This window comes from Myiozetetes cayanensis, unplaced genomic scaffold (assembly GCF_022539395.1).
Source record: "Myiozetetes cayanensis isolate MyiCay16 unplaced genomic scaffold, myiCay2020 scf2-11, whole genome shotgun sequence".
NCBI lineage: Eukaryota > Metazoa > Chordata > Aves > Passeriformes > Tyrannidae > Myiozetetes > Myiozetetes cayanensis.
In genome coordinates, this window is record NW_026087411.1 from 47121437 (window position 1) to 47193525 (window position 72089).

A 72089-nucleotide genomic window follows, 5' to 3' on the forward strand; every position below is an offset into this window, starting at 1 on the left:
TTTACCTCAGTCACGAGGGAGCTCCCTGGGGTGTCGTAGACCCAGCCGTCGCGGCAGGGACCGAGGGGAGCAGCCCTCCCATCGCCCACCAGGCTGCCAAGAGGGTCAGTGCAGCTGACACCCGTTGCGTTCCAGTCCACCTCGTACCTCCTGCAGCGGCTGTTGTAACTGGAGCCACGGCCATCCCACTCGGGAACTGTGTGATTCAGCTGCTCCTCCGGACTCCAGCCACACCGCTGGCTCAGCTCAGCCACCCCGGGGCTGAAGCAGCGGTGCTCAGGGACGAACCCAAAGAAGACAACACCCACGTACACTGGGGTGAAGGCAGCAGAAAGCAAACATAGGACAAAAAAGGTTTGCTTCTGGAACCTGTCAAATTCTCCAACATGCTCTAAAATGTCATCTAGGGTTGGCATTTTGTCATCAAAACCACCTCAAAAACCTCAACTAGCTCCTCTCTGCAGCACTGATATATTTAGTTGGCAGCAAAGTTACTTAAGTAACAAAGACATTTGACCAAAAGTCAAGACTAACTCCATAAATTATTAAACTACATGTTGCAAGCTTTATTTTTGAGGATTCATTTGAAATCAGACCTTAATTCACCCAGGCAAAATTTGCATTTAACCCCTAACAGAGCACTTATATGTTCCTTTTCTCCTGAAAAGCCCCTGACAAGCCACAGCCCTTTAGCCTTTTTGTTTGTTTTAATTAGGCTAGTCAGTTCCTCAAATAATAGGCATTTTTAAGGAGCAAACAAAGATGGAAAATTCCACCAACATTCAAGCAACATACAAGTGTAGTGCAGAGTGACTGGGCACCACATGTGAGCAAAGTTTATTAGCCAGGATCTGTAAAGAGTAGGTAAGTATACTGTGAAAAAGAATTGTCTATATGTTGACTAATGTAGCAGTAAATGAACAGCTTTTCTGAAAACTCCAGCATAATGTGTATCACCTTTTACTCTCCACAGTCTTCCATTTCCAAGGAATACTTCTCCCTGCCTACATTAGAGAACAGAGTTGTCACCTCACCACATTTTTGCAGTGATACAGAAGAGAAAAAACATTCACTACAGAATTATGCACTGGGAATAGCTGTGGGAAGCCATAATATACAGTACTTATGGCCAAACCAGCTAATTTTAGCACAGAAGACCTGTAAGACTTTAGGTAGACTTCACTGCAGGCACCTCAAATAAATAGTTATATTAGACTCCAATAGTACTTTGTCCTGCCTGTGGATAGACACCAGCTACTCCTGTATCTTTTGCTGACAACAGCAGCTTCCACTCAGAAAGAAAAGCATAAGGTTAACATTCTCAAGACAGGGAAAAAAACCAGTGAAAAATGGCCTGGAAATATATTTAAATAGCTTAGGCAACAGTGAAAAGAAAATTTAAAGACCTCATCTCAATACACTCCAGGAAATAAACCAGCTTAGGTGGCCATTCTGGCCTGGGGATTGAAACAGAGCCGTGTCTCATCTCATCAGCCACAGAGCAAGAGTGGCCTAACCAGCTGTGAAAGCTGCTTTGCAGACCAATCCTTTAATATCATTCCCTACGTCACACAGATGTGCTTTCTCTTCTCCTACCTCATCCTCTTCTCTGTCAAGAACACCTAGAACAAGTTAACAAGAACTCCTCTCCTGTGGCCGCTCACAGCTGTTACCTCAAGCCCAGCACAGCACCACCCCAATACCAGACCTTCACCTCTGTAGCTGCAGGGGCTCCACATTGAGCTGGGGAGGGGAACAGGGGCACAAAAGCGCACAGCAGTCACCACACTCACAGCCTTCCTCAGTAGGAGGATGTGTGCAGTCATCTGGGGCCAAGGAAACTGAAGTCAAAGCCTGCCTGAGAAGCAGGTAAACTTTAAAGACATTGGGTTGTATCTCAAAAATACATCTCAACCCCCTCCACATTAATTCTTTCCTAGCACTTTTGTTTAAACAGTTGGTAACAAAGTACATAAGTTTCATATGGACTAAAAAACTTAGATCCAGACTGGGCCTGCTTTCCCAATTTCCCACCATCCTCTCTACAGTCAGTTCAAAGAGGGGCTGGGTGGCACTGTGTCTGGCAGGTGGATTTCTTAAAGACTCCCTTCACAAGGAGTCACACTGCTGACTGGTACAAAGTTTCTGCTCCTGGCCCAGCCATTTGTACATACTCATCTGGGCCCTGCTGTTCTCACAGCACTTCCTGTGGTGAAGTAGAGTATCCTACTAGGAAAATAATCTGGTGAAGCAAATCATGCATCCAGCTCTAAACAAGGTAGGATTCAGTCAGTCTACCTACAAATGCCTAGATAAAAGTGGGCAATAGTTCCAAGACCAGGCACCGAAGTCACTCCCTGCTGTCAAATGCAAATTAGAAATATATCATTGATATGGCTCAGAAAAGCAACCTCCAAACAGAATAGCTCTGTTCTACCTTCACCTTGTTAGGCATGGCCAAAACAAATGACACAAAGCGATTTTATGCATGGGAAATAACCTCCTGCATGGATCCGGCAACTCCAAGATGACTTGGAGAAGGAAAGCCTTGATGAGTTGGGCAAGGGAAGCAGCACTCTTCAACATCCACTGAGAGAACCACTGCAATGGTAACTGACAGTATTAAAAAATGCACCATCAAGCCTCTCATTCTCCCCAAACTCACCTAATCCTAAATATGAAAAATGCTGCATTTAAGTTTGACAAGATGCAGCTTAAGCCAAACTGATTTACAGCTCCACTGGTAACAACACGAGAGAAAGAAAACCCAAGACTGATAAAAGAGAGAATAAACCATTGGGGCTTACCTATATATTCTGATTTTTGTCATCAAACATTGGTTCTTGTTTTGAGTGACGTGACTGAGGTATCAGCTATCACAGCAAAAAAGGATATCACCAGGTTGGCAAGCAGCATTACAGACCAGTGTTAAGAAGGATTCCAGAACTGAGGCGTGGGACTTGGAATACCCACTTCATAACTTTTATTGAAATTGCTGAATTCTTCATATTACACTATTTTGATTCAAAATGGAGTTTTTATAAAAAGAAGCCATTGCTGAAACTGAGTAAGCCAGCCAAAAGGAACAACGAAAAGTTTCAAAAAATTCTGACCAACGCACGTACTTCTACAATGCTTTGAAACCCTATTATTGTCCATAATTTTATTGAGGAAACACCTGGAGAAGAGCAAGACTGCTACAGGAAAATTGACCTGCATTCATTACCAGCAACACTTCAAATCAATGACCATGGCCAGGATTGTAGAACAAGAACAAGAAATTAGTCTATCAGAAAACACTGGCACATTTTTTTTTTCCTTGAATTTAATACCAGAGAGAGGTATTACGCTGACTAGGGCTCCTCTAGTTGTTAGGCTTTTCTTGGTGATGACCAACTGGGCAGTGCAGATTGTATCATAGGAATTCTGCCTCTACATCCTTGAAAACTCTGGTTCTCTGTGAAGTCAGCCTAGTCCAGCCATAATCAAGGGAAAAGGGAAAAAAAAAATCTTTGGGTGCTTGTCAGCTGCTTAGGTAAATACTGATGAAGTCACTCATGTGACCAGTACCAAAAAAGTATCATGCGAACAGCAGCAACCATTTCAGGCTAAAGCTATACAGAATTGTACCTTTCAGTCCACACCTTTGAACCAATGATCTGTTTAAATTAGATTGGATATTCAAATTTACAAGATAAATTAGACCAGTTCCAAAATTTACATCAAATCATCCCAACGCACAAAAGTTATATTTTTCCTTGTCTTATGACAGGTGAACCCATAGAATAATACCCTGCCGGCAGGAAGAACATGTTACTATTAAGCAAACCTGAGTAGTGAGGATCAATAAATACAAGGAGTTAAAACAACAGTAGTCAGGTAACTTGAATCTCAGAAGCCAGGGGCTTCATTGAGCCTTAATTCTTTCCTTTCAAAGGTTTCTCTTTTTTAAGTGAGCATTTAACAGCTATGCTGAGGCTTAAAAAAAAAAAAAAAAGTGTCCTGGCTAGAGAGTCAACATAACTCAGATTTCTTGTCAGAAATCCAGTCATTACTGAACAGATCATTGTAAACAACTAAGAAATCTTTCTCTTCTTCCCTTTTTAATGGTTTCTCTTTAAAGGCAAAATTCAGAAATATCTTTCAGGCTGAAGTCCTCATATTTGGTTGGAAATGTTGTCCTGTTATATATAATCTCTCTATATATATTTGATTAGGCACAAGAGGGGTTATTAAATATTCAATAAGTCCTCATCACTATCATCATGAAACGATACTGTATTTGTAGAGTTCTGTGCCTGCTGCTGGCCTGGCTCGGCTTTTGCTTTCCTTTCCTTTCCACCGTTCAACAAATAAGCTTTGTTATCATTGCTAAGACTGGGTAGCTTCTTTTGTGGATGCTTGTTCTTGTCCAGTCGTCTTCCTGTCTGAATCCTTACATCTGGAATGGTTAACACCTCATCCTCACTGTCCAGGTCATCCACACGGAGAGAGGTAAAGGCTTCAGATTTAACAGACTTGGTAGTAATGTGACCATTCTCCTGCCCTCCTTTTTCTGTTCTCTGATTTGGTGCTGCGACTTCCTCCATAAGCCACTCTGTTTCATTCTCATTAGCTTCTTCTTCACTGTTTATCTGCAAGAAAAAAAAGAATGCAAGATGAGACTGCATATTTACCCCTCCAGACTCTGCCACATGCTTATCGTCCCAGTTATCAGACCCCACATGGCCTTGGGTTTAATGCAGCCATAAGACAGTAACACTGCAAGAGCATTGTTTTTTACTGTATTGAGACAGACTTTGTCCTCTTCTTGTACATTTATGTGTCATTTTGTGATTTACGGACTACTCTTCATTTCCTCAACTTTATCTTCCTCTCCCATTTCACAATATAAATGTATGTGTGTGTACATATATATATATATCTGTCAGCTATGTGGCTTTCCTGAAGCCACACAGTATGGTTTCCATGCACTGAATTAACAGGGTTAATTTTTCATTAACAAAAGCTTCATATTAGGAAAACTTGTCAAGAAACAAATTCTATTTTGTCACTGTATTTACCTTTGTGTATTTGTAGGAAACACCAGATGTTCTTCTGCAGCAGTTCGTTATCTTGTTTATTACAATTTCCCTAAAGAAAGGGAAGAATAGCACATTTGGAAGACTGTATCTGTTTATTAGTCCTTACTTTTCTTCACTGGATTTCTACCATCAACGTAAAGCATTTCAACAAGCAAGCTGAAAGTTATTGCATTGACCCTGAAGCACTCTAACAAAATTCAGTCCATGATGACATACATCTTCTCCCTTACTACAGCTTCAGGGTGACTATTCTGAAACATCTCTGGCCTCTATGCCTAAGGGAAAAACAAAATCTGACTGGAAAGCAGAGGAACAGCAGAACTTGCACTTGTTCCTTGATGCTGTTGTATGGATCCAGCTTGACTCCATGAAAAGAGAGGAGTATCAAATACTAACAATATTGTCACACTGTTTTATCCTCTATAATTAGCAGCTGCCCACAATAGAGGCTAGCCCAACTCAATTGCATACTCCAGCCCTCTTTACACGGGCCTTCAGAGAGTAATGGAGAATTTGAAGGAACCAGCAGTTTGACAGTTAATGCTGCCAACTGAAAAAACATAACTCGAGTTTACTACTTCCCTTACACTTTTGGCAGGAAATAAAGTGCTGCCAAAGAAACTTCTAAAGCCTCCTAATCATTTCTTACCTCCTCTCTTTTTTGTAGAACAGCAAGATTATTAGACATGCAGTGAGAACAACCAGGAGGACACTCAGCACAGCACCAACAGCCTGGCTTCTCCTTGAAAGACCTTTATGTAATTGGGCCTCCTGATCTGTCTGATGCTGATTGTCTGGATCACTGGTTGACCTAATAATATAAATTGAAAAGAAAAGGATAAGTAAGATCTATTGACCAGTTTCACCAAACTGGATTAGAAACAGCAGATTCAAAGAAAACATGCCACACCATCCTGTCGGTCCAACCTAACACCTATATGGGGATTTCATCTAAGTAAAAAATAACTTGAAAACCTGAAACAGTATATACTGTGCCTACATCCTAGTATGCTATCAAATCATGCATAAAACTATCTACAGTCAAGACTGCAGAACATGATTAAGCACTCCAGATCTTACACAGTAGCAGCTACCCACACAAAGCTGCTACTTTAGAACAAAACCTGCACTTGAACAAGCTGCAAAAGCTACAAAAATTATTTAACTTTCAGCTGACTATGGCACTACACAGGTCAAACTCCCTCAACAGCTAATTGCCTGTTTAAATCAGAATCAAGTTTCCCTGTGCTTTCAAGCTAGCAGCCAGAAAGTCAACAGTCCTGGAAGCAGTCACTCCATTCTTCACAGCGTGGCTGCCTACATGTCAAGGATGTTGTAAGCATCTAAATACAGACACTGTTTTTAACGCTGTCCCCTTGTTACTCCTTTTCACATCTGTAGATTAGCTGATCATATTTAATTGCAGAAATACCTTATTATTCCTTCAAGACCTGTAATGATTTTTAATTCCAGCATCAAGCAGTGGGCAGATAGAGGGGAAGGCCAGTCTTTGTCATGGCTTCAAAGTTTTCCAGACAGTAAGGCAAGAGGGACCAAAACACCTCACCTACAAACTGTTTCCTCCTCTCAGTAACAAGAAACAGCATGTTCTGTCAGCTACAGTATGTTTTACTTAGTGAAAACAACAATATTAATTCCACCATGCCTCTCCAGTTCTAGGTCTAGATCAGTCTGACAGGCTTCTGTTCAGCAGTGATGTGCCAAACACTGCATATATAAACACTAATTCCATCCATCTATATATACTGCTCTTATAGTTTTCCCTCTTTTCACAACCGCTGTGACAAGCAAATACAAAAAGCCTTTGCTGACAAAAGTTGCTTTCAGAAAATTATTATCTACTCACAATAATGGACACACAGCAGATGTGTACCAGGTAAATAAGTACTGGCAATCTGCTGTCTCCTGAAGGAATTCAGGGATGCCTTCCTTTGCTCGTGGATTGCAGTGGAAGAAAATGGTTGAAGACACGAACTTTGATTTATCTTTACCACATTTGGAGTCAGATGAAAATATGACATCCAAGTCATCATCTACAATGAGAAGAAAACCTTGTAGTTTACTACTTCCTTAAGAACAGTCTATTAACATCAGACCCTGGAAAGTTAACATATTTGTTCTGCAGTAACAGCTTACACTTTGCAGTATCTACAGCTGAGCTTATACTTTTACGTAGCTGATCCAAACAGTTGCTATGGAACAGTGGGTCAAGTTCTTCATACAAAAAAAGCAGCTAGCTAAAGGAAATTCAGCAAGTATCAAGCCCAAAGCCCTCTTATGGCCATATTTGTAACTGAGCTTACACATTAAGAAAAAAGCAACCTAAATTATGCTAGATAGACTTTGGACAGATTTGCAGAAATGGATTAGCATGAATATTGTGAAACAAGAACCACTTTCTGATAAAGTAATTCACAGAGTATATCAAGCAATTCTGTCTGGTGGGCAATTACTTACCCTCAACAAAATATTTCGCTTTACTGGCAGAACCAACTCTCCGAAAGCGACGTTCATTAGTTTTAACCTGGCAGATGTTTGCTCCAGAGCATTCTGGGAAACTTGAGTTTCTTATACCAGAAAGTTGAATTTCGTATACATATTTATCACCGTTTGTCCGTATGTCTCCAGAAGCTGTGTATAACCTGAGGAAACAGAGGGCAAGTCTTTCCTTAAGGTCTCAACTCACAGATTTGGATTATTCCCAAAAGATAAGATGGGTGACAGTGGTAGTTGCTACCACTGGTTGATTCCAGAGCAAGCTGAGTGACTTATTCAGCAACCAGAAAAGATGCAGGACTGAGGCTTCCTCCCTGAACATTAGAAATAAAGATTATATTTAGCATAAATATAATCTTTATAAGCAAGCACAGAAAGCATATTTTTCTGGTTATACTGCCCTCAATGTGTGAGTGGATATGTAAATACCTCCAAATATTTAAGATCAACTGAAGACAAAAGGATGATTTAGAGGCTCATACACACTACCGACCATAAAAGCTATATGGTGTGCTCTGTACCTGTGATAAATAACACAGTTTAGACAGATTCTCCAGAAGGGTAACTAGTTATACCATTCTTTCACACTGCTGGTCAAAGTGAGAACGCTTTGAGCTATTTGTACTAGCCCCCTGCAATGTGTAGTACAGTCAGTGTAACTGCTGGTCTTTCTCTACCACTCCTGAGTTCAGGCTTGCTTAACCGTTCCTCCAGAGATGCCCTTCCTCATTTCTAAGGCTTTTGAAGCATGAGTTCCTATTTCCCGATGGATCATGTGAGCAGGTAGAAAGGTACTATGTAAAAAGCCAAAGAGTACTCTAGGTGGGGAAAAAAAAAAGTTCCTGGCACTGAACTAATGTCTACGAATTATGGAAGAGAGCAATTATCCACAGTAAAGAGATCTAACACCAAGGTGAGTAACGTGGAAGCTTTAGAATAGTCTTGAGTATGCCTGGACATGCTCACAGCTATAAGCCCAGCTGTGACCTGCACTAATAATCAGGACTTTAGGTCAATCATCAGTACACGGTGAATTCAGTGCTATTTCCACTTGACAGTTAAGAACTGTTAAGGCAAACCAGAATATTCATACCAAGCTCTTATCTTGCAGTACAGTTCTACAGGACTAAGATATTGTAGGTTTTGGTCCTTGTTGAAATTGTCTTGTTTTGACATTTCTTTGGGGTTTTTTTACTCACTTGTAATAAATATCCCCTAAAGAGAAGTTTTTCCCAGTTGCAGGATTAATGACTGTTCCGTTCACCACTTCCACCTCCTGCTGCTTCACAGCACAAGCTGCACGTGTGTCCCAAGTGATGTAGTAAGCACAGTTTTCTTCATCAAACCTACCAGACAGAAGATAGACCTGATGATTCCAGGAAAGAGTAACAAGTTTTTAGCATCTTGAGAAGGGGAAGAGATAACTGCTAACCCACGTGACAGTGTCCTGTTTAAGCATCACGCTGAGAGTAACCTAAAATAGCAAAGTAGCACTCAAAAAAAGCTATTCGAAGAATTGCAGAGCATTTTTCTGCAGTTCCAAGACTTTAAGAGATCTGGCTGCACTTGAACTTCCTACCTAAAGTTCCAGAATTTACACAGTGTATCAGAGGATTTTACTGAAATATTTTAGCTAACAAACACTGAAGGTTGCTTTTTTGCAACCTGCCCTTTATTCAAACAGGACAGAGGGTATAAGCCAGTCAAATTTTGCTACCTAGTTCTTTGACTCATACAGAGCATCTTGCTTAGTTTCCCTGTTCTATAAGCAATATACAGTTAACAATATTAAGACCTAACAAAAATTATCAAGCCTTCTTAGTATTTGTGATCCATGCAAATATACCTCACTTTAGACAGTTTCTAGTTAAATGCACTGTATTGAGGCAACAATACACCATGTTTTATTAGCTCAATCCCTTACCTACAGTAAATGTTCTCTAATACACAGATTATGAGCAGAATTAAGAGTGGTTGTACTATGACTAACACTGAAAACAAAAGCATCCCAGCCATTGTCAGATCTAATTTGGATGTAGGATGTTTAAATTTTTTTCCCCGGAAATTTCAAGATAAATACAAAATAAATTTGTTTATGGAAGTGAGCAGTTGCAGAAACTCCAGAAGGTTCAAGCCTTACATGTACAGGTCAAGGATTATTTTAGGGACTGTCCAACAGAGTGGACAGTCACTGAGCCAAGACTTAAGAGTTTACTAGAGAGGTACAAAGGAAGCACCCATGAAGATCACTGGTATGTTAATTTATTACCTCTGCAGCGTAGGCATGCCAACTGTTTTTGCACATTTCAGTTCTATAATTGTTGTAACTTTCTTGTTTTTCCTACATTCTTGCCCACTGGAGTAACTTATATACACTGTATCACCTAGAAGAAAAAAAAGCGGTTACACTCGAGGTCTTTTAAGCAGAAATTTCCTTTGCTCATTCTCTTGATTTCCTTACTTTAACTTCTAGGATTTTTTTCCCCTGCATAGACCATATATCAATTACAGCACTTCAATAACTTGAGGTATTTACACTTTTGACCATTTAAAAATCCTTGAACACCTTTGCATTTACCTCTGTTCAGGTCACCAGTATGGCCATAATAAATGTTGACATTTAAGATGTCTTTTTTTAAATGTGAGAGAAAATGAAGATATCCATTTATAAATAAACTCAAGCAATAAACACACATAATACACAGCATTGCTTTTGTAACTGGACGGAAAATTTCCCTTAATTTTACAAACAGCACCAATTTAAAAACATTCCTTAAATTGAAAACTTGAGTAAGATTGAGTTGGGTTTTTTAAACTCCTTTTCTTAAGAGTGAAGCCAATTAGTCATCTTTCCCATGCTGCTTTAATTGAAGAAGTTAGTTGATGTAGAATAAGCCTTTACAAACAGGATGAAACAAAAGCAATTCTCCCTCCAGCAATTACAGAATCTTAGATTGGTTGAGGTTGGAAGGGATCCTTGGAGGTCACCTGGTCCCAAACCCCCTACTCATGTAGGGGCCACCTGGAGCCAGCTATCCAGGACCATGTCAAGACAACCTTGGAATATCTCCAAGGTAGGAAACTCTACTACCTCTTTGGGCAACATGTGCCAGTGCTTGGGCACGCTCACAGTAAAAAAGTGTTTCTAGATGTTCAGATGGACATTTAATTTCTTACAGCTTTAATGACAACAGTGTTTACTACTTCAGAGTTTTCTCATGACTTAAATACCACATTTGAGTAGTAGCATTTACTGGTTTTGTTTTTAAACAAAAGATGCACTGGTAAAGATATTTCAAAATAAGGGCTTCACCATAACTTAAAAAGCACTATAGTTAGGCTGTAAGATTTAATCTTTCATCTCTATCTGTCTACAAGAAAAAAAGTAACTACCTGTCACATTTAGCTTCTGTGTATGGACAAGTCCAAGGACTTGAACATCTCCATTGTTGCTTTTCCTGCAAATACTGGCTCTTTCAGGGCAGCCTGTGGGTCCCATATGTATGCTCTGACAGAGATTCACATAGTACCTATAGAGAACATGGGAGACAAAAGTTTCAAATTCATTTAGGTTAAACTGAAGAAGTGATACACAAACTTTAGAATCCTCATGGGAAACTAGACAGATTCCAAGAAGCTAAACCTCAAATTAGTACATGCTTTATTCTGAAAGCTCAGGTTTGGTAGATTACTTCTAACTATCATTTTCAAGTAAAAGACTGTGGGAAAAAAAAAATTCATCATTTACCAGATTATTTCACTAGTTAATTTTGACCTGGATCCAAACTAGAAATTGGAACAGAGTCAAGAAATGTCCAAAAGTTTTTTCAGCTATAAAGGTCATAGTACCATCCTAAATTCAGTGTTTCTTCCAAGCTATACCAGCTCAGATATGTCAGAACAGAGGAAGTACTAGCAAAATCATAAATGAAACAGTTTTGTTACCCTATGGTTTATCATAGGTTCAGAATTAGATGCTGTTATCCTTGCCAGTTCATTTCTATTTGCTAACTAGAGGGGGGATGCAGGAGAGGTTGATGAATTCCTGCCGTTCATATTTTCTTCTAAGCTGCTACATAGAGGCTTAGAAGTTAAACTTTATAGACAAGAAGTTACATACCTGAGTTAAAAGAAAGCAACTAATTAAGATTTTTGTTCAACATTATTAAGAATAAAAAAAATTGCATTTAAACAACAAAATTACATTGTTAAGATAGCAGTTTAAATAGAAAGTTTTTAAAAAGCTTTTAGTTCACACTTATTCATTCATTAAAAAAGGTTACCAATATGGGGAAGGAGTGAGAATGAAAAATGTAATTTTAAATCCCTTTGGAAAAAATGGGTTCCTTTCTCAGATTTTTTACCCATATGCAGTGTTAAGCACTGGCAGTTTTAAGCAAACAGAAATATTATGCCACATTACAACTTCAACAGTACTGACTAGCAAGCTGCTCCCTGGGAGTTGCTCATTACTCACGAGTTCCTATTGTGGGAAAAGATCCATGACCCCGTCAAGGAAGAGAGCATTCTTAAGTCATAAGTTCTGTGTTTTTGGACAAACTTGCACTCCATTTTCTGGAGAGGACAAACAGCCTGAGTCTTCCATTCAAATGTCACAGCACAACCAAGAGTCTCACTGAGAAGGTATGGTCTCCCATCACCAGCATTTTCATCACATGTGAAGATAATGGTAGATTCCTTTCTTGCATTTGCTATAAGGGGGGAGAGGTTGGGAAAAAAAAAATCAAAAAAACCCACACTTTGCAAGAGGTTTCCAGGCACGTATTAATTTTAGTGGAGCTAAAACCCCATGTTAGCTCAGATCCTCGCACAGGAAGTGTAGGAAGTACTTACCGCTACCACAAAATCCCCATTTTTCATCTCCCTGGTAGTCTTCAGTTGTAGCACACCATGGCCTATTCTTTTCTTCCGTAATACATTTCTCATAGGTCTTCCCTTTGTACTTGAAGGGGAACACACAAAGCTCTCCCTTTTCAGTCACTGAGAAGGAAAGGTATAAACTCTTAACAACATGCAGCAGAACAGCAGGGATATCCATATTCATGACTGTATCCAAAGCCTGTACTTCAATACTAAAGAAGAGTCAGAGGCAGAAAACAGAAATACTGAAACACTGAGTTTAAAGCCAATTAGAAAACTAGGTGTAGTAAACATGTAGCTACAATCATCCCTACAGAAAAGCTGCACTGTCTCTTCTAGGGAGATAGATGTTGATGCTGCATATTAGTACAGCACATGTGATTTAATGAAACTACATGTTTCTATTAACATATGTAAAGTGTTTCTTCCTCTTATCACAACACCAGCCTCATATTTTAAGGAGAAAAAAAATCGGCAAATTTTTTAACATAAAAAATGGGTCTGCTCCAATCTCACCTGGAGGGCACGGATCACCTCCTGTATACTGCAAGATCACTGTTTCATCCTGGTGGCTGTAGTCCATTTTCATTTCCTTTATGTTTCCAAAAGATGACACGCCTTTTTCAGATGTCAGACACACTGCCCCATCTTTGCATTTTCCCTGGGGCAAGCCTGCTGCCTTACTGCACACACCAACATGGTAACTGTTGGATCCAGAAAATACCTGTGTAGACAACCAGAAGTATCACAAGTCTGCCTCAAAGCCTACAGTCAATACTTACAAAACCAGGAGGGCTTTATAAATCAAGTCTCATGCAACAGTTGCATAATTCAGGAAAAAAAGATGATGACCGATTTTGGAAGTGTGGCCCTTCCTTAGTATGACAAAACTGCAGATAAAGTACACAGAAGCACAAATAGAGTCTGTCCAGCAGACTTGCTTTCACGTTCAAGACTCTGTCAAAGCTGAAGATTTCTCCTTCCTTTTCCTATCAGTATATTCATCAACTTCCTTCACAAAAATATTAAAGACAGTATTACACCCTCTAATATTATTCCCCTCTCTCAGAGGCCAAACAAATCATAGCATATGTTTCAGTCTTTTCTCACACCCGAGGATGCTTAAAAGAAACCTTTGCTGCAGTATTAAATATTAACAACAATAGAAAATTATAAACAAATAAATAAATAAGAAAGAATCACAACACCAGAAGGCATTACCTCAAATGATCTTCCAGAAAGGCTGGTCAGGTTAAAAGTATAGTGTAGCTGTTCATCAGTCACAGAGCAGCCTGAAGTTTTCACTTTATCAGGGCACACAACTGGAGTTTCCCACTCAAACACAAAACTGCACTCAAGTTTCATTATCATCTTTGGCTTACCCTGTTACCAAATAACACAGAGATTAGGTTTAATTTTTGGCAAGTTCGTTGTTCTTTCTGCATTTCCCCCCTTCCCCAGTATTTAAACTCAGTTACTACCAAGGCCACACCTCACTGACTGTAGGACAAACACCATGCCTTTTTATTATAACCAGTACCAAAATACTCACATTCTACCTAGCTCCAGAAAACAAACAAAGAAGGAACTGAAATACCCAAGTTTTCTTCTTAGTTAGGATTGAGATTCCAATGTTCAGCTTAATTGCAAGCAGCAAAAGTGTGCGAATATATCATTCAGAGCTGTCTCAAGTTTCAGCTCATGTCCCATGTTAATGGAAAGTAGTTCCATGATCTTCAGCAAGCTCTAATTTGTCAAATATCATACCCAAGTAGTTCTCTACAACTTGTTAAGGCATTCAAAAAAATTCAAGAAACACTGGACTCAAATCACCATGCAAACTGAATTTTGTGTTTGGGTGTTGACACAAAAAAAACCATAAGTAACTAAAAACAAATTTTTAAAGCTGTGTATGATTATGGAAAGGGTTACAACATAGGGGAAACATTTCATAGTAACAGCTCTACACTTACACTGGTTCTCATATTAGCCTGAGGTAAAGTACAAGGTTTTGGATCTAAAGGTGCAGTACAGCATCAATGCCAGCAATAAGTTACTGCTACATTATGTCAGTGGACTCTCATCCTGAAATCATCAGAATCTATTACTCTCAAGTCTAAAGTTCATGCACTCAATGAAATTTTGGTTTGTTAAGAATACAAATATGAAGTATATTCCTTGATGAACTAAGTCCATCCATAGATTCTAGAAGCAAGTCCTTGATTTAAACAAAGCTAACACTGGTTATGACCCACTTTCCATTACACTCCAATATCAACATAAGTTTAATAGATGTCTTACCAGACTAGTTCCTTGGCTGCAGTGAAATACAATAACAGAAGTATAGTTCAATTTGTTGTTTGTCTGACAAGGAGTAGTGCTGTTGTAAGTGATGCGAACTTCATTTAATGCCTCATTAAACTTGGGAGGTTCAGTAACACGACCAATATCCTACACAAGCAAAAACACGTATTAATAGGCTTATGGGACACATCTAGATTTCAGATCAGCCCAGAGATTCAGATCAATTAATATTCATGTTTATATGGAAGTACAACTACTGCACTTTTGAAAACCGCATTCTATACTCAAAGAACACCTATTCTATTTCAATCCTAACAAAACACAAGCTGAGAAGCTCAAAACACCCTTTGATTAAGCTTGACAAAAGCCAGAGAGGTTCTGCATCTTACAGGTAGATTCTTCTTTACATCATTGTGCCAAATTACTAGCACATGACTTAAAATCAGCATTAACAATGGAGAACAGTTCCTAGATCAATGTGAAAGTTCATGGGAAACAATCTCAACTTTTTATGTCTGTCTTCTAGAGCTCACAAACAAGCCTTCAAAGGGTAAGAGCCTTCATCTCTCAAGGTAGTAACATAGACAAGTTAACCAACATTCTGTCACAGCCTTGCTATTCATTCAACTGTCAAAGTCCTACATGGAAGTACTAAATGCATTTTGAAGCATAGTAGGACATAGCCTGCTTCAATATTGCAAGCAGGCTATCATAAGATCAAGTAAGCCACAGATTGGTAAACTAAGATGTTCTGCTTCCCAATCTTTGCATTTGGCACACAGCACTACATACAAAAAATTCTCTGTAGCAATTTTTCATATTTATCACTGCATTGAATCTTCTGACACCCAGTCAGATTCACTGAAGTCACTGGGGTTCAGGACAGGAAAATACTGCTTTAGAGGGAAAAACAATGAGAGAGAATTTTGCAGAAGAGATTTTAATTTTGCATTCCATTTCTTTAACCTGTTGCCAAGTCCCTAGTTGAAATAAGGTCTCTAGGCAGGGACACTGTATTAAACTATTATAGAAATGCACATTTCAGTGATTCAAGACATAGTACTTACTATTGGCAATTCATTAACAGGAACCATGCACACAGCTGCTCCAGGGGGGCAATTAACATCTTTGATAGGATTGAGAGGCTCACAAACATTGATGTAAAAGTCAGGAGAAACATCTGTAATATCTTCATCCACAAATGCCTCATAATACCCAGTACGATGGATCAGAGGAGACAGGTCAATAACAGAACTGCTATTCATTACCGAGCACTTCACCTAGAAGAATATACATGTCATTGATCTTATTCTTTTATTACTTGCCTTGATTTATTGACAAGCATCCTATCCTTTTTGGGGTCAGAAGCATGGCTACAGTTACAAGCAGTATTTGTTATAATTTTTGTTCACCTGTAGATATTAAGCACGTACAAGCTGCACATGAAAAACCTTGATCATTTAAACATTCTTATGGAATGGAGTCCCTGTCAGAACAATACCAATTCATAAATCCCTGGCACCCATGTTCCAGCATCCATAGTCACTATCACTTCATAAGATCTCTTCCTCTCCTCATCTCCCACACATCACTGCACCACCTCCAATAAACAAGCTTGGTTATAACAACATAAAATCATTTCCTCAGAATCTATTTCATACAATTTAAATGTGCATAAGCTTACTGACAGCCTATGTGGAATTTGAAAAGTCTATTCTTGTTTAGATATTAGAAAAGGAACAACTAACAAAATTACGTTTTAACTTCAGGACCAATAAATCATCCACGCTACCTACTTATCACCACACTGAAGTAGCCTGAGTCACTGTGAAAAGGAAGCACGGTGGGTTTGGGCACTGTTGATTTGTGTTGCAGCATGGTACATGCTACTGAAGAGGAAACCAGAGTAGCCAAAAGAGGGGACATGTGACAATTCCTGTTGGGGAAAGAAACTGAAAGATGTTTTTCCTAAATGGAAGCAAGAGCTATAGTATTAAGACAGTGATGAGGATGAAAAAATCACTTGATGTAGAGAACGATGGTCACAGTGGAGGTAATCAAGGCAGTGAAAAGAATGATCAAGCAGATTTACAAAAGTAATGTTCAGGTGTTAAGAAAAGATCCAAATTCACCCAACAGCTCATTTAGCCTTCTACTCCTATTACTGGCTTTTACTCTATGCACCCAATAGTGATAACAATTCAACTAGCTACATTCACTAAAGACAGACTAGCACAAAGTATTGTCTGGAACACCAGTTCAGCTAGAGTTGACCAAATCATGCTATTGCAACATGTGTTACACAGCCAAAGTAGATCCTAAATTCATGTTATTGAGGTTTATCAGCTTTTGCACTGAGCAAACTGATCATACTGGTGCCTGGTCAACAGTTACTTGCCTAGAAACAAAGAATATCCCCATTAACAGAGATGCTATCTATCCTCAACTCAACCTCAGCTCTGCTGGCCTGCTGCAGCAGATGATTTTAACCATCGCTTCCCAAGATGACACTCTGTGGCTTCCATTTGAACTGTACAGAAAAGCAGCTAAGTAGGTTCCACAGAGGGGTTATCCTGAAGTGTTAAAAGTTTTAACTTCACTCAACATGTGGAGCAGGACTTTGTCAAGTACTGTTCATCTGCATTGAAAATGACAGTAGGAAAAGCATTTGAGAACTTCTGTATGAACTTGGGTTTTACACTCTACAGGAACAGACCTTTCACCCAAGGAATTTAAAACATGCTGATACAATATCCAACCCACCTCAGAAATTTAGTCCCACAAGTGTTGTCTGTAAAAGTAATCCTTACCTCTTCCTCACAAGCCAAGGAAGTGTGCCAAGAGAAGTAACTAGTGCATGTCTGCTCATCAAAAGACAGAAAAACAGGTCGACTGTCATCTCCAGCATCAGACTTGCATACAAAGCTAAAATAGCTTTTATGCTTCAGTGCAGGGTCTGCAGAGCAAGGATCTCCATCTTCATAGACAAGTTTTAACACCTGATCTTCATAAGTTAAAGTTTTACTCTGTTTTCCAGCATTAACTGGTTTTTGGCCACCTGTGATGCAGACAGCTAAAGTAAAAAGAAAAATGAACAGAACAGATCAAGTCTGATGTAACTGCCCTGCAAAGATCACACCTTACAATATAAGCAGTGGGACATTTGAGATTTTAGTTTCACTGCAGTTTTCCTAGGAAATATAGGCTTTGTCACACTATCTGGAGTTCCCATTAAACTGAGCTAAACTGCACTGAAACAAAGACCAATTATTGTCTTTAACACTTCATTAACCTGTATGTACTGCATCTATACACACTAAATCAATCATAGAGCACAGTATTTAGTATACTATATACCATTTTGAGATGCCTCTTAAAAACCAAATCGACCCAGTATTTTCTTCTAACTACAGAAAAATAATCTTTATTTCACAGGCAATGTTCCTACCATTTAAGATGCTTAAATATTATCTCATATTCAATTTGCCAAAAGAATTAGTAATTCAATCTGGAAGTTAGCAGCTTAGAAAACAAACAAGTTAACTTCTCCTGATGTTTCAGAAGCACCCAAAGCAGAACAGAAAGCCAGAAAGAGGACTGGTAAAGGTTTGAAGTGCAGACCCAAGGTCGAGGGCAGAGGCACTCCAGCAATGCATCACTACTGAAAAATTTTTCTGCTTGGTTCACTCTACCTGGAAGCTCGTAATGTCTCCATTTTCACAGCTGCCAAGAGGTGCAGCAGAAACATCTACATTCCCGGTTTCATGTTCCAAAAAAATACCCATCCATTAGGAACTAGAGGGATTGAGACTGGAAGTGAGCCAAAGCGAATGGAGTTTGGTAGAAATACATGGCTTCACTTCCTAGAACACTTTTAGGTTCTTTTCCTATGCAATTCAGCCACACATCTGTTCCCTTTACTCTATCTGCATTTGTAGTAAAACCTGCCCCTCACATTTTACCGTAAACTTGAACATAAGTATTTCTTTTGGGTACCCCATAGTCAATCATTACAGTATCAGAGGGGATTAGATACTTACCAGCTCCATTAGCACATGAACTTTTAACTTCAGCACAGACATTCAACTCAATCTTCCTGTTGTGTGAATCACTGATGGTATAGCCAGACTCTCGCTTTAATGATGTCAAATCAAAGAGGTGGCCTGTAGAGAGATTGGGGAACAATTTCATCTCTCTTTCAGATTCAAAATCAAGACATTTCTTTGTATTGAAAGCTTTCAGTAACTTAATTTAGTAGGATGGTCAACCAGATTCTATTTGCCTGCTAGTTTAGAAAGGCAAACAGTACTTATTCGTACTAACAGAGGTAAAACTAGTTTCAGAACTATAGACTACGTTCCAAGGGACATTGTAGCACCTTACAAAGTATTTCTACCATCAATAAGCTTGTTAGTCACCATCCAGAGGATGTGTCCCACTTCACTTTTCTAATGAAGTCCCTCAAGAACACAGTCTCTTCCACATACAAAATCCTGAGGCCTCCTCCTTACCTGTTGCAGGATTGGTTACCCGACAGTCATTCTGCACATTGCTTTTAAGAGGGCACGCAGCAGCAGTGAACCATAAGAAGGTATATTCACAATCTTCAATGGCAGTTATAAGTTCTGGCTTTGATTCCTAAACACAAAACAGTGGAGAGTGACAACTCTGCAGAGTGACAGTGTAAGACTGTGCAACAGGGTTATACCTGCAGCTTGTAGTTCAGCTCAGTTCAAACACCAGTCCCAGGACTTAACAGACCAGCATGGTCCAGTGAATTAATCCAAGGACAGAGTATTTAACTGTGATTATTTCAAATACACAACAGTACATTATCAGGAGAAATAGAGTTAACAAGAGAAGACCTAAAGGCAGCCTAGGGCAATAGAAAATAGAAGAGTATTTAACGGCAAGGCACAGAGTGTGCGAGAGTTAAGAACTACACAGCAAATAGCATTATTTACTACTTGAAACACTTCCCTACCTGCACATCTTCAAGACATAAACAGACAATTTAAACTATTACAGATGGTAAAATCTGTGCTAGTAGATTGTACAAAGAGATCCCAAAAATTGCACAGCATCTAAAATTCAAGTACTTCTAAGTCAGTCTGCTTGCAAGATTGGCTCCCATCCAACTACAGGTGACTAGGGAATGGATAAGAGCTGCCCCCGTTCTCCATATACAAACAGTGATATGAACAACTCATGAACACAAAACCCCACCAGAAGGAGCCCACTTACAATTCTGCTTTCATCACACTTGAGGCGCAACATTGTTGTTTTCTTGCGAATTTTATCTGGACACTGCTCTCCATTAATATATTTCAGAATGGAAATGCCATTTTCCCTCCAGGGACCACCAGCCACTTCTCCAAGACTGGTACATTTTGTACCCTCCATGAGAGAGGCAGCAGCATCAGAAGGACAGGAACCTATACAGATAAACAAAAACTGCATTATCACTCCAAATGTTATTAAGGTATACTTGCCTGGAATAAAACTTCACTACTTTATTTTCAGGTATATCTCCAAGCCACTGTCCAAATCATACTCAATGGGGTGTATTTTCCTCAAAAATCACAAGTAGCAGCAATATCCTCACTTGACTTAAGGTCATGCAGAAAACAGCGGCAGCTACTACTGGGGAAGTAAGACTGTTACACAGAGTGGAAGGCTACAGTCTGTTACCTGGTCTTCCACTGCACAAGACACAGATTCAGTCAGAAGATGCCATAGAGAAATTCTGAAGTTAGCATCCTGTGCCAAGAAATTATTTTAATCTTTAAGAGCTATAGCAGACTTTGGATAAGGACAGCAGTTATTATGAGACAAGAGCTGTTAGTGAATCTCACCCACTAAGAAAACGGAAATCAGGTCCACAAGCTACCCTTCCCTTTGGTGCTGAAATCACACCACTGTCTCCACATGCTTTATGATTTTTTCACTCAGAACAGCCACCAGCATTACTGTCCTACCACTTTTGCCTTCCCTAGCTACAACAAGAAGAATGTATTTTTATTTTGCTCTTACGTGTAGCGCCATATGGTACTAAGGGCTTGCAGACATTAATATAGTATTTCTGTGTAGTAGCAGATAGAGCAATTGCCTCCCAGTTCTCTCTATGTCGCATCAGGGACGAAAAGTCGTAGAAGTTTCCATCATCATCCCTGTACAAAAGATTAAGAGGTATGCAAAAAAATTAAGTATTTTAAAGTTACAATTCTTAAGTTACTGCAGTAATTTTAACCTAATAACTCTAAGTAGAGTATCATGCTGAAACAGAAATCTGCAGGTTCATTGCTCTCCAGAAACTTCAAATTCAGTACAGAGATATATCACTGCACCAGCTACCTCCACAGTAACTGTCCACATGCACACAGCCCTCAGATAATGCAGGAGTAATTCAACTTTTAATTGGAGCATGTCATCTTTCAATGCATTTCAAGCACACACACAGTTACAGTGCACTGTTTTACCTGAAGGTAGAAACCTATAATGAGGTCAGATGTTAAAACTCTGGGCCAATTATTAGCCACATTTGACTCCACTTATCAAATGTTAATGAGCTAATACTTGGTGGTGATAGACATAAAGAACTTTTTTTCCTAGAGCTCTGTCTGGTGGAATTTCCAAGCAGACAGAAGTATTTTTGTTTAAAATTAGTTATGGTTAAATAATAACCAGATACTTGCAGCAACCTAGCATACTTAGCTTTCAGCTATCAATAACTGCATACCCAAAAGTTCCCTTTTATTATTTAATTATTAAGAATCTTAAAGTATTTGTCTTCTGTGAAATTAGTTTTCACAAACACAAATTGCAAAAGTTACTTGAAATACTTTGCACTGGCATTGAATGCCACACTAGCTGGTTACTAAGTCAAAACACGATAGCTAAAGTGGTAGCATTGCACTGAATTGCAATAAAGTTGTATTTTTTTCTTTCATCATAAAGCTTCACTTTAACTTTGTGGAAACAACTTACTTGTAGGAGCACTCAGTAGATTTAACAGGTGGGCAAGCATACTGAGTATGCCATTCAAACATGTAGGTGCAATCTGGAGTTTCCTTCAAAAATACAGGCTGAAAGAACACAACACAAAAGTAATTTGCTTTCTCATTTAAACACACTGAAGTTACCAAAATGTGTCAGTCTTGCTTCAAGAAGACCCAGGAACATACATATTATCTTAGAGTCACGCTATGCCTCTGACCAGCTGAAAGCATGGCTTCTCCCAAACCTGAGTTTATCCTCATGCACAGTTCTGATAAAAGGGCAACCATTAGAAACTTCTGCCTCCTCCCTGAACTAAGGAGAAGAGCAAAAGTAACTCTACACACCATTGTTTAAGAAAAGGAAGGAAAGTGCAAGTACAAAGAGAGATACTAAAAGCAAGTAACCAGCTTATTTTAGTCTGGTTATGTAATAACTGCTTTCCTGCACATTAAGCCTTCTACCTTTTATTTTTTTACAAAGAAACAGTTGTAATGTCTGGGAGAGCACCCCTTCCCAAACTCTCCATGAATTTTGATAAGGGTAGGCATCCCCTAAAGGAATTACATGCCCTGACCTTCCTGAGGCACAACAAAAGATACTGTTCATAAACAGAAAATTCAAAACATTCCTCATTTTTTATCACTTCATAGGACCTTTCAATCTCCTGTCTAATCTGGAAATTATTAGGCAGTTCTTGAAGGAGGTTATTTCATATTCTTCATCATACACTTTCACACTTTTAAGTGGGCAACTCTGGAAGACAGTACATACAGGAAACATATGTTTTGAAACTAACCTGGGAGGTAGTCTTGTCACAATAGAATAATATGGCAGTTGACCGTTCATATATTTTATGACATTTTTCTCCACTGGTGTAATTTATCATGATTAAACCATTTCTGAAAGTCAGTTTTTCTGTACGTAAGCCTAGAAGCAAGTAGTTGAGAAAAGTCAGCTACTCCAGCAAATACATGACTGCAGTAATGCCTCTGGCAACAGGGTTACATAAACAGCAATAAGATGCACAGTAAAGTATTGATAGACAGATGTCAACCTTCCCCTAAAATTTGTGATCTAGTTATTGTATGAGTACTACTCAGTAAGGCTGAGTTCATTCATAACTGAGTGTCAGGGTTACTACATATATGCCATTTTACTTGCACAGTAAGAAAAGGTGGTGGGGGCTTTGTCTCATAAGATGTACAAGACAAGCAAGAACCACTCTTTTATCACGTAGTAACTTCAGTTACACCCTGGTTAATCTTCACATCGCCTAAGTTTCTTCTGCTAAGTGCTGTACCTGCTACTTTCGTGAAAGAACTGTCCATCTTCTTTACTTGACACGATGCAACAGCTTCACCCTCTCGTTTGCAAGGTTGTGTTATTTCTCCACAAACTCTGAAGTAGTAGTCATACTCATCTGTACTCACTTTTATGTCCATATTGGAAAGTGGCTTCAGGTTATAAACATGACCATACCTTGGATCTTTCACCTGGCAATCCTCTCCTTTAAAGAAAAGTTAAAAATTTAAAATACAATTTAAGATCTATTACCTTCGTCAAATACACTTAGAACAATTAAGGCTCACTGGAAAAAATAAAGCCAAAAAAATTAGTAGTTGGCACTTTAGGGCAGTGACATTGAAGAACCATCTTAGTTCAGCTAAGCAACTCATCTCAGGAAATCACCAATATATAGAACTATGCCACTACACTATAAATAGCACATTACTTTTATAACTGCCACTAAAGCAAGATGCAAAAGTCACACTGTAGTTCAAAAACTAAAGTTGCCTCACAGGTTCTTCCTTCAAATATGCTGAAGGTTAAGTACAGAACCAAAGTCACTAAGTCCAGCATTTGCTTAATTATCTGGAAAGAACAGTAAGGTCACAAGGCCAAAGCAAAAGGTGTCCTCGATGTCAGTCTTGTATCTTCTTTTAACAGCTATGAAGTTCGCCAAGTTAGAGAATAACTGATCATAGGAAATGTTTGCTACAGCTTATAAATCTACAAAGAAGGTTTAGGAAAATTCTAGTTTTCATGAGTCTGATCAGCTGATATACATCAGTAACTTCGTTGTTGATTAAGTCCTCAGTTTTACAATTACTGTTTGCTCTGAAACTTCAAAAAAAATCATCAGATTGTATCACATAAACACTCTTCTCAATCATACAAGTTGGTAGCCAGTTAAAGACAGCAGTTTCCCTCCCTTCAAAAGCACAACCCAATCATCAGTGCCCTGCGTAGTATTACGTGCTACAGAGCAGTAGCTTGTAAGCATGGCTCATGCCACATGAGATCACTGGCAGTTTGAATAATGCCTAGGACCATTGCAACAGATCCTTTACAAGAAGTCTGGGTGTTTTATAAGGCATTACCTACAAGCTGCAAAACATCGCCCGCAAGGGCAGAGAATATGCTTGAACACTCAACTTCCCATCTAAGAGCCAATCAAGTCCCAGAACTTGAACTTGTGACTCCTTGTTGCACATCCTGGAGTCAACTGCAAATTCTGAGATTGTCCCCACTGGCCCCTCCCCCACTGAGTAACAAGTGTCAAGTTTAAAGTCTAGCTTCCAGTCTTCAGTGAGGAATAGGGAATGAGTTGCCAGGCATAGAAAGGACTGCGTTCTCAAGAAACGTGATACTTTAATATTTACCAGCAAGTCTCTCTGGGATTTAACAACATAGTACTATAATGTCTCAGAAATAGCATTATCATTTTATCTTCTTTCCCTAGATAGGATAGCAGGGAAATATACTAGGCCTAACTTATATTTTTAATGATAGATAGGATACTTAGTTGGCTTAAAGCTCAGAAGAGACATCCCTCCACACGCCAGCACCTTTTACAAAATAACTCACAGGGCAAGTAACCAACATAGCTTCAGTAAGTGTTTACTACTTGTACAGATTTGTTTGATATTTTAAAGCTCAAATAACTATGCTTACCTTCTGCTTTGTGAACAGGACATGCTGCCAAGGTTCTCCAAACAAATACAAACTCACAGTCATTCTCCTGTTCCAACACTGGCGATCCCTACAGAAAAGAGCCATATGCAAGGGGGTTTATTAATAGCTGCATTGCAAGTCTCAAAACATACATACAGGGTTTTTTTAATTGCAGTTGCACAGCTTAAAGATCCCCACCATAAAATTTCAGCACTCATTTTCAGCAAAGAGCTACTTTTGCTGGCTCACAGAATTCCACAGGAGTTCACTGTTGTGTTCTGCAGGTTCAGTAAAGCACTTAAAAAGAGACAAGGGAAAAGCCTGTATACAAGATATTACTTTTTAGAACCAGTCTCTCCATTCTAAGAGGAATATACGCTGTCTATTTTAATAGAAAAGTGTACCCCCAAGCACTAAAAGCCTCATTAATAGCAACTGGCACAGAAAATTACCATTGTTTGATCGCATTGGAAGATTATACGTGTAGAATAATGCTGCTTATCTTTGCATATGTCACCATTCAAGTAGATAATGCTTAATGACCCATCAGTAGCAGCCTGGGGGGTTATCTGAATGACTCCAAGGTTCTTGCTTTTATCAGCATATTTCACACAAGATCCTATGGCACCACCTTCAGGAAAAAAAGTCTGGGTTTTAGTTCAAAGCTTTGATAACTAGAGTTAAAGTTTACTGTAAAATAACATAAGGTAGCTTTAAGAGAGCTTTGAGCATTAAAGTAGACTGTGTCAAACTCCTGAAGCAGAACACAAAAGAAATTAATTCATTAATACAGTTAAAGACATTGCGTGCCTAAAGTCTCTGAGGCTGTCCTGCATTCACTAAAATCTTTCAAACTGCACTAATTTATCTGCTCCCACAGACTGATAAAAGACTAGAGCGATGTTTTATATATATAATATATATATATCAAACTGGCTAGAAGTTCAGTAAGACATGGCATAAGCCTCTCATTCTGGCCTCATTCAATTGACAGGCTTCAACATTTGACTTTTCTATCTTCTTCTTGAAAAAATAGTAATAAAATCAAAGATACTGGGAAACACTGGCCTCAGTGCAATTTTCCCAAATGCATTCACACACATCTCAATGCAAAAGTCCTGATAAGCATTAAGACTGCTCTCAGTTTGCAGAAGTCTATTTATTAGTACTCTTGACATATGTCACCCAGATCTATGTGAGTTCAGTGATTGAACGAGCAGGATTCAATTAACCCTACGAAAATAACCAGGGCCGCCATTCTGCATATAAGGTCATCAGAAGTCACAAGTTAAGAAACACTTGCCACTGGCTTACCAGAGCATCCAGTCACATAGGGCAAAGGCTTGCAGACATTCAAGAAAAATGTTCGCTTCTTTGCTTCCTCTGAAGTGTCGATAGCAACCCATGGCTCACCATCTTTGCTCAAGTCACTTAAATCATACTCATTGCCTGCAGAATCTGAAAGAAATGTGGTATATACAGTAAGCTCAGGGATCCCATTAATATTTGCAGCACTATTGTGTTTGAAAGGATACAAGTTTCACTGATGAATACACAATTCAAAGTAATTTTCAGAATCATATTAGATATCCATTGAGAGAACATACTGCTGCCAGTAAAACATCATCACTATGCCAAATGCAGAACACAGTTCCCTTGACAGTTACTACCCAAGAGTAATTACTCCAAAATTCACAGATGCATTTTTACAGATGCCAAGAAAAACGAACTCATTTGCTTCAGAGTTGGGCTGAAGCAGTACCCAGTCATGATAAGGACCAAGCATTTTCAAAGTAATTATCCAAATTAGCTTCTTGCCTGTCTTTGTAAGTTAAGCTGCTTCAAACAACTTACCTCCTCTCCCACCCTACAACAACTTTAAATCTTACAAGTGTCTTCACAATACGTATTCTTAAAGCCCTCCTCTGAGCAGAAATTTGCTGTTCAGTTCATCCTTCCAACATTTGTTGGACAGAACCCTCCCAAATTCCAGGTACTCACCTGTGACCTGACAGCCTACAGGAGCAGGAGCACAGGCCAGAGCTGTGTGAAACTCAAAAAAAGTATCATGGATGTCCAGCACACTGTTTACCTCCTCACGCACAAACTTAAGCTCTCCAGGATATGAATCATTACAAATGAAAGTCACCAGGAACGTGTCTGATTTTCCTGTAAAACAAACATTTATCTGCTGATGGTTCAGTTTGGAATATCTGAATTTAAGTTCAAGCTGACAACTGATTTCAAAATTTTCTAATGGTTTCTTTTTACTCACTGCTTCAAGGAAAACACTACCTTATATTTTATGGGGTTTTAGCTGTAAATATGCAAGCCTTCTTTAGAAAGCTATGATAAATTGCCTAGCAGCCACAACTGCCTCTCCAAATAGGACACCAAAATGCCTTGACACATTTCAAGAACATAACTTCTGTCACTGAACTGTGTTCCCTGGGTCTTCAACATATTCGAAGAAACAAAACCTCCAGACCCAAAGTTTTCCTATGTGTGATGTCATTTAGAGGTTGGTGGTACTGGTGAACCAATAATACAATTATACTATCTAAGCAGTATATGTTAAGTTCTGTTTAGTTCTCAAGAAATTATAAGAGTTATGTCAGGGAATAGTATTTGTCATCCAAACCTGTCAACACCATTTGTGTTATCAAAATGACAGATTGCTCTCAAAGCAAAATACACAGGAGCTCAATCACTCATTTCCTGTTGCATATTAGTTATGGAAAATGTCACAATTCGGAAAATAAGAGATATCACCATAGCAATTTGTACAGATGCAGAAGCAATTAAGATTCCTCAATCCAAAACCCAGTTTTCCCAAAACCTTCTGCTATTAACATGTCCTGTTCCTTTCTATGAAGCTCAGTTTCAGTACAATTGGAGAGCATATAAAATCTAAAAGTTAGATATACATTTTTCATTAGTCTTACCTGCAAATGAGACTTAAATTCATAAAGTAGGCATACATGAAGTACCAGAGCACTTATTTAAGCAATTCCATGCAAAAGAGTATATACTTACTAAAAAGTGACCTTTCAGATATGAACAACTTTAGAGAACATTATTAACAAAACTGAAGCTTAAATCTATTACTTCACTTAGAAAAAGAGTCCAAGTTTATTTTGCTTGTTTTTCCAATTTGACTATCCATTTCTCCTTACAAGGACCAGTATTTTTCATCTGCTCAGTAAGAAAAAAGTAACATATATACTGTATTTAGTCTCTTTTGTGTAGTTTTGAAATGTACATGAATTACTGAAAACAGAGCCATTACCATTTTGCATGATTTTATTTCTTCTAAAATTTCCATATGAGCTAGTTTATTGAAGCAACTAACACCAAGCCAAATAGACTTCAGTATGTTGACAAAGGAATGCAGACTCACACAAAGTTTGTACAATATGACAATTGATTTCTACTGCATATTTCCTGAACTCACCTGATTCCACACGAAGAGGACCTCTGTAGGTAAGAGTTAGAAACCCTTCACTGGATAGATACAGGGTTTTGTCCAATTCCACCAGCCTCACCGATGTCAGATTTTCTACTTCACATCCAGCAGCTGTTTTGCCATCAATTTTACCACAATCTGGCATGGATCCACAAATGTTTAGCTAAAAGTTTTGAAAACATGTGGACGTACATAGTATTAACTGCAGAAATTAGATTCACATAGCCATTTCTATATCAGTAAAACTTGCTTGTCAATAACCTTTTCAAACAACACAGTTGTCTTGCAGTCTCGAAATGACAGACATTTCAACTATAATACAGTAACAATATTCTCAATTTTCAGCTTATGGGGTCCACAAATTCTCCCCACTAGAAGTGCAGGATGTGGCTCAGCAAGTTTATTCTCAGACTAAGAAAGATACTACTATGGCAGTATTTCTGACAGCCTAGGACTACTGATACATGCAGATTGCATTAAAAACACTGATATGGACAGATAAATCCCTTTCTAGGCTTACCCTATCAATTTCTTCAGCATCAACAGATAAATTGGCATCAGAATCCATAAGGGCAAAATCCCACATAGCCTGAAAAGCATGGCTACCTTTTGTTTGCTAAGAACCAGAAGTTCAATGCTTTTAAGACCATCTGAGATGAATGAAGTTATCTTCCATTCCTGCCCTCAAGCACAGTGCTTTCTTGCCAACTCATATTTCATAAAGGACTGAGTCACAGCTCCACTTGCTCACTAAGCAAGACCAAAAAAAAAATGCAAAACTAGCATCCATAAGCAACAGGCTGTACAGTTGAAATCCTTACCAAGAAATTCTTCCCACCGCCAGTAGCCACATAGCCCTTTTCAGAAGCTAACGGTTGCAGATTGAACAAAAAGCCAGTGTTTGGATCTCGCACAGTGCAGGACTGGAAAAAAAAATTATAACAATTATTTTCTCCTTCTGCATTTCTTTCGTTAAAGTTTTACCTCTAACTTTTTTCAAGAACCAAAGCAGCGATTTACACATATTCCTAGCCTGCATACCAATGAGCAACTTAATTTGGTCAATCCCGATACAGCTCGGGCAGTATCAACACTTCATTCAATTCCTTTGCACATTTATTCAGTTCTTTTTGTCCACTGACATCAGCCACATACCATCATATTAATGTGGAATTTAACAGATCTATCAGGTTAGCTAAGAGAAAGAAAATTTTAACTGAGGGTTGTTCCACACTAATGTGTTTATGTTGAGAAGTGTAAAGTAGAATCAACTGGATAGTTTAGTATGGAAAAACAAAAGTCTCCTTTGCTGATCTGTATAAAACAAGGACAATATATACATACACCCTTACATAAAGACTCAGTTTGACCAGTAACATTGTAAGGGAATGGAACATTCAGTGCTAGAGCAAGTAAACTGTTCTCAAGAGAAAGCACATGAATACTTTGGTCAGAGGTTACACATTTCAGGAACACTTCAAAAAGAAAGTAAGAAGGTATCACAAGACTCAGTCATGACCTAAGACTTCACTGTAGTCAGTTTTCTTCAAAAGTCATTTAAACATAATAATCAGGAATGTTAGAAGGAAATAGGATGTTGAGGCTACAAATACCATTTACGTTCTTCCTTTCTCACCTGTGAATCATCTTTTGTTTCCTTGATTGGACAAGCAGCCTCAGTTTCCCATATGAAAGTGGCCACACAATCCAGAATAGCGATAAACCGTGGGCTGCTACTCTGGAAATAGATTGCAGAGAGAAGACCAGAATAAGTGCAACAGTCAACATTTTCTCATGTTTGAGATACCACTCGGGAACCATCAGATTCTTCTAAAAGACTTCACTACAAATGCACACAATTCCCCCCTGCTTCCCTCCCCCCTATTTATTTTGAACCAAGTTCATAACCACTCAAAGTCACAGATTTTTCACCACACCTCTTGGTCTAAACAACAGGTGAGTAAGGGGAGTTAAAAACTGCAGATTCACAAAACCAGGAAGGGCAAGTCTAATGATCCTCTCAGTCTAAACTTCATGTGGAGTTGTATCAGCAAAAACATCAGATTTATGAGTCCTACAATTAAAAATCTACAGAGGATGCAGAACCTAAGCCTGAAGATTCACCTTACAATATTCTTCTCCTTAAGACAGTCCACAATATTTGTAAGTAACTCCTCAGTTTTAAATCCCTGTGTAGTTTTCATACTAATTAGACTAGTCTGAAATATGACTGTCAACCAAGGCTGCTAAGTTTTTATTTAGTTATTGCTTAAGATAAAATACTCAGTCTGAGAGATGTTCTTCTCCAGCACCTTCATCAGCTTCATTTTTACATCTGTTTTAAATCCCCAAGAAGTTTCCCTTGTCACGAATCTGCTACATACTGCACATCTTCATGTGGTTTCATGTTAAAGGATGGAAAACCTACTACAGTGAAGTAATAACTAAAAGATCATTTGTCCTTACAAGAGTGCCCCTGGAACAGACAAAGTGGATGGTGGTGGTAAAAGTAGTTTTCTTTCCATCAGCATTGATGCACACAGAGCCATCTTCATAGGTTAGAGAAACATGTCCAGGTCTTTCAATTACTAGTCCTTTGCTGGCAACACCAAGGTTGCTAATGGAGGTGACTTCAGAGTAAGAAACCTAGAAGTAAAGCAAAGCATGTCAGCAATTCTAAACTCAAGTGAGGAGTTATAGATACAATCAAAAGGAAAATTCCTACTACAATATTCTTGTATACAGAAGGTTATGTTGAGAGTTTTGAAAATAACAAAGGTGTAGAGATACCCCCACATTTCTCTCCCATTCTGTATTCAAGTTTCAAATATTTAAGACAACCTACAGAAGCAGGTATGGTTTGATCTTTGTTGTTCTTATTTTTAGTACAAGAAGGTGCTTGCAGTGCTTCACAAAAGCAATCTTCATCTCATGAGCTACACAGCTTAGGAATTTAGGGAGGCCTACGTCTCATGCAGTAGGTAGAATTTTACTTGTACAGCTTTTTGAAGTATGGTATGCGGAAACCTCCAGGTGTTCTCAACATTGACCTTAGGGATCTGCCATGCTTAGCAAAGCCTAAAAATCACTAGCAGAAAACAATAAGTGTTACTATCAAGATCCAAAGTAATCTTCACTTCTTCAAGATAACTGCTGTCTCCTATTTTAGGAAGCTACTTTTAGTAGCAGCAACAAACAGAAAAATACACCTCCAAAACAGCTGTGTCCACAGACTTCTGCCTTTTTTTAAAAACTCTGCATTTAGATTGACACAATGTTCTCACTTCTTACTCCAGTGTCTTAAGCAATGAAGTCATGAAGTCCTTGAGTGTCTCCATGTGTGAAGCACACAGCCTTATGCAACAAGGACTATCACAAGCACAGGGAACTAGCAACAATTAACTCATGTGCCATGGTGGTCATGACCAGCTTCAGTCACTCAGACATCCTCTTCAACAGTATGGAGGGAAGGTGTTTTAAACATGGAATTAGGACAGCTTGATAAGCCTCTAGTTCAACTTTCCTTACAGCTCTTGAGTAGCACTGGAGTCAGGCTGTGGGTAAAGTGTTCATTCAGCCTTTCAGCTGTTATCAGTCTCATGACTAGTTGTTACACTTCAGGGAAACACAGAAGTCCATAACCATCACCCTCCCTTTTTTTTTTTTTATTTGCTTGGCAACAGCTGCATAATCTACTCCTTAGATCTAAAGAAAGTTCAGGAGAGAAGGTGGAGGTGACAAAAAAATCTTTAAACACACTTTTTTCCACAGTTCAATCTAAAACAAGCCAGAAGCAAAATAAAATATCCAGAAGAACAGCCTGTTTCTAAAGCAATGCAAACAGTCTCTGAGACCCCAGCAACTCATATAGGAGAGATGCAGTTTGTCTGCCTCTGCAACACAGGGCAAAGAATCGTGCATGTTAAACACGACACTGGTACACTTGTAAAAATTAAAGCTTTAGTCTTCAAAGAGGAGGATAGGAGGTCTACCATTCTGCTATGATTATGCCACCATTATGGACACCAAGTACCATTTTGGACAAGAAGCCAGAATTCATGTTTCTGTCTTGTATACCCCTTAATGTCACTTAGGTGGCAAACCAGCTCTGAGGTGGAAAGGCTACTCACAGAATCATGCCTATATTTCATCTGACAGACAGATGCTCGCCGGTCACATCCTGGGACAGCAATCAGTGGTCGACAGACATTTATGTAGTACTTCTTGAGTTCATTTGGTCTTGAATTATCCATGGCATACCAATTTTCACCTCTCTTCTCAGATTTTGCTAATCTGAGCAGGAAGAGAAAGTTCTGCTCTAAGTATACATATTTTTCGTAGTCTCTTTAGCTTGATCTGTCAGTCTCAAGAAACAGAGTCACCATAAGGCATTTAAAAGTAATTTTTCCCCCTCATGTTTAAGTGCTACAATTAGAAAGAATGCTCTGGGGAAGTAGAGCACAGTTGACAAGGCAGTAAGTTTTCATAAGCAAAACCATCCCAAAAAGTAAAACTTTCATCTTAGGAGGCAAGTCAACTTACTAGAGGGAAATACTGTCTTCATTTCAACATACTTACAGTTAAGACTGTCACAATAAGATGAAGTTTCTAGTGCTGTCTACACAGAAAATCAACTTTATCCGATGCTATCACCCAGAACACTAAACTAGAACAGCCAAGTTATGTTGCATGTTACTTTCTTACCTTGACAAGTCATATTGGTCCATGGTGTTGGGATCAGTCACAACACATTCCAGGGGCATTTCAGGACAAGCATATTCAGTGTACCACCTGAAGTTGTAGGTATAATTATCTTCTACCTAGAAGTCAGCAGAATAGGTCTGTGAGTCTTTCCACACAGAACACTGCGACTCACTATTCCTTTATATGCTAAGCCTATTATTTGCTCTTGGTTTTGGGATATACCTTTTCAGACCAATTTGTGTAGATCTGTCCTGTTATAGATATTGTCATCTGCTGTGTCACCAAAAATACTCTTTCCCAAAATAACAGAAGCAGAGCAATGTAACTGCCGTCTGCTGTGTTACAAGAACACAGTCCTACCCACTCGTTACTTCTCATTCAATTTTCTTTTTGTCAGCTAGAAACACAAGACAGTCAAAAGCACTAATAATTACATGGCCCAGAGACCACAGGAAAGTTAAGAGTGAAGTAGGAATCCAGATACAGGTAAACAGCTTACTATTCAGTGATCAAGGTAAGCTTTATGGCTGCGACAAGAGTCGGACATACCAAGAGAAATAACTATTTCTTTTAGTCTGCTTTATAAATATTGGATATTTCCATACATAAAGCTCTGCTTGTACTGACCTAGCAGCAATTATTGCCAGTATTTTGGGATGGACAGCCTTCCTTTATTCGTATAGAACTTTTTACCTGATATTCAGGCTGACCTATTCCAGCATCACGGTCACACAGGAAAGTTATAAGGGTAGATCGCTGTGTTTTCTTCTCATCATTGTATGCTGTACCATTTTTGTAGGTCAACTGAATCAGGCCATCATAATATGAAAGTTTGGAACTGGGCAGTCCAAGACTCCAAAACTTATCCTTACTGGAAAAGAAAAAGTGTGTTTTAAGACTGAACAGAAATTAATTCTGTCTAAGAGAGGTCTTAAAATAGTAACCACACAGGTAAGTTTATAGAAGATACCATAATAAGACATAATAATTAAATAAGGTTGATTAGACCTCAGTGAGCTGGGATGAATAGGTTGCTGCCAAAAGTAAACATAAAACATGAACAGGTGTTGTTCTTTGAAAAGGTAATTTCCTTTTCCTAAGGAATGTATATTCCTTAGATATCCAGACAAGTTTAACACTCCCTTCTCTAAACGAGTGACCAAAAAAAATCAAGTTCTCATTCTCCAAAGTAGAATGCAAACCGCAGACACCCTAATGCTGGGCTCAAACTGGTCTCATACAACTACCTGTGTGCAGTGAAGGCCCAGAACTGCACAACAGTTCTCAGCTAAGTATTGGCTTTGGTTCAGGAGTGTTTCTTTACTCTGACTTAACAGTGGCTCTATCAAACCCAGCTTGGTCACCTTCCTCTGGAGAACATTTTTAGGGTCTGCAGTCAACTATCCTTGGCTGGAGAGTAACTCAGAGACAACTCAAGTACAGTATACCTCTGACAACAGGCTGACCTGGAACCTGAAATGTACAGATACTATCTCAGTCATAGTTTGTAGAAGATACTGTCAGAGCAGAAGTACACACTGGGCGCAGCAGTTTTAGTAATGGAAATCACAGAATAGTTAAGGTTGGAAAAGATTTTCAAGATCATCAAGTCCAATCGTCAACCTAGCACCATTATCATGTTCACTATTACACCATGTCCTCAAGTCCACATCCACACATTTTTTGAACACTTCCAGAGATAGCAACTCCACCCCTTCCCTGGGCAGCCTGTTTCAATGCTTGAAAACTCTTTCTATGAAGAAAATTTTCCCAATATCTAATCTAAATCTCCACTGGCACAACTTGAGGCCATATGGTGCAACACCCAAGTTCTAGGCTTCACCTCTGCATAAGGCAGCCACTACTCATCCCAAGCACAGCAGCGCTTCTTTAGGCCAGCCTGTGGAATACAGATGACCCTAATCTCTGGATTGTAGGTTGGCTTAATACAACTGGAGCAGTTAATCTACAGTTTACAGTCCCTATGGAAAACATAAGGGGGAGCAATGGGTACATTCTACCTCAAAAGCTAGTTGTAAGCAAGATTACACATCTGTGCACTTTGCTTGAAACAGCTGGCAGTGTAACTACTGCAAATTACATGTAAATTACCAAAACCTATTACAGGCAGCACATTAATTATTTTGCATGCAAATTGTTCATGTGTTGCACACAGACAACACATCACGCAACAAGACATCTTCTATTACAGACAACAGAACTAGAGTTACTCACCTTTGCGTTACTTGGCACGCTGCCGATTTTGTGTGACACAGTTCATCAGGCACGCTGCCGCAGATGTTTATGTAAAACAAGTATTCTTTAGCATTAACTATATAGTGGTCATTTTTCTTGGTCAGAGGTGATAAATCAAAAGAGAAGCCTAATTAGGAAGGAATAAACTTTATCAGTTCAATTTTGTCCTGCCATCTCTCACAGGTTTTGATTCTGCCAGTCACACAGCTAATTCACCTCACCCTGAATAAGCCTCCTTCTATGTAATTACTGTTCCAGAAACAAAATAAACATACTAAAAGCATACTTTCTTATAGAGACATTTACTACAGTGAAATACACATTACATCTATTTTCTTACACATACTAGGGGAATATTAAGCTCATGCTGTTCTAATCTTCCACATGCATGTACTTAAAACTGAGGGTGCCTAAAGTTAGGCTGAACTCACTTTGCTCTTGAGTATCAAAATGACTCAGTGTTGAGGCACAAGTTCTATCCCTCACGACCTTTCAATTTGCTGAACAGAAATACATACCTGCCTGAGGGTCAGAGACTTGACAGTTATCTCCTTCAGTTTTAGACAGGACACACGCAGCAGCAGTATACCAATCAAATGCATATGAACACTTAGTCTCAGACATCAAGATGGGAGCACTTTCTAGATCACCTGGTATCACAAGAGCAACGAGTTACACATACAGACAGCCAGGCTGCCAACAGGAACTAGGAATTTAACTCTAAGAACACTAGCTTCTCCCTAAGAGCAGACCAAGACTAACTGTTAAAACATAACTTCTCTGAAAATAGAACCAAAATTTTTTTCACAAAGTCTTTGCATCCTTCTCCCCAAAATAAAAGTTTAGCCCAGAAGATGCAGTGCTCAATCTGTTCCTGAGTACTATCACAGTATTTGAAAAAATGTCTACTTTGATACACAAACCTGGTATTTTATTACAAAGGAGTAAATTATTTTTATTGAGAGGTAGTGAATAACATTAACTTCTGCAAGTGTTTCTGCTTTACACAACTGTCAGCTGTTTAGATACAAGCCATCCTTATTGGATACTTTATTGGAAGTTAAAGTATCTGATCTCCATTCATAACCAGTCTTTCCCATCAAGGGAAAGAAACTGCTTTGTGCAGCTTCAAAGAGTAGTTGTGTAAAAGGTAAATAGAACTAAATAAAACTAAATACCTACAATTACATTGTTATCACTCTAGTAAACAAACTACAAGCTTCCATCTTCTGCAAAGGAAGAGATAAAAGACAGAAGCACATGCTAGTATGTAGCACTCATGTCTGGGCTTATCATATGACCTTCAGTTTTTAGCTGGATCAGAGAACAGGGTGTGGATGTTCTCACCTGGTCTGCACCTCAGAGTGATGACAGTTTTGATTTTTTTGTTAGGACCACAGCTGTCTCCATTTGAATAGATAAGTTGGATATTTTCTCCAACCTTTATAGGAGAAGATACAAATGTTCCAAGATTCTTACTCTTGTTTTCCTTATCTGTAAAGATAATAAATACATCACATTCATTTCTCCGAAAAGAAGTAAAGCTTAGACTATTAAGATAGTAAGCCTTTCCATTTGTCTAGTTATAAAGACAGTCTATCCTTAGGAGTGCATTTTTACCTCACTTAAACCATGCTACAACTCCCAGAGTTCCTTTGTTAGAAAAGGCTACTTGAATTATTTCTTCTAGAGTCTTTGAGAGCACGAGACAAACATGCTCCTAACTTCTGTTTCTTTAAATAACTCAATGCACTCATGGCAGCCAATTTCACTTGCAGAGGAAGTGCCAAGCCTTCAGAGCCTTAAAAAAGAATTAATAAAAAAAACTTCAGAAACACCACCAAACAAAACCCCTGACTCACCTACAGAGCAAACAGCAGCACCATCTGGACAGCTGGAAGCTCCTCCTCTCTTCCACACTTCATGGCAGACATTGATGTAGTAATGTTTCCTTTCTAACTCTGAAAAGCTACTGTCCACAGCTTCCCAGTTCTGGGCTAACTCTGAAATACAGAGGGTAGTTAAGAACAGTTCATCTGGCTTAAATTGTTCTCGCCTCCCCATGCCAAAATGCCTCTTATTATAGAAGAACCACATCTGTGGGATGATCTCTCCTTCAGAGCATTCCCAGCACGCAAAAGGCCTCATCCTAGCTTTTGGGATGAGAGAAGCAAACAACAGCATTGCAGAAATTCACTAAGAACAGCAAAAGCTAACTGATGTTCAGCTAAAGAATTGCATCAGAAAAGTAACTGAAAGCTAATTTTAATTGCCATACCTGAACTGCGGGTAAGAGGTGACAAGTCATAGTGTTTTCTTTCATCAGTAACTCTGCAAAGGAGATCTTTTTTCTCTTTAACACATGCATATTTTGTATCCCAAGTAAAAAAGTAGGTGCAGTCCACTTCACCAGTGAATACTGGAGTTCCTTTACCATCATTACCTTAATGTTGAAAATAGATAAACAGATGTAAGGTTTTGAGTGGGGGAAGTAAATTAGCAAGGAGACTTAATGACTAGCAATGAGCAAGGAAGATTTAAAAAAAAACAAACCTATTTGCTGCACAGGACTTGTGTTTGTGGTATTTTACTATTGGCTAAGAAAACAGACTCTTTCACACCCCTGCCTTCTCAATCTTCAGTGTAAATTCAGACTAGCAGTGCTACTACACAGCACAAAACAATCCTGCCAGCCAACAGAAATTAGTGCTTACTGTAACAATATTTATTTCTTATGTTAGCTGTGGCTCAAAGCAAGCATTCCTTTGAGTATAAGGTCTACTAGCAAACACAGAAGTCAAACACTGAGCAGAGCTATCACAGCTTGTTAAACTCACCTGCTGTTTCATTGCACTCGAAGTTTATGACAGTCATTCTCTGAAAGCCAGAACTACATGCATCCCCATTCGGGTAAGTTAAAGTGAGATCCCCATCTGAGTATCTGAGTAAAAAGTCAGTTTTAGATAGAAACATGGGATCAGACACAATCACGCAGTGTTCTTCACATAACAGAAACCACACTCTTGTTTATTCACCGATTTCCTCACTCTAAGAGAAAACAAATGCTTGTTCAACATTAATACTGACATTTCTACTGCAACAAAGGCTTGCATCCACTGAGTTTTCTGGTCACTTTTCATTAATTTCTAGAGAGTTTAAAGAATGCTCTAATGCTACTCTAGGTGTGGTGAAATATGTATTCTCATTAGTTTATTGTGTGGCTATTTTTGCAGGTGAAGGAAATCCTACTTCCTAAAAGATCAAACGCTTACAGATAAAAATGGAAGATCATATCTAGGTGAATTAATCTCTGCTTTACAATCTCATGCAAACTATTGTCCACATATGCCCCTTGAGAACCAGCTTCTTCTGCTGCCACTTGACACAGAAAACTCAAGGAGTGCACGAGGCAGTACAGGACAATCTGCAATTCTGACAAAAAAGTCAGTGGAAGTCTCCTCCTGTCTAGACAACAGCCTCTGCCAACCTCATTGGCTCCTCTATTTGCTAACGCTATGCTGGTATAAAGTTTTTCTACCAAAAATGAGGAGAAATACTTGCATTTTGTGTCAAGTATTGATTACATGACAAATAAGAGCACCAAAGTAGGAAACAAAGATCAATCAAATCAGATCAGTTAGAAGGACTAAAGAGCATTTACACACCTTAGTGTTTGGTTCTGAAATCTTCCTGCCACTTTTCGCTGTTTACTCGAAGGTTTTACTTGGCAAGATGAAATGTATCCTGTGCCGTCCTTGCAGTTACCTGCAGTGGTTTTCCCACATACATTCAAGTAAAAGTAATACTCCTCCTTGTCATCTTTGGCTAGATATGGTGTGACATAATCTGAATAAATAACAAACAGAAAAGTGTTGTAACGTGCATTGGAACAGACATGAAACTCCAAATATCTACACATTTTTCCTGTCCCTAAACATGGAACTGCAAAACTGGTTAGTAACAACCACGAACACAAAAGAAAAATAGTGAGCTTACCAGGAAATTGAGTAAGTGGTCTTAAATCAATGGAGATATCATGTTGCTCATTAGTCAGAAGACAGTCCTTACTCTCCAGGTAATCCCTGTGACAGGCGTATTCAGTAACCCACTCAATTTCATACCGGCAATTTGTTTTTGCTGTGAGTTTGGGACCTAAACTCTGATACAGAAGTGAATAGAATTTAAGTTTTAAGTAGACTTATCTGAAATATGATCTTTAAAGCAACAGTGTTACATTCCTTTAGGATCAGTAAGAACTACATCACCTGTAAATTGCTTAAGATGTGCAAACATTGTTTCTAACCTCTTAGAAATAGCTGTTGAGAAAAAATAAAATAGGAAAAGTGGATGTGAGCCCAAATGGCTAAGCACAGCTTGGACTGTGTTTGCCTCAGAGAAGTCCACAACAAGGGGAGCAGAGATCAAGTATTCTCTGAAGGCAAAGCAGGCTTTTAGACTCTGGTGTTTTAGCACCTTTGATTCCCTCAGTCCAAATCAAGACTGAAAGACATCTGAGAACGCTTCAACCAACACTTCTGTCAGATGAGTTCTCTGTAGCGAAATATTTTTGTATGTCCTGGGAGAAGCAGTTTTCTTTGCTTTGAAGTGAAACATTAGAAATCTACTTTGTATCATAAATCTGTCTTTCTGCCATCCACTAGAACAACTGGCATATACACAGGTATGTAAGAGGTAAGTTACAAGCACAAGTATAGTTAGTAATACTACCACATTTCAAGTGTGCATAGCTGTAGCAAGGCATTACAAACAGGGGCCTATGGTTTGTTTCTGTAGCAATGAGGGTGAAGTATGGTATCCATCCAGGTCAGATGACAGACAAAACATTAAACTAAGAATTAGCTAGACAAGAGTTCCTCCTTCATTAAGCTGCAACAAAAAGCATCATTACGTGAAATGGCAGAGCACTAGCAATAATCACTTTGGCCCAATTCAAGCTGTGTAGGTTGTTGAAATTACCCAGCACCACTTTGATGTGATCATCATACTGCACTGAAGCTAGGCTAATAGTGTCCTGCAAAAATTGAGTTGTGGCTTAACACTAAAGATTCTACTTTACGTTAAAAAAGAATTCAGGAGCCTGCTCAGTAAATGACTTTTGCTATGCAGTAACACTTACTAGCCCTTTTTTTCTCCCCTCCTGAGGAAGGACAGATTAATAAAGAAAAGTTACAGGCATCAGCTATAAGCATGCCCAGCCTGACGAATGAGGAAGAGCGCTCAATAGCAAGCACTCCATGCCAAGGATTAACGATATACTAACCCCATCCTGTGCTCAGAGGAAAGATTTGAACCCATAAAGGGACAACCAAATTCACTGATACTAAGAGACAACATACCCCTAGGGAAATTTTATTCAAGTTCTTGTTTATTTCTTAAGTTTTCTAAGACTTCAGGAGTATATTTATGATTTCACACTCTTCATAATCTACAAGACAGGAATATTTATGTTCTCCTTAGCCTTGAACAAAAATGAAAGATAATGTACACAAAAGTCAAACAATTAAACTAAAACAGCAAAGTTACCTCTTCTCCCCTCTTTGATGGACAAACAAAAGTGATTGTCACTGCTGGGTTATGGCCTAGGCAGAAGTCTGGCTTTTCTTCATCACTATATATTCTCTCATAACTCAACACCAGCCTAGAAATAGAAAGTAAAAAACCAAAGAAAACCAATTAAACACTGTGTACTGTACAGAACAAGGCTATTTGCCCACTCCTTGACAGATACTCAGGAAGAACATACCAAAGTAGCCCTGCTCCTGAAAGCAACTTCTATGGGGGCCCTCATTCCTTCAATCTTACAGTTAACAAAAAACAAAGACTCAGACTCAGCAAAATTACTTAATACAGTATCCTCCCACACCCCAGTTAAGACTATGCTGAATGCCTTTTAACACACCTTGAAGCAAGAATTTAGCTGATAGTCACAAGAACACTCTCAGCTTCCTGCTCAAACTGCTGGAGAGGAGACTTGATAAACACTCTTGCAGCTTTTGAAAGTCATAACCACTCCAGTTTACCACCTTCCTACACTTTACCACCTCTGAATGTATAAGTTCTTTCCATTCTGCCCCCAGAATTAAGAGCAAGATGCACCCATCAGCAAATTGAGAGGAGCAAGGCAACTGGATCAGATCAAGTGAGGGAGAAGTAGGAGAATGAAACATGGTAATTATCTGACAAGCAAAGACAAAGAGCAAGATGACTTGTCTAAGAGAGCAAGGAGAACAACACAACTTTCCAACTAAGCATTTCTGTTCTATGCAGGCAGAAAAACAGGCAGAAACAATAGCTCACAGAAGGGTGACAGTCTGGCTTCAGGTTAGCCACACCCCCAACTGGCCTCCCTATGCCTGAGGACACAGATATTCAACTGCCTTACTCCCTTCCCAAGCTACCCCAGTCTAACTGAGCATATACACTGAACACTCCTCAAGCAATGAAGAGCTTTTTAATTCTAGAGGGGAATAAGATAAAGCCTGCTTGTCAGGCACTTTTATAAAGTACTAGTTGCACTTAATATGAGAATAAGGCTGTGCTTGCTCAGCTGTAAGCTTCTGCCCTGGTATAGAACACCTCAACCACTTGGTTGCAGGGCATGAAACAAGGACTAACAATTTCATCTGTAAATTAAAATAAAACCCTCAACCTTATCACAGACAGGTCAGAAACACTGGCCTCCCTATTATTTGTTTATTCTGCCTGTTTTCTTCAGCTTGCATCTGAGATAAAACAATACTGCAGAAGCCAATGGGGTACTATTGACCCTACAGATAAGGTAAGCAGGCTCAGATGACCCGAAGCTCCAAAAGATCAGCATGCTAAGTAAGTCCTCTGAGCCACACTGGATTGAGTGGTTTTTTGGGCTGGTTTTGTTTGCTTGTGGTTTGTTTTTGTTGCAGTTTGGTTTTTATTTTGAATTTATTTCCAGCACAAAAGGCAGCAAGCAGAACAGAAGCAGCAACAAGGAAACAGCTTCTCGTAGTCCCAGCTCTCCCACCACCAGGATAATAAGCCTTGCATTACTTATCTATTTCTTCTGTTAAGAACTCATTAATGCTAAAAACACCAAAAGGCAACATCTGGCCCTATTCTCAACTTTTAAAGTACTTCTAGGCAGCAGAGTGAGCCAAACAGTGCATAAAACCACTGAGAGCCAAACACATTTACCCTGTGGGCCCTCAGACAGTAGGCAGACAGGGTCAAATCTCACTCTGCTGCTTGTGGGCAGAGAACACCAATTACCCCTCAGTTGTGTAGTCTCACAATGAAGGAGAAAATTTGATCTGTTATAGCAGTACAGCAGAATGCCTGAAAAAGACTACCGTGACAGTATTTGAAGATTTTCCCCCGCCAATGCTTCCACACTGAAGTGATATTACTGTTAAGTTTTAGAAGACTCATCTGTTAACAAGAATATTATTTCCAGCCCAGATGACTGAGAAGCGTCGACAGTAGTATCACCACAAAAATTACATACCTGTCTTTGCTGTGAAGTTTCAGCTGCTCCTTTGGACGACCAACATCATATGCGTGACCTTTGTGTAACAAGCAAGCAGCACTGCCAACAGGGCAGTTCTTGGTCTCTCCACTTGAACTTCCTGGTTATAGCACACAGAAAACAGATTATAAAACTCAGTTTCTAAGCCCTGCTCTACCACCTGAAGTATCTTGCCACTTTATCTGTGGGTTCACTTATCATTCATTGCTTTACCTTGTTCTAAAAATACTTTTAAAAAATGGGCTACATGAAAATGTGAGACTGACAAAACTAAATGTGGAATGCTTATGTTCATGCTGCCCTGGGTTTGGACAGCAAATTCATCTTTCATGCCAAAGTAGTTGCAGTTAGTTGCTTATACAGATGCTGGATACATAGGGCTTTGAAAAATTCTAGAAGCATGCCAAGTATTTCTTTTTTCCCCCCTCACAACACTAAAACGATACAATTAACAGGTAACCTCTCCTCAAAGGGAAGGGTTTTCCCCTTCTTCAGTTCTTATAAGCCATGTGATTCAAACCTGACAGCAAAAAGTTTCAGATTAGTGGGACGTTTAAGAGAATACACCTGTCACTAGAAGTATGAAACCCTTAACAGGGGCAACAAAACACCTACTTAACTGCAGAGTAAAACTGCAGGAGTACACAGATAAACTAGCCTTTTCAGCAAGTTTCAAATACATCATTTTGCTGGGTTTATTCCTTATGTATATAGATCTCAACTGATATCAAAGTGCTAGCTAGGCACCAGTACTTATGCAAGCACCTAAACAGTATTACAGAGGCACCTCGGGACATTCATTAGGAACTGAGCAACAATTTGGAGTCAAAAGTACTAGATTTAGAGCACATGAAGCCCTATGAACCATATTGGTCCTATTTGGTAGGAAATAGGTGCAAATATAAGATAAGATATGCTCTTCCACTCAATTCAGTGTAAGTCACCTCTTCTAACAGTACCTGCCCATCCATAAGGGGTGTATCTCTGAACACCTCAATACTTGGAAAGTAAGACTTCACAGAAAGCAGCCTTCAAATCATCAAAAGTAGCTTGAAAGAATAGAGTAAGTCTTAAAATCCTGATCTTTGGACATAGGGCAACCTTAACAGAGAGTGGCAGAGAGCCACACCACAAGGAAGTTATACACTGACAGGTGACACAAGTAAGCATTCACACCTAAGTCCCTGCAGATGTTTATGAACAAGGAATCATCATCAGAATCATCCACCAAGTAGTGTCCTGAAACTTGGATGAGAGGATTCAAGTCATGTTTCTTCAAATCTTCAAACACATAGCAAGGGACCTAGAACAACAACAAAAAATTACAGGCAAACTGTGCTACACAAGTAGGGAAAAGTTATGAACAGCCATATATGAAGCCCAGTTAGCATATGGAAAAGGTTTTTACTTCTGGAAGCTCAAAGTTAGACATGTTGACTTAAAATCAGGCATCCGAAGTTAGACTGTTTCGCTCTAGTTTTTAAAAGAGTTTTACCATAAACAACCATCCTGTGTGCAGAAAAGGTTGAAGGGTTATTTAAAATTCTCAGCTCTGCCAACATCAATGTACATGCTTTATATACCTATATTTATAAAGCTATATATAAACATAAGTTTATCAAAGTTGGTGGGATTAACTTGGGGTAGGGGTAGGAAGTTAAAGTCATCAGATATGTGAAGAGTAACTTCTGCATGGGTAGTACATAGATTACCTCTTTCACAGGTTTAAACAAGTCTTTCTTGCAAGCCACAAAGGTCCTCCATTCAAAATAGTGCACACATTCTGTTGCTGTTACAAACTCAGGGGTACCCTATTTAGACAGAAAAATACATCTTTGAAAAACAGACTTCATTTTTATTTTACAGTAAGAAGTTCATTCAAGAGATGAAGAAAAAACGAGCACATCACAGATCAGGGTATACAGTTTCTTAACAGCATTTACTAACAGCAAATTGCTATTTAACAGCTTTTTTTTGGAAACTCAGGAAGATGGACGATGTCAAATCCTTAGTCTGAATATGCAACAATACTCAAATTAACATGTGCCAGTCATCATATGTAGTACTGCACTACATCTTTTAGAAGTGCTCACGATGCCAACCGATAGTGGTAGAAGCATCGGTCACATCTACTTACTAGAAAGGAAAACACCAATAGAATTGAATATAAGTAGGTGAACACAGCAAGACAATGCATGTTTATACCATGTTCCCTGTCTTTTAGCCCACAAAAACAGCTGATTTGCAGCCTCTTCTGATACACAGAAAGAATACCTCTGATCTCATCTACTTATTTTTACAGGCTCATGTTATACACATTTTTATATCTCTCCAGATGGGAGCTGCGCCATGGTTCAGGACTTGATGTTCAACTCAACAGCTCTACTTCAGAGAAAAGACAACAATCAAATTTTTCACTTCGCCCTCCATCACCTCAGCTAGAAGCACTTCAGCATGTTTAAACTGATTGCCTCTCCATTTAACCCTGCCATAAAAGGTGAGGAAAGAAGTTGTTCCAGACACTCTTACAAAATCCTTTTACTAGGTCACATGAAAAACAGGTACTAGAACTAAGCTCCCTAAAAGAAGCCTGAAGATTATGATCTGGTGTTACAGTTGAAGTTGAGTAATAATTTTTAATTTAGTTTAGAAAATCATGTGCTGAAACAGAACAGGAAGCACTTAAATCTCTGCTGCACTGGCATTTTGTTTGAATTGGCTAGATTTCCAAGAGGGGGTGTGCAATAGCACCGTCAGTGCCAACAGCGGCACTAATAAATACTTCTCTCTGATACACAAATATATGTAAACTGATCACAGTCTGTACAGAAAACAGAGCTGTGGTATCTCTCAAGCATGTGGAGGGTGTAACTCCGAAAAATGCATCGAAGTGAACTGCATAAACATACACCCCTATAACCTTTTCAGGGATCTCCAATCACACCAAGCAGATTCTCACAAACAACTACTTCCTCAGAAGTTCAGCTGGATGTATAAGCACTGTTAGTTCAACAGCGTAAAGACAAAACCTAACACTCACTGTTGTCAACTATGCTGACCCAAAACAGAGGTCAGCCATTTTCCTCAATGCTGTTCTATTAAACAGTCATGCTAGAGTCCAGAGCTCAGGCACAGCCAACATTTAAACAACAACTCACATTGTTATGGCACCCTGTACACTCATGACTCATTCCTCCATATTACGCTAATAAACTATTACAGTGCAATCCCTGTAAAAACATTAGTCCATGATCAGAGCTAAACTGCAGATCTGCAACTATTTTCTACTGGGACTGGATTTTGAAAGCCACAGTAAATCATGACCTTAACTTGACACTAAAACATAAGTGGTTTTTCTTTAAAGCTAGGAAGTTCAGTAATTAGTACATCCAAAAACACAGCAAGTCTCCCTAAAAAGCAGGTTAGAATTACCTTCCATTTTCATTGAAAAGCACAAGAGTTAGACTTACCAGTGTTTTCCCACATAGGAAGTTAATATTGCTTTGAATTTGGTGTTTACTGCCTTGCTGCAAGCAGTCACGTGTAGTGTTGAACTCCAGAAGATTTTCAGAAACACCTAGCAAGCCTAAGTCACCTAAGGTTTAAAAATGGAGAGGGTAAAAAAAAAAACCAAAGAAAGGGTATTATCATAATATAATTCCTTCACAGAAGCTCAACAGAGGTCTAATTTCAAGCACAAGGTATACAGACATAGCAGTCTACTTGAAGACAACACAACCAAGGATGATTCTTGTGGTTCTTCTGATTTGAAAGATTAGATCCAAGTTAAGATAGTGTTCAACTATCTCTAATCACGTTCCTACTTTCTTTAAGGCTTTTAGCAAACACTTGGAATCTTAAGCAGTACAACAGCAGATGCTACTATAAACTAGTCACTGCCTTACAAACAAGGGCTAAAGGACTCCAACAGAAAGCTGTCACTAAGTACTTTCAAGCACAAGTCACTCCTTCCTCCTACCAGCTTCTATTTATCAGCTTCTCAGCCCTTTATGCCATTTATACAAATAGCACTGGCACCAGATGAGAGAGACTCTATCAAAGTGGCTTGGCTTGGAAGGGATCCTTCTGCAATGAGCAGGGAAATCTTTATTCTGAAAACTATATCAATGCTTAGAGCCCTGTACAGCCCAACCTTGAACATTTTCAGGGATGGGGCATCTGCAACCTTTCTGGGCAAACTGTTCCAGTGTCTCACCACCCTCATCCTTATGCACAGTCTGAATCTATCCTCCTTTGGTTTAAAATTATTACCTCCTGTTCTATCACTATAGGCCCTGCTAAAGTCTGTCCTCATTTTTCTTACAAGCCCCCTACAGAAACTGGATGGTTGCAATGAGGTCTCCTTGAAGTCTTCTCTTCTCCAAGCTAAACAACCTCAACTCTCTCACTGTCTTCATAGGAGAGATGCTCCAGCCCTGCAAGCACCTTTGTGAGCCTCCTCTGGACCCACTCCTGCAGGTCCATGTCTTTCCTGTGCTGACGACCCCAGAGCCAGATGCAGTTCTCCAGGTGGGGTCTCACCAGAGCAAAGAAGAGAGGCAGAATCACCTCCCACAACCTGCTGGTCACGCTGCTCTTGATACAGCTTTCTGGGCTGTGAGTGCACATTGCTGTCTCTACTTAAGATTAAGTCTATTTAACGAAGAACCCACTGATGCCTCAGGACTGGCACTGCCTGCAGACAAACCCAGCACAGGTCTATTGCCTCAGTGCAAATCCCCTCCATCTCCCATTCCCTTTGGCACAGCTTGTGTGCTGCATGAAGACTGGGGTCAGTGCTTCATCACTGCATGTTCCTCTCCTCCCCAGCACTTGTCATGAAGGGGAAAGGTGGAGCACATTTCAAGTCATGATGAGCACCAGCTAAGCCCAGTGAAATGTTCCTGCTCAAACCTAGTATTAAACACCAAGTCCTCTTAGATCTTACATGCTAACTCCAGCCTGTCCACTTTTTTTGACAGGCAGATTTTAATTCTTGAAAGAGATTGGTTTAAACTATAGAATGCTATAAAATATGTTTACCAGCTTCCGTCTTTCCATTTTTGTTCATGTCTACACTAAGGAGAAAGCTAGACAAATCTGTAATCATTGCAGATAGCAACTTTTCACCTAGGCCAAATGTTGTTTCATCCTAAAAACACTTGGTGGAACTTTGCCCAGCCTGTTATCTCCTTACTCCAGGCAAGCAAAACTATACTGCACCCAACTAAAATAGTCTTAAAACTAAAAGAAGTCACAAAACGGGGTAGAAAGATGATACGTGCAGTTTCTTTAGTATTTCCTTTAGTATTTCCTATGTTATCAAAAGGCTATCTTCAGGTTTTATGACTTCCAGCACTGATGCTAGCCAAGGTACCATGCAGTTCTCTTAAACCTAAGAGCTACATGCTGCCTTGAGAGCTGTCACCCCTTGCACAGCTGATATTTAAAAAGAAAACAATTGTTTGCAGGGATTTTTTTTCTGAAAGAACAAAGACAACTGATTAAGCCCATATCTGAAGAAAGCTTACAACTTAAAGTTTATCAGCTGACAAATTGCCCTTCTCCCAAATCAAAGTCCTTTACCTGTATGCCAAAGCTGAGTGCAGCTAATCTCACACCATCTGGATTGCTTGAAGATAAATATGTGGGTTTAGCTGTCTTAAATAACTGGAATCTACACTGGGAATTTACACTGGCCTAGACCTGGATCAAAGAGTCAAATGTCACTCAATAAGAGTGACATTTTTTAACAAAATAAGAAGCTTGATAATCCATTAGCATGATTTAAACTCAGTGTGATGATGATGAAGCTCCAGTGCAACTAGAGGCAGTATGAAGAAGCAAGGCAGGTATCACTAATAAGTCTCAGACAACCATGAGCAAGAACAAAACTTAGACAATTTGACCAACAAAACAAAGCAAAATTCAACGACAATGTTAACTGCGCTGCCGTGATTTCTTAATCTTAAGTGACAAATATCCATGAAAATAAGCACACAAATAATGTTTAAAGCACAAGGTGCTTCTGACTGATAAAATCATGTGCAAGCATATGTACAGGAATATGGCAGCTTCTTATTTAGATCAGCATGCACAAGCTCACCACTCCTCAGAATACCAAGGACATCAGTGATCTACTGAAGCAGTCACCAGCTTTCACAAGTGTAACCGAAACCAGAGGACTGCATGTAATTGACTTCCTTTCTGTGTGTAACTACTTAAGGTTGACACCTCAGAAGCTTAGCAATACTCCATGTTTGCATTACAGAGAGCAACCTGACTCTGAACAAAATGCCGAAGTTACATCAGTTTAGGCTGTGGCATAGTTTAGAGTATAATTCAAGTTCCATCCACTACTGTGCTCAGTACTGAGCTTCAAAAAAGCTGTGCACAGTGCATTTCCTGCCACAGATAGATGCACTTACTTCTACTTGAGACAGCCTTGCATAGTTTCACACTAGATTACAGTTAACTAGACCATATGTTTCACTGTCCCACACAGTGATTATCTACAATCATATCATGTTTTCCCAAATCCCAATAAATCTGCAACAGAACAAAGTTGTACACCATTCTGAGAAGAAAAAAAATCTTTGCTAATACAGTTTGCAATAGTTAAGACCATCCATTAACATGACTGTGACCTACATAGAAGGAAAGACGCTTGTTTACTTACCTACAGACAGATAGGTCTTCTTTTTGATGTCATAGGCACAGACTGCACTTGTGCTTCCACACTCCTGAACACCATAACAGAAGTTTATTTCGTAAACTATCTCTTTGTCTGTATCAATTGCTTTCCAAGTGTAACTGAAAAGGAAAAAAAACCTGTCAGTTGGTATTCATGTTGTCTTAACTGTCACCCTCTAGATACTGGTCCCTGAAATAACTAAGTCTAAAGCCAAGAAAGAGCACCACTAACTAGAGATTCATATTCATGCTGTGTATTTGTAAATATCAGAAATAATTGCTATTGCATAGGGACCAAGAACAAAACAGATTTAACCACTCGTGGAGCATACATCAGGTCCGTTTTTCCCTTTCTTGAACATCCAACCATGCATTCTTCCCTATCAAATCCCTGTGAAAGCTACTCTGACTAGGTATATCACGGTGGTCATCATTTTTACTTGACAGCCTGATAAATTTCTCAGACATCTTTGGCAGGCCCCACGCTACTGCACTTTAGCGATACCCAATAACAGTGGTGGAACTGCTAAGTCTAACTGGAATAGAGCAGCCAGTCTCATCCTGCCTGTCAGCAGTGGAGCCACCCAGCTTCGGGATCAAAATTGGGGTCAAGATTCTCACAGCATTTAGACTAAAAGATGCTAATAGTGCTTACTAGGGCCTAGCTGTACCTTTATGCATTTTACATATTATATATATATATCTATGTATATCTATATATGTATCAGAAGGACAGTTTCTGAAGGGTAATGTCATAAGTTGGAAACCAAGCAGAGCTATTCACAAGAGATGCAGTGAAAGATCACACTACCTAGCTACAGCCATATCAGAAAGTCAGTGGTCTAGAAACTAGGAAAGGAACATGAAGCTCAGGTTAAATACAGCAGGGAATAAATCAGAGTATCAGCAGAAAAACATTAAATGAAGCATAGTTCAGAAGTAGAGCAAGGATTCCTCCCCCTCACAGCAGGCGCTAGGACTGCAGTGAGATGTGGTCAGTCAGATGATGCAGCATCACTCAGTTTTGAGGCAGGCCCAGGTCAGCTAGCTCTTTAGACAGCCTGGCTTACTAGCAGAGTGCTCTGGCCAAGCTCTGTTAAAAAAGCTTGGTCAACACCTCAATAAATGCTTGCCATCAGCTTGGCTCAGCTACTCCTCTTCTGGCACTGGAAGCAGACTGCATCCTCTGGACACTGGAGTTTTGCAACACAACATTCTCCAGCTTCCCTTCTATCCCCAGTGAAACTTCAGTACGATTAATACAGACTCATCATACCAAAAAACTGAGGAGAGCACAGTGACTTCTTAGGCATTCCTATTATTTACAACTCACATAGGGTTTTATGTACCCATCTAACCCATAGAAACATGTCTGAATCTAGAAATCTAAACTGCTGTGAAGCTTCACTCATAAGGTTTGTTTGTCTTAGTCTCCAGCTCATAGGTGTTGCACCACTTGCCACTATCATATCCCAGATCCCCCCCAAGAAGGGAAATCATTCTTGTTCCACTCTGAAGTCCAGTCCTTGAGTGAGAAAGGGAAAGCAACAGTTCAGCTACTTTACTCTAGATTTTAAATCCTCTGAGAACTCCTCTCAAACCCAGTGCATCCCATATTTAATCAAAAAGTCAGAAGTAAGATATCATATAGTTTTCCACTTTAATTACTGACTACAGGGCCCCTGGCTTCCCTGTACTACAGCAGCCGTAATAATTTCCATCTGCTAATGGCTGGAACAAGTTAGGGACAAATGCAAGAGAGTTATCTCTGTGAACTGAAAAAACTAAGACAAAAATCTTCATATTCAAATATATTATATTTGAGCCTTTATAATATAAGGTTCAAAAATAACTTGCCAGGTACTGAGTCATACCCGAAACACCAATAAAACTACATATTCAAGGACCATGTCTCAATCCTAGACAAATACTCGTCATTATTCTTTCCTCATAAGCAGGCAGATCTGACATTTTACAATCGTAATGATTAATTCTCTGAGCTAGTCTCTTGTGTTTCTGAAGAGAATAAAGGCAAAATTGATGCAGGATGAAGATGATAAAAATTAAGCTACAGAATAACCAAGTTCAGCAATGGGAAAAAGCTTGACAATACAAACATAAAAAGTTAGAATATTACTATCTTCAAGGGCTCTGAAAACAGAAAGACTAAACCTGGTTTTACATTCAGGAGAAAATGCAGTTCAATCCAAACCCAACTTCTTCACAGTGAAGGTCCAGAAAGTTAGCACTTCACTGGAAATTTCTCAAGGGCTCTGGTACTCTTTGTTGACTGGTTTTGGCACATGACAAAGGTAACAGACAATACTACGGCATAAAATTTTTGATCAAGCTGGAGTGTTCTTCAGTGTGTTGGTTTTCATAGAGAATTTGCAAGTTAAAAAATTCTTGTTCCATTCACAAACAGATAAGTCCCTCACACAACAGAATTATCACTCAGAGATTAAGGGTTTGCCTTCCCAGTTCCATGTTATGAAATCAACATCTTCGAGTCAGTTCACCCACAGGCCAGAAGCAAAAGAGAAACAAGATGAGCAGCTTACAGACCAGAAGCAAAGCAGCCTCTGAAGCAGCCCTTCCCTCCACCCTTTCACAGGTGCCTGGACAGGGAAGGTTATTTCAACACAAAAGGAAATAAGAAATCCGATGTTTAATCACATTCCAAACCACAACTTCAGGGGCACATATAAATGAAAATCTAGTGCAGTTTCAGAGTAGCATTACTTTAAAGGAAGTTATAGGGACTTTTATTTTTCTAAAAATGCATGGGAGGAACAAAGTAGGATTTATTCACTGGGTGTAACAGCAGCCTGGAGGTGGTATAAGCAGCTGTTCTCAGAGAGATGCAAAATAAACTTTCACAGTAAAAGCAAGAATTATTTATCTCACAAGAAAAGGTTCCTGGCACTAAATCACTACCTGGGAATAGTTTCAAGTTGCATGTGCTCTACTTTCCAATAAGATACAAGCTGACCTCTCCACTGCAACCTATAATGGAAACAATCTGTTGGCAATCACATTGCCCATCCTGACCATGTGAGTCACATGGACTGGCTTCCTCAGCTTGCTCAGCACTCTCCTCCACCAGTGGCGATGCCTGATGTAATTACCTCCTCACCATGGCCAGATGAAGTTATCTTGTTTGAAGGGCTTAAGCTATCCTGTGTTCGATACAGTTGAGCTAGTTTAGAGAGCTGTTATACCAACAGCTTTAAAAAGCAACAACTGTGGTCACGGGGTGGGGTGCGATGCACCCTCTGATCCAGGGGGCTTAATACAGCTGCTACCTCACATATTAAACTATTCAAGCAGCCATTTCTGGTGCAGCTCAAGATCTGCGCTCAAACACGGTGTCTGCCTTGATTAAAACTGTCAGTTACTTTTGCTGAGACCTTAGCGTGACTCCTGTTTTCTGATAAACTCAACAGTGAACTATCCCACAGTTAAGAGGTCTGAAACACACACCCACGCCAATGCCTCCACGGCAGGCTCTCCTCCTGTCTTCTCCCAGTGTTGCTGGCCCCAGCACTTCACACAAGCTGGGCCCAGGCACTGCTCTCTCTCAAAATTAACTCAGCAAAAACAACAGGTGTCTGTGAGTGGAGAAGGGCCTGAGCCTCGCCAGTTCCCTGTCTGGCTTACGGTAGTTTCTGGCCGTGGACCAGGAGCCGGAGGCAGGGAAGGAGGCAGGGCTAGCCCAGGCCACTGTCAAAAACAGTTGTGCAAGCAAGGTCCAAGCAAGTTACTGGGTACTGGGAATAACCTTGCCTGTGGGTCAGCCTTTCCAGCTACTTACTGTTGTGTTTAAGATACTGAAGCAACAGCACGAAAAAGAAAATTAAAATACTTTTCAGCAAGCTGTAAAATCAAAAAGGAACTCTGCCTTTTTTTTTTTTTTTTACACAAATCAAAGCAGCAATATGGAATAAATAACATGAGAAAGGGAAAAGCAAGTCTAATTTGCCTTGTGGTCAGCAGCTGAGGCACTGGAGTCAGACAAGGTGCAGCTGGCTATTGGCTGTCACATGTCCCCATGCAAGAGTCTGAGCACTAGTGAACCACTTCAAATGCAGCAGAGTATCAGAAAGACTACTGCCACCATTGTCACAACTACGGTTCAAGCTTTTTGGTTCTCAAACTGTTACTTGAAGGATGACTGCTAGGAAGAACAGTACACCCTGCTCCAAACAGCTGTAAAGCACTGTTAGATAGAATCATGCGTTTCCTCTCTGGGGAATGTACTGAAATGGCTCGTTTTGCTGAGGGGATGTTACATAGACGACCTAGCAGAGAAACAAGGCAACTTACAACCACAGTTAGAAAGCTGATCCATATGTGACTATCCATCCACACAATTTTGTGCACAGAAGCTCCTCAGCTACCATAACAGTGAAAAGATTCAACAGTATCGGAAGCTCTTTATGGGCAGTTCCAACCAGCACAATTTCCAGGATGGCCACTGCAAATTTGAAGCTTGCATCTCACTCACCACAGAAATCACTATTAGATGTGGCTACCATTGTCACACAAATACATATGGAAAAGAAATCTCTAATCAAAGAAAGCTCTCCTTACAGAAAATGCAAGCTTGAATGGCACAAAGTACAGCCATTCTTATGCTTCAAGACATTTTTAATACATCCCATGCTTAGTTCTCCTCTAGCTTACCTGTCACCTTTTCCAGCTATCACGCACACCGTATGCCTTCAGACAAGTTTTCTAGCACATGCAACACGTGTAACATCCTTACAGCTACACCACAAGCTCTTCAGCTTTTTCCATCCAAAAGACATCCGGTCTTTCATGCTGCACACTAAACCACATCTACTACATCATTTTACAGAATGCCTAAGACAAGGGATAGCAATTTGAAGCACACAAGAGCTGTCATAGCCTCATGTGCTGAGAAATCACATTCACACCATTACAATGACAGCTTCCCAGGCATTTGAAGCAACCATGCACATAGGCATATAAGCCCAGTAATAACTTATTTATTACATCTCCCACTTCAATATGTCAAAGCACTTAATGGAGCTGAGCAAGTGCACCCAAAGGTCACCTCTCTGTAGTCAGCACGTGCTTGTTCACCAACGCTAACCCCAGGGTTTCAAGCAGCACACATGAGCACAGTTGTGGTTTCATGACAAAGGCTGAAGAGACGGTGTCTGGATGAACAGAACTGTACATCATACAGTCAGATTTAGGAGCTGTTATTAAAAACCACAACATTAAATGTAAAGTAGAATTAACTTCCAACCCCAAAACTGGAAGTCTGAATGATAGCAATCCACTGTTGTACAGCAGTTTAAGATTTCCTTCCATTCACAAGTCTAAAAATCACTGAAGTTATGCACCAACTCCTACCCTTGCAAGGGGGCAAAAACATCACCTGTCATTAAACCACCTCTCATCCAGTGTAGATTTTCAGACAAAACAGCACAGAGAAGATGCAGTTTGTATTTGGTGCTCTACCATCACAACCAAAGCCATTTTCTACAATTTTTTTAGAAGGGACAGAAAGGAACTTCCAGTAACTCCCGCAATGTTACATGGAAGGTGAACCCAAACTGTCAAGCTCTCTATTGAAGTAGAGTTAATTTTGTGAACAGTTAAGTCCAACTCCAGAATTTTTCTTGCACTGTAACATGAAAGACAAAGAGAAGAAGAAAAACAGGGAAAGAAACAAAACTAACTACAAACTTCTTATACCCAACCAGTTCCCTGTATTCTTTCCCAGGTGCTCATACTGCAGCAATCCTGGAGAAACCTCTGCACAGAAGACAAAATGAAAATTCCAACTGCAAGTCACATGACAGCACAGTCAGCTGTCGGAGCACATAAGAACAAAGGAGAACGCAAAACAAAATCAGCCACCGAAGCCAGGACATTAGGCAGAGTTTCAGAGAATTAAAGGTTTTCTTCTTCCCCCAGACTGACCAGGCACACTGCAGTAAGGCTATACAAAACAAACAGTGAAAACCACCAACTCAAGTTTAAGTAGCCTCATGCCACAGTTCTTGTGCAAAACAGTTTTGACACCTTTTCTCCTCCCTGCAAAACAGCTTTCCTGTTCTTACTTACAGGAGAGCCAGTGCCTCTCCTAATCCCCAACAGTTTTCTTCCTTGTCCACCTTTTGACATTCACACACCAGACATAGAAGCTGCTGCAGTTTCACCAGGCTTATCTATCACAACACACAAAAGCCAGGACACTGTTTTCTTAGCAGTTGTAAAAAATAAAAACCTTGTCTTAAGCCAGTACAAAAATAGGTGGGCCAGGGACTTGTCCTGCACACTCTCACTGTATCTTTCAGCTGAGACATGCAACAGTAGTGTGTTTGTGTTATCTGCATGATCACTCACTTGGTATAGATTTTTAGCAATTGTACCCAAGCAGACACTTAACCACAACCCCATGGGAACTTCCTACCTATCAGAATAAGTCCTTCAAAGCAGTTTTTCCTGCCATGCTTATTCCCTCGAATAGTCCCACCACAGAAAATGCATGTTTTTTGAAGTGGTCCATCTTAAGAAGGAAAACTGCTGATTGTGCTATCTACTTGCAAACTATTTTCACCTGCCAGCAACAAAATGAAACTAGCTTAAGTAATTTGCTTCCAAAAAGAGACTGCATGTCTCCTCAAGGCACTCTCAAATATTCCTCTACTCACAGACATGCAACAAACCCAAGACAGACACTAACAGGACTTAATATACTTCTCTAAGGAGGAACCACTTGAGAACCAAATCATTTAGGGTGTTTTATTTTTAAAATGGCCTGTCAGGAGTTAAATTCCCTCCAGAAACTACAGAATAGTTTCTCACTTCTGTCTCAATTCTACAATTAGGCTGGTCATCTGACAAAACCATATTTTGCCAGCCTCACGGGTTAATCTTGCAAGCAAGAACCTACTTTTTTCATTATTTAACAATATCATATCCCAAATTCTAACACAGGCAGAGAGCCTGTTCCTTCCAGTAATCCCACCTCTGCTCTCAGTGCTACATTCACCGTGTTACATTGGTGCCTGCCCAGTGCCACTGATTGAGATAACATGTTCTTGAATGTGCCTTGTACATTCTACCTAAATAATGAAGAAATTAGGACAAGCAAGATATTAGTGCCAGACTAAATTCGTGGCTGAAATTAGACTAGAAACATGCCAAAACATGAAGAATAGTGCCTTTTCGACATAGCAGCTCTCAAAGCTTTCTTAACTCACCTGTAAGTAACTTAATGGTACGTGGTGATACCTTAGTATCAAGTGACTATCAGGTGACGTCCCTTCCAAACCACTTTGGGTTTTTTTCCACACTAGAACGGCCACAGTGGCACAAACCAGCAGTCCTGAACTACAGCCGACTTGCACAGAGCAAGTCTCCTCATCTTCTCACCTGCAAATTCCCTGTCTGCAGAGAGCGACGCGAGGATGTCCCGGCGGGGACCGGCCCCACGCCGCCGAACCCCCCCCCACCACAGCCCACCGGAGGGCTCCTCCAGCTCCCCAGCCCACCGGAGGGCTCCTCCAGCCCCCCAGCCCCGCTGGGCTCTCGCCACGGGCCAGCCCCGGCCCCCACCCGGGACACCAGCCCCCGCTCCCTGGCCTCACCCTCTCTGCAACCGGTCACCAAACCCTCCGCCCAGGCCGCCGGGGGGGCTGGGCCCGCCGTGCCGAGCCCGCCGTGCCGAGGGCAGGCGCTGCGCTCCCGCAGCGGGCACGGGCGGCGCGGGCACCGGGACACTCCCCCTCTCCCCACATCCCCCGGGCTACAGCCCTTCTTCCGCCGCCCCCTCCCGTCCCGCCGGCCGCCCACCTGCACAGCTGCCGGTAGGGGTCGCCGATGGCGGCGGCGGCCGCCCGTGAGGGCGCGGGGAGCGCCAGCAGGGCGATGACGAGGAGCGGGGCCGCGGGCGCCATCGGGGCCATGGCCGCCGGTGCCCCGGGATGTCAGGCGGCCGGCCGCGCGTCATGTGACCGCCGCGCGCGCCCGCCCGCCCCCTCACGTGACCGGCGCCATGTGCGGGCACGGCGCGCACGTGACGCGCCCCCCCCGCCCCCCTTCCCGCGGGCGGGCGGAGCCTCCCCCGGATCCCGGAGCGGGATACAGGGATCCTTGTGTGTCTGTGTGTCCGTCTGTCTGTCCGTGGGGGCGCCGGGAGCCCCGGGGATGCGCCATCCTAGGCAATCAGCAGTAGGACAAGAGGGCACGGGCTTAAGCTCGGCCAGGGGAGGTTTAGGTTGGATATTAGAAAGAAGTTCTTTACAGAGAGAGTGATCAGGCATTGGAATGGCCTGCCCAGAGAGGTGGTGGATTCACCGTCCCTGGAGGTTTTTAAGATGAGGCTGGATATGGCACTGAGTGCCGTGATCTGGTAATCCCAGTGGGGTTGGATCAAGGGTTGGACTTGATGATCTCGGAGGTCTCTTCCAACCCGGTTGATTGTATGATTCTATGGTCGCTCCTCTGGAGCGCAGCCTGCCCGGCTGGGAGCTGCCCGGAGCAGAGTCGGAGGCGGTGCCGTGCCGAGCCCTGGCCGGCCTTTGGCGTGTGGGGTGTGCGGGGCTCGTCCTGTGGGGCGCGCTGTGAGTGCCTTGGGGTGTCCCGGAGCGGCTCCAGCGGAGGGCAACAAAGAGTTAGGGACCGGAGCATCTCTCCTACGAGGAAAGGCTCGGGATTCGTCTCGAGAAGAGACAACTGAGGGCGGAGCTCATCAGTGTCTAGAAGTGTCTGAAGGGAGGGTGCCAAGAGGATGGAGCCAGGCTCGGGTCGGTGGTGCCAAGCACTAGGACACGAGGCAAAGGGCAGAAACTGATGCACGGGAAGTTCCACCTGCATATGAGGAAGATCTTTACTGTGCGGGTGACTGAGCATGGGAACAGATTGCTCAGAGAGGTTGTGGAGTCTCCCTCACTGGACATACACAAGAACTGTCTGCATGCAACTGTATGCAGTGTCCTTAAGGATGGTCCTTCTTGAGCAGGGAGGTTGGACCAGGTGACCCACTGTGCTCCCTTCCAATGGCTTGGTGACTGAGTGAGAGAAATCCAGTTTGGAAAACTTTAAATGGGGTTTTAAGCAAGTCACTTGAAATGCACTGTGAAATCTTGGGAGAGACCAGAAAACTAGGCCTGTTAGGAGTGAAGACTGAGGAAGCAAGGGCAGCAATGTGGCTGTCTGGCTGCAGAAGTTATTAATGCAGTGGGGAAGCTGGTGTGGTGTAGAAATTACTCTGTTTCAGGAGAGCAGGAGGGGGTGGCTTGCACAAGGCAGCAGACTTGTCAGGAGGAAGTGGAAGACATACAGTTCTACCTCCACTGCCTCCTGCACTACCAAGAAAAGCCATCTGGCCCAGATCTTGTGTAATTATTTCCAGGATTTAGCAAATTTTAACTGGAGTGTTAAGATTCAAAATAGGTACTTAACAGTTAATTTTTACAGAAATTAAGAAGAGCACTGTTGAAAGTGAGAAGAGATATAAAGGTGGGGAGAGTGAAAGAAAAATAAAAATTACACTAGCTGAACAGAAAGCTGACTTACTAGTGTGAAGAAACTCTCTTCACTAATTATGAACACTTTCCAAAAGCCGTTTGTACAAAGAAATGCAAAAGGCCTACAGGTGAAATAGTTTTGGTTTTTCTTGCCCCATTCCCTGGCATCCGAGGGAATAAGACAGCATGGAAGATCTGCCTCTGTGGCAGTTTAGCCTGATTCCAGGCCACTGTGATCTAATCCTTTTTCTCTCTCTCAGATATTCTGCTTTCCTAATTTTCAGTAACATTAGTTCTGCAGCAGGGCAGTGAGCTGGCTGAAAGCTAACATTTTGTGTAAGATTTTGTGTAAGGTTTCAGCTGTTATCTGTTGCCTGACTGACATGGCTTAGTGCGTATCAGCACAAGCTCAAGAAGAGGGAGAGGGAGGTGTGGCAAGTGCTGTAGGGGGAGGAGGCCCTGAGCAGCATCAGTTGTGGCTACTGTGAAGTTTCACCCAACCAGAGCAGGCAGAAGTACAGCTCAGTCGAGTCAATTGCTGCCCGCTGCCTGTCTGCTTGCACGGGATGTGCTGATACTTGTGTAAAGCCACTCAGTTCAACTCATTAGTCCAACAGAAAAAAAAAAATTCCTTCTAAAAGAAACCGGGAATATTTTCCTACTGGCTCAGCAGTTGTAGCAGCTTAGTGAAGTGATGAATCCTGGTAGAAGGGCAGGGGAGGAAGACCTGGAGGAAGACCGACTACATTGGTTGGTCTGTTAAGCTGTAGTGGCAACTTAGCTTTTAGAGTTATCACAGCCAAACCTAATGGCATTGTCCTCAGCTGGTGAAGAGAGGAAGAACTTCATTATTTATGCTGGAAAGAGAGTTATGGCATGAAACACTAATCGATCTGTCTTTGCTCATAAGCCAAAAAAAAACCAATTCATGAAAAAGACTGGGTAAATGCTATTATCCTCTGTAGTTTTCTACTACTGTATGATGGATTATTGTGAATTCTTGCTCTTCTCTTTTAACCTTCAGTGGATTCCTTAAAGCTCCAAATCTGATTGCTCAAGAATCCCCATTGTCTGCTTTTAAGACTCCAGCCTGTATAGTTTAAAGACAAGCTTGATGACACGAACTCAAAGGCTCAAAAGAAGATAAATCAATTGACAAAAGGAATACAAAGTTTGTTATTTCTGTTCTTATGTTTCTTAAACTTTTCTGCTCTGCTGGCAGTATCAGCATCAATCTAAACAGAGCAGTGCAAATATATAAGATTTACTGGAAATTCTGTTTCTGCTTATGAAGTTGAATTAAAAATGTATTGACCAGGAAATTCACTGCAGGCAGCAGAGCAGGCAGACATACTATAACTGCTGATATTACTAGCTACCTGGATTTCTGCAAATAGAGCTTTATTCCTAAAATTATCTTTGTGTATATTTAAGCGAGTGACTCCACTGAAAACAATGTGACTGCTTACCTTGCTAGCATTAAGAATACATATAAAGACTGCAGTGTCATGGCCTGGCAGTATAAAAACAGTTAAGTTATCTGATGAGAATTAATTCAAAGTTGTTTACTGACAAAAGAATGAAGATGTTTAGAGTTACATTCTTCATTCTTTGTACCACTTTGTATGCTTAAGCCTCTATATTTCCATAAGACTCAGTGACTTCAGAGCAGTTTCTTTGCATACAGAGGGAAGTATGTGAACAGTTACTTAGCAAGCATGAAAGAAATTGAAATATCTGGGAAAAAATCCGCATTAGAAAGGAAAAAAAAAAAACCCACAACCAAAATTCTGCTTTCATCTGCTGTGCTAATACATATGCATCAGCCTAACAACCAAAGTTGCAACACAGCAAGGATAGCAACAAAACTGCAGAAATACTGAAATCACATAAGGACAAATACCTTTAAAATAAAATTGTAAAGTAAAATATGCAGATTCCAATCCTGTGACTGTTTCCATTTACTATATATTTTCTTAGCTTTTATGATCTGGAAGATGCAGTGGCTCTCTCAAGATTCATGGAATTTCTCCCTTGTTTCAAGCTAGCTGCATGCATAAAATTGGCAGGAGGCAAAATGACTATTTCTGTATCCTAAGCTATGTTTTGCAAATAGGCAGGAATGTTTGATTCATAAATAATAATGTAAACATCTACTGCCTATGCTTAATGATATTGACATCTCAGCTAAACAGATACCATGGCACAGTGTTAAAATATTCTGAAATTATGTAAATGTCTTAGTCTTGCTTACCTTTTCCTCAGGAGAGGCTCAGCATGATGACTGCTAGTTACGTTGAGTAAATCCCAGTATACCTTAAAGTCACACTGCAACTTCCATGTTATGGGTGGTTTTCAGTGGGCAGGGTATCATGGCTAGGTGAAGGATACGTAGGTCCTCTAGGATTCTTTCTTCCAGCTTGCCAGGTGCCAAAGGTCACATCATTTCACATTCTTCTGGCTCACAGTCTTGTTTCATGTGGCCAGTATCAGCTGTGCACTTCAGGCTGGCTGAGAGGCAGCTCATTTCTACTTTTACTCTCAGTTTCCTTTGACACTCGTATCTGTTCTCTATCTTTTCAATAAATAGGAACAAAAAATTTTCAGCGTCCAGAGCTGGTTTTACATTTTATCGTGGAAAATTCTTTCTCCAGTGAGGTCTGGACAGTTTATTTCTATCTGTCTGTAAGACTTCACTATAATGAAATAATTATTTTTATACTTTGTGAGAAATTCATAAGGCTCTTCTGTGGAGCTGTGCTGTTCTTCAAAAAGCACAGATGCACTGCTCACAGGGTAGTTCTCTCTTCTTTCTTGTTTTCTCGCTTGCTCCACCTATATTTTAGCCTTCCTAACATTACATCCCTTTTCATTATTTCTGAATGCTCCTTTTTGCTGCTTATTTAGTCTTTCTCTAATGCTTTCTACTCCTTTTCTTTCCTTTTGTGTTCTGCTTCTACTCTCTAGCATTTTTAAGGGCAAGCTCTTGATAAGAGTTACCTCCTGATTTGTTACGATGAATTATCCTGCTTTATAACAATTTAAAATAAGACTGTTGAGGAACACAGTGCCTGATGACCTTGTTTTGCAGACTTAGGTTTAGGCTTCCCAGTGCTGTTAGAGAGAAAATCTGTGACATTTCCTAATCTAGCTGATAATGTTCAATGAAACTATAAAAAAAATCAGCTTTGTCTGAACACATTGACTTTACTTAAAATCTTTGTAGTATTGGGAAAGTCCTTACATGCTGTACTTGGTGTATGCACTGAAAAGAGCACTGTTTTGTACTTTTGTACTTTTGGCTTAGAAGATTAGAAGACACCCTTAGTCAAGGCTGTTCTTGAGCAAATCTATAGAGCTTTTCTATATTCCTCCATCTCTTTTCACATCTTTGGTCTAATTTTCAAGCCATATGACTCTTGCTGATTTATGCTTGGGTCAGAACTCAGTATTTTGTCATTATGAAGGATCTGCTTCAGCAGCTAGGGCCTGGGTTACTTAGTGGACTTAGCACCAAGTGGAGCAATAACTGTAAGATACAAACCACTTCACCAGAATAAACCTGTGGTACTTTCATTGGTAGTCAATGAAATTTCACTAGCAAAAGCTTTGTATGTCAGAGGAATATGATTTCTCTGCTAATCCTGTTTCATTTAAAGCACCTACTAGAAATTTATCACGAGCAATTTAACCTCAAAGCATCTTTACCAATGCAGTAAATGTAGAGCAAAAGAGTGAGTCTTCTGTGTTTTAAATGTTGTTATCCAGTCCTGCATGTTTTTACTTCTGTGTCTCTCTTTACACTTTGGTCTGTTCATCTCCCACGAGCTTTTGTCTCTATGGTCTCTTGTTAACAGCCTTCTCTGAGTTAGATACCATCCTTTGGTTCTGTGGCTCATGCCAATACCAGACTAGCATGTAATGTGGACCTGCTCTTGCTGACCTACCTCACTGTGTTCCCAGAGAGCAGATGTAAGTGTGGTGCTAGCACACACAGTCCCGCCTTGCAAGACAGGATTTCAAAATGAAAATGTCCCCAAATGTATTTGTTATTTCAGAATAATTTTCTGACAGTCCCCTCTGTTTCCTTCCTGACTTATATTTGTCAGCAATCTCCCAGGCTGTTATCTGTTATTATTAACCATGAATTCCAAAAATATCGCCATCTCTTTCCAAAAATGATAATCCGTCATGCTTTCCTCTCCAATAACTTGATTTTTCCAATCACATTTTAACTTCTGAAGATGAAATGTTTCACTTTCCAGCATCTGGGACCTCATCTGTAACATGGTTATCCTAATGTAAATTGCAGCTCAGCACAGAAGCATGTGCTAACAGGAAAAAATAACCTCCTGCCCCCTCACTGTGTGGATGTTGGCTGGAGTAGAGTTAATTTTCTTCACATGTGGTTTGGATCTCTGCTGCAAATTATGTTGATAATATAGAGATGTTTTCATTATTTTTGAGCAGTGCTCACACGGCATCAAGGCCTATTCTGCTTCTCACCTCATCCCACCAGTGAGTGGGTTGGGGGTCCACAAGGAATTGGGAGGGGACACAGCCAGGACAGCTGACCCCAACTCACCCAAAGGATATCCCAGACCATATGGCACCATGCTCAGCATATAGAGCTGGGGGAAGAAGGAGGAAGGGGGAGGATGTTCAGAGTGACAACATTTGTCTTCCCAAGTCACTGTTACACTGCTTTCCTGGGGATGACTGAACACCTGCCTGCACATGGGAAGCAGTGAATTAATTCCTTGTTTCGCTTTGCTGATAAATTTCTGTACTGCTTCATTTTTCCTGGCTCTATGTAGTATGACTTCTTTCCCATGTAGCTGAAGGACACTAAAATCAAAGTGCCATCTTCAGCATCACACTTAAAAATTAACAAACGTCATACACAGCAGAGAAATAATCAAATTGGTTTAGTTTAAAGCATCAAGGCTCAACCTACGTTTTCTTCATAGTCCTCTCAGGGGAAAGAAGCTAAGCAAGACATTTCTTGTATAATATGCTATTTGTGGAGGACTAAAATATGTGGTATACTTTTATTCAGGTGATTCTTCTATCAGTCTGCCTTGCTAGAATTTATTGATATATTCTGATGATATATTTATATATTCTGTCCGTGCATATAACTTGTTTGCTAGCCACGTTCATAAATACATTTAGGCCAATATTAAATGTCTTTTAAATATGCATTTTATTTCCATTACATTTGTCTGTAAAACATTTTAAGGTATCTGAAGTAGAAGTGTAAGAAACAAGGTTACATATAACTCATTTAGAAGAAAAGTAACAATCTTTTTTTTTAATAATAGACACGGCATTGACCTGTTTGTTTTATATTCACAAGTTGCTGAAGGAGATAAGGTAGAGAAAAATAAGTATCAGTGCATATATGAAGACCCAGATAAGCCATTAGAGGATAAATGCCAAATAACAGTATTGCATAAATGGTTCAATTAGAGATTCACATTAGATCATAATAATATGACATGTAGATCACAAGACAAGAAGGAGATCTCCAAACTGCACTGTTTTGGATCTGTAATATCTTTACCTGAGTCAATGCAAGTAATCCAGATTTTCCTTGCCTATTTTTCAGTCAGAACCAGAGTTAAATGAACAGAATATACATAAATATTATAGTGAATGTGTTAAGAAATATTCATCAGATTGACATGGAATGACCATTGTTTTGAAGGGTTTTCTGGCATTTTTTCATGTACTGACATGACATTTAAAGACATGATAGATGTTTTAATGGGGAAGAAGATCTTACAGTTCACCCTTACTGAAGTGAATAAGCACTGTGGAGGAAAAATTACTAGTAATAAATATTGACATTTTCAGACAGTTATTTCCTTAGCAGTTGAAATAAAGTAATATTAGGAAATACCATGTATGTTCTCATCCAAAAAAGGATAGAAGGTTTGCGCCAAACAAGAAAAAAATATTTTTCTCTGTATATTATTTATCTTAACTTCTAACCTTCACAATGTTCTAATGTGTGCTCAAGCCTCAGAGCATGGTCTCTGGAAAAGGTGTTGGAGCTTTCTGACAAGCTAGCGGTAATTCATCTTTGAAGGCTTCATAAAACTGCTTGGAGGGATTTTCTGTGTCTTACTTTTCTTGCAACTCCACACAAAGCAATAATGAGGAGACTGGTGCTGTGTTTGATGATGGTGAAAGCTTGTTCAATCCTTTTGGCAGCATTTTGTTATCCTAATGCTACAGGAGGTACATAATCTCACAAGCGTGGCCAAGAGAAGAACATAATGGCTGCAGTGACTCTGAGTAAACAGGGTAGGAGGCATCCAGTCTCTGCAGAATTTTACAAGTCTTATGCCAAGGAGCAAACTGAAAGGAAGTATAAGTGGAGAACACAGTGGGAAACTCAGGATGGACGAAAAGTTGAGAGATGGATGGATATATGTTACTGTGACTGCCCAAGGACTTAAAATAGCTGTGCTGTAGGCCTAAAGTCTTCTGCTATAGGGATTAAACAAGGGAGAAGCCACAGGATGGCATGCACAGTAGCTGAATGATGCTTTGGGAGGTGATATGAAATCTGATGGAGAAAAGTACAGATAAAAGTTTCTCAACACTGAATGCTGCTAAGAAACAGAGGCCAGTGTTGTATTGAGATGCTGTATATACTAGCAGATAAAAGAGCTAAAAGAGAGCAGATAATAAAGGATAGAGGTAGTGAATAGAGCTATATTTACAGAAGACCTCAACCATGCCAAGGTTAGAAAGAGAGATGTTTATTGCTCAGACACTGGTCTGACAGGCTCAGCCTGTCCCCTGGCTAAGGGCAGGTCCATTCCAGGCCAAGCCCAGGGATAAAGAAAAAAATCAGTATTAACCAAAACAAAAATTACTGGTTGTATGTATTTATTTTCACAAAATAATTACATTTGCTGTAGTATGTAACTGAGTATGTGTTCATCTGAAATACTTCACTTGTAACAAAGAGAACTTTTTTCCTATAAATAATATTAAAAAAGTTGTATCTGAAACACATATGTCACTCTTTGAGTCAAAAAATTAATCCAGATAGACCAAAGATGACATAGAGCATAAAGCACCCTCCTCCAATGCATTTAAGCGAATATCTTTTTGTTCTGAGGAAGAAGAGTGACACCAAGGTGTTCACTTCATCTTCTGCACATAGCTGTTAAAAGTTTTACATCTATTTGTAGACTATTCATAAAAATACTTTCTTCTCTCTGCTCACAAAACCCAGTGTGTGTATTACACTCCCCTTGGGACTGGCAGAGTGGGAGGACTTGAGAAGGAATGCCAGTGTACATAAAGAGCCAGACATCACAGGCTCCTGGACTTTGTGGGCGATCTATCTAGGATTTTTTTGAGAACCCCGCAAACCCCACAATTGAACTGTTGCTCTTATCCTCACCCCACAAAGTGACCTGAGGCATTTTACCGAGGAATGTTGTGCAGTTGTAGATTGTTCTCAGGCTAGGAAAGGGTGCAAGGGAGGTTTTTTTACTACAGCAGCAACTAGTACAACTGGGAAGCATTTCTGTTTCCCTTAGAGGATTTCCCAGGGTATGCTCCAGGACAGAAGTAAACTGGGCAATATCTTCTTCCTCACCTCTCTGCCCTTGTTGTCACAAGGATCATTCACAAAGTCTGTGAGTTATGGAGGAAAGCTGCTACATAAACTCATCACATCATTTTGGGCCTGAACCTGCACAGCAAACTGCTCCATATCACGCTCTTCATCCAGGGCATAGCTACCAGAGCAAAAGCTCTTCTGTGCCTAGGAAAGTGACTTCTCCCTGTATTTCTAGCTATACTTTTATATTGCACAACACTCATTAGTATCAAGTAGAACAGAAGTCTGGTAAAGGGAGTTTTTACAAAGTAAGTGCTATATTGGGCATGACTTCCCTGAATAACTCCATGTCTTGACTGCACCGCAAAATTAAGTCCTTATTGCCCTGGACATTACAAGAGATAACCAAGAGATAGCTGCTGTTCTGAAGCATCTATGGTGTAAATGTGGAGGCACTACACTGGGAGCAAAATAATGTACCATCATTTTATAGGCAGGAAAGAGAGGGACCGAAAAATTAGATACCAATACTGCATTAAAATAGAACCCACATCTCTAAACTCCATGGCTAGTAGTTTACCCACAAGACAGTCTTTTCTGTTCTATACCACTACAGTATGTTTATACCATCTGATCTGCACAATGTTATTTCAGCCTCTTCCACAGATGAAAATAATTTTTAGAAATGCAAACTGATGGAGAATCACATCCTCGCTGTGCAACAAATTGTCACATTTTCCCTGTCTTGCTTTTTTTTTTTTTTTTTTTTTTTAAATCACGGAATCATATGCTTATTATTTCCCCTTACACTGCAGCCTGTCTGCACAGAGGGCAGTCATCAGGTGCTGTGATAAAGAAGAAATAACATCCCTAAGTTATTTTTATCTGTGGACTGGGAAACATTAATAATTTTTCAACTGTAAATATTCATTCTTATTCATCCTTCTGGATGTTCATCGTATGCTGAGTGTTAATTTTGTCTGCTGTATGAACAGATCTATGGACACTTTTCCAAAATCTGAAACATTTGAGGGCATGGCAGGCACAGGTGAAAAAGGGTAAGAAGCCAAAAGTCCCAGAGCACCTGTTCAGCTCATAAGCATCCAGATTGCCCTGCTGCATATTATTGCATCTTCAGCTCTACTGCCCTGGCTGCATGCATAGTGACCCTTAACCCAAACCTGGCAGAGTAATCTGAGTATGTTTAAATACTGTAAATAATATGCCTTATGTCACCTGAAGCACGCTTGAGAGAACTGAGTTACATGTGTGGTTACGGTGGAAACATGTCTTAAACATGCTTCCTGCAATGTTGCCATTCTCTCTGGTTCTTCATGTGATTATTGCAAGGAGTCTTGAGGTAAGGGTAGGGAATGGCTTTACAGAAGGGTCTGGGGTTTTTTTTTGGGGGGGGTGGGGGGGGCTAGTCCTATCCTAGTATTCAAATTTATGGCATTTGTCAGGGTTGACAAATTTCACAACAGTCCCCCAGCTCCCAGCAGGTTTATGCACACCCATGCCATGTGTATGTGGACATCACAGTCACTCTTTCCTCCTTGTCCCTCCCAACATGTCCACAGACCTATTTGCCCTATCCTGCACTCACCATCAGCAAGGGGGAGCTGCTCAGCTGATGTGTCATTCCAGCAGTACAGTAGATCTCTGCCCTAAGAGAGTAGCAGACTGCACTCATCTACCACCTGAATCAATCTGACAAGCCTGGGGTTAAAGTTTCAAGGACAAAACTGGGACAAGTGGAAGGACTGTCATATATAAAGGTCTTAATGGAGTGAGAGACTCAGGAAGACACAAGAGTAACCTCTTTCTTCCCCGAATCTTTTCTGCAGTGGCACACTGAAACACATTAATGTAAGGAGAGAGGGGCACGTGCACAGAAAGGACATTTATCTTTCTGAGATCTCTTCTCTACATGAATTCCCATCCAATCCTTGGCCTGAAACTACCATCTTCCTTATTCCAGGACTGGCAATCTTTCAACAAAGGAGGGGTAGGTTGTATTTTTCTTTCCCCAGTTAGCTATTAAGTGTGCCAATGGAAACTTGGCGGGAAGCTGAGGATGCTGCTTTTGCTTGTGATGGGAGGTCTCAGCTCCTGATGAATTTGGAGCTCCACAGGGGCCAGAAGCAAAGACATGTCTCTTTGAAAGTGCCACAGCACTCTGACTGCCCAGACCTCCCATGTTCTGTGTGCTAAAGCTGACACCTGGCCCCATCCCCTCTTTGCTGTTGTCTTCCTCTGCACTCTGCAGCTTGGCTATAGTTGGGCAAGTGGCCCTGAGAATTAAACTCCACAAAATACCAGCCCCAGTACCCTGGCACACAACAGAAGGAGACAAGCAGCTGCAACAGTGGGCCTGGGGTGTAGCCCCAGCCATTCATTGTGGGAGGCACACCTTTCTTTTTTCTGTTTATCTAAAACAAATTTTTATAAAACAGAAAGATGCATGGGGAATATATATTCTCCGGAGAACAGATAAATACTAAGTAAACAGATGTTGGGACTGACTTTCTCACAGGCTTCTTGAATAACTAAACCTACAGGAACACTGACATTTTGGGGATAAGCTGGCCCCACCCCTCATAATTAGGGCAAAAGCCCTCTGTGAGTTGACAACATCCCTATATTGGCAGATACTCCTGTGTGTCAGGTACCAAATTATCCAAGGACCCAGAGACATGTTGACGTCACTGGAAATTGTGTAACATATACTTTGAAAACAGACTCTGAAGTAGCTCCTTAAAGGAAGATGAGTTAGACTATTTAATATATACTTTGATTTCCGGCTAGACCAAACCTACGCCATTTGTACTTGGCTATGTATGGGGACTTAGTCTCATACGTGGATTTCTTCTTCTGTTTTCCCCCAGGGAGCAGCTCTTTTGCGCACTTAAACAAGCTGGAAACAGTTGAAACTAAATGCCAGTATGTAACGTGAGTCCTGTGTTTAGTGGGTTTGACTTTTAAAAATGCGAAACACACAGGCCCTGATGACTTCAATAGCATTTATGGGTGCTTGGTGCTTGTATAAATGTCACACTATTTATAACAGATTTCTGTGTCCTTTTTTTTTATATTCTCTGTTGGCTTGTCTCTTTTCCACTGTGGTATCTTTGACTGACATAGTCACATCAGGATGTAGCATGTGTTTGAATAATTAAAAAAAATACAAACAAAAGTTATCTTTATTCTAGTCCATATTTTTCCATTGCTCAACCACCAAAGATAACAATACCATTTCGCCACTGCTTTTTACATTCTGTGGAAGAAAAATACTTTTAGTTTTGCAGTGGTTTATTAGACTTTCCAAATCCAATTATTTGCCCCTACAGTTTGGCCCCTAAGATTTAGAAAATTGTTTCAGCTATATCCAAACTCATGCCAACTTCCTGGCTTCTCGGCCGCAACCCATCAGTGAGCGCTCGACTAAGAACCACTTTGAGGCTCTCCTTGAACCTCTTCTTCTTGCTGCTTCCTACAAAGAAGTAAACAAGGGGGTTGATGCTACTGTTAACGGTGGAGAGAACGATGGTGACATGGTTCTGCTGGCTGAGCAAAGATGACCAGTGGTGGTAATTCAGAAGATACAACAGCCTCATAGGCATGGCAAAGATGAGGAAGACAATGACTGTGGCCACAATGATGATGTAGAGCTTTGACGAATGAGGTCTCAGGGAGTTACGATGAATCCTGATAACCAAGATCAGGCTGGACAGAATCATTAGAGGAATGAAGATCATGAAAGTCAGGATCCACGTGAAGATGAGCAGTGCTTGGCAATGGTTACCGTTGTCAAATTTTTCCTTTGTTGAATCGTCTTTGCATGTTAAATATTCAGCTACTGTCATCAGGAAAGACAGAGTCCACAGGATTGCACACACAATTGCCGATTGGTGCTGTGACCGGTGGCATCGGTACCAGATGGGGTAAACAATAGACAGACACCTCTCAATACTGATGGCTGTCAGGAGATAGAGGCCAGTATTATAGCCAAGAAGGAAGATGATAGATAGTGTGGTGGTGATATAATAGTAAAAACCATATGCAAATCCAAAACCGGCAATGTACTCGATTGACAGAATAAACGTACAAAGCAGTAAGGAGATATCAGCAATGGACAGGTGCGTGATATACGCAGTGAAGGGGTTTCTTTTGATCTGGAAGCAGAGGCACCAGAGGACAATTCCATTTTCACAAAAACCCAGGAAGGAGATGATCATAATTACCCAAAGTGGGGTCAATATCTCCCAGACCCTTTCCTGTGTAGAAATGTTTCTGTGCATTGAGATGTTCTCTGTGCCTTCGCTGGGATGAAACGTTATGTTTGACTCATCCATGGGGAAAGCTCAAGTTTGGATAGCACAGCTCTTCCTTCTGTAAATATGTATAAAAATACACTGTGAGCATTGTGTGCTCCTCCCCTCCCCCTTTTCTTTCTGTTCTGAGGACCCTCAATTTCTGGTTGTACTTGAAGGTTTTGGCAAAAGAAAAACCAGTTTTGATATACTGATGCTAGCTGAAACCCAGTTAGAACTACTTTTGGCAATCTTAAGGATCACTAAGCCCATCATGCTAGCAGAAGTCCTGAGCTTCCTTCTTTATAGGGGTCAGCATATGAGATTCTCTCAAAGAGCTCTTGGGTAAGCAATGTCTCAATCACATTGCAAAGTTTCATGATACAGTCATCACAGATAGCTTTGGTGGCTCTTCTTACAGCCCTAGGTTGTTCTCAGAGAGGTCTATTCAGCTCAATTGAGGCTAATGGCATTAATTTTAAGTTAAACATATGTATTTCAACTGAATTTGGCTCATAGGTTTTTTGTTTAAAGAAAAAAATTGATACCGACGTCAGTTTTCCAGAAAGGGATTTAATAAGTAAATCAAAATAGTATGTAGTTACTCAGCATTGTGTTCCCCCCCAAGTACAGAGGTGGAGGGAAGTTGAGAGAGCAATTTTTTATCCACTTACAATGTCATTTATCACAACATAACACAATTTAACCATGTTTATACACTCTGAACACTTAGCACAACTGCAGGTGTCTTGTGAACATTATAAATCTAATCCATCATAAGGAGATGTTAATCACATCATGGTCATCATCATCATCACAAGTTGTTCATGTTCCCTGCCATTGTTAAAATGGTTTTAACTGTTGCCTTGATGAATTATGGGGTGAGTTCTCCTTTTGTATGTCTCCTTTTGTCTCATAATGGAGAATTAGTAGCATTGGCTTCAGCTGTTTTTCATACAAATACGACATGTGCCTTTCCCTGTTAACTTCCCAGCTACCTCTGTGATGATATACAACCACATTTAAGACCCTTGCTGATTTACTGATGTTAAGAGGGAGTTATTGTTGACAATAAGCTTGCCTAGCTGACTTGGTTTATTCATATAAGCAACTTTGTTCATTTACATGCCATAATGAGAATTTACCCATATAAGAACATCAAATACAAGGTAAAGAAGTTTTACTGGGGCAACTTTTGCAATGATTGTTTAAACAGAGCCATTCACCCCAGTCATAAATTTTCTCTCATAATCCTTGCATTTCCTGGTTTCAAAACAGCTTCTTAAGATATCATA

At 40.2% G+C, this 72089-nt stretch overlaps 4 protein-coding genes across 5 annotated transcripts in view; 1 reads left to right on the plus strand and 3 right to left on the minus strand.

Annotated features, from left to right (window-relative positions):
• The window catches only part of LOC126639477 (solute carrier family 22 member 2-like), a 22499-nt gene extending 22359 nt beyond the window's left edge, over positions 1-140 (plus strand). For both annotated transcript variants that reach the window (XR_007628807.1, XR_007628810.1), the window contains one exon: positions 11-140. The gene's annotated coding sequence lies outside the window, so the exon portion shown is untranslated. The remainder of the gene's footprint in view (positions 1-10) is intronic.
• Positions 1-655, minus strand: part of LOC126639478 (solute carrier family 22 member 2-like) — a 10255-nt gene extending 9600 nt beyond the window's left edge. Inside the window, exon 1 of the mRNA XM_050314287.1 lies at positions 6-655. Within this exon, the coding sequence (XP_050170244.1) occupies positions 6-416 (411 nt within the window). The 5' untranslated portion in view covers positions 417-655. The remainder of the gene's footprint in view (positions 1-5) is intronic.
• Positions 656-2960: 2305 nt separating this feature from the next.
• On the minus strand, positions 2961-57374 carry IGF2R (insulin like growth factor 2 receptor). The gene is made up of 48 exons (XM_050314277.1): positions 57218-57374; positions 49368-49501; positions 46159-46283; positions 44401-44499; positions 43865-43991; positions 42668-42788; positions 40711-40825; positions 39163-39325; positions 38832-39012; positions 38004-38107; positions 37445-37609; positions 37029-37169; positions 36514-36660; positions 35685-35816; positions 35146-35293; positions 33604-33781; positions 32911-33026; positions 32337-32499; positions 30673-30852; positions 29843-29944; positions 29028-29129; positions 28195-28369; positions 26742-26909; positions 26055-26198; positions 25193-25371; positions 24741-24828; positions 23086-23292; positions 22582-22712; positions 21774-21871; positions 20820-20956; positions 20031-20221; positions 19298-19424; positions 18827-18949; positions 17597-17859; positions 15854-16066; positions 14784-14933; positions 13704-13865; positions 12999-13206; positions 12456-12602; positions 12079-12313; positions 10995-11131; positions 9871-9985; positions 8801-8947; positions 7563-7747; positions 6952-7138; positions 5734-5895; positions 5064-5133; positions 2961-4634 (listed from the first exon to the last, which is right to left on the minus strand). The coding sequence occupies exons 1-48, from the start codon at positions 57328-57330 to the stop codon at positions 4233-4235; spliced, it is 7407 nt and encodes a 2468-aa protein (XP_050170234.1). The 5' UTR covers positions 57331-57374; the 3' UTR covers positions 2961-4232.
• A 12472-nt stretch (positions 57375-69846) lies between these two features.
• MAS1 (MAS1 proto-oncogene, G protein-coupled receptor) lies at positions 69847-70836 on the minus strand. The gene has a single exon (XM_050315954.1). The coding sequence runs from the start codon at positions 70834-70836 to the stop codon at positions 69847-69849; it is 990 nt and encodes a 329-aa protein (XP_050171911.1).
• Positions 70837-72089: the final 1253 nt, after the last annotated feature.

Bases quoted from the DNA above. Each gene is read 5' to 3' on its own strand.
- IGF2R (XM_050314277.1), bottom strand. From the start codon at position 57,330: ATGGCCCCGATGGCGCCCGCGGCCCCGCTCCTCGTCATCGCCCTGCTG. The intron at 35,817-36,513 runs GTGAGAACATCC...TTGTGATACCAG, and splicing joins CACTCTGAGGTGCAGACCAG to GTGATCTAGAAAGTGCTCCC. The intron at 19,425-20,030 runs GTAAGTGGGCTC...TTTTGTGTTTAG, and splicing joins AGTGTGATGAAAGCAGAATT to GAATCAAAGCCAGAACTTAT.
- MAS1 (XM_050315954.1), bottom strand. From the start codon at position 70,836: ATGGATGAGTCAAACATAACGTTTCATCCCAGCGAAGGCACAGAGAAC.